This window comes from Xyrauchen texanus, chromosome 39, assembly GCF_025860055.1.
Source record: "Xyrauchen texanus isolate HMW12.3.18 chromosome 39, RBS_HiC_50CHRs, whole genome shotgun sequence".
In the NCBI taxonomy this organism is placed as follows: Eukaryota; Metazoa; Chordata; class Actinopteri; order Cypriniformes; family Catostomidae; genus Xyrauchen; species Xyrauchen texanus.
Window position 1 is genome coordinate 4,845,015 of NC_068314.1, and position 54,334 is coordinate 4,899,348.

Genomic DNA, 54,334 nt, shown 5'->3' on the forward strand with positions numbered 1-54,334 from the left:
AAGTGACCGGGGTGACATGATTGGCTTTTAAGTTCACCTCCAGCCCAAGCTCCGCCCTCTCTGGAACCACCATTGCCAACATCACAGAGACCGCCTCCCTCCATAATTTCAGGAGGTTGAGATGGTATATTTGTCTTGAATCAAGTCTATCTGTTCACCTTATCTCATAATCGAGATCTCCTACATATCATGTGAACTCAAAGGGCCCTTGCCATTTGGTGAGTAATTTAGAGCTCGAAGTTGGGAGTACAATGTCAAACAAGTTAGTACAATGCAACAACTAGTATGTCAATTACTTAAGTGCATGGTAGTTAAAGACACCTAACATAAAGTGGGACTAGTTAATGTTTATTGAATTATTTACGTGTCCTGTGAGTTACCTTGATGGTGTTTTATGTTCGTGTGAGTGACACTGTGCATAGTCTCTACAGGTTTATTGGCCATATCTCATGAAAGGGCAATTCTTGATAAACTTTAAGTCATCATGTGGCCTTTTGTTTTACCACCTGTGTTACTATGGTGGGTAACAGGACAGTTAAAATTGAAAAGAAGATTTTTGTAGTTTCAGTACACTGGTATATTAATATTATATTATGTAATTATATGTCCTGTAGTGAGCTGTAAAATATACAGGCATCAAAATGGCCTGAATCGATGTCACTGATTTTGTTTATGGTGAATTTCTGGCAACCACAGCTGCCTTTTTTTTTTTTTACTGAAAATGTAACATGATTGTTTTGTTGTTTTACCTTGTGGCATCATGGTTGCGACATTTGCAATGTGCAAGCACCATTCTTTTTTTTCCTTTTTTTTAAAGAAAATATTCAAATAAAAAAATGTAAACCAATAAAACCAAGACATTCGCTTCTGGATGACAATCAATCAAATTGCTTTAACATAAAATAACACACTTTCTAATCAGCTCTGTATCCTATATTTATATATAATGGAATGATCGAGATTTTGAGAAAGAACTAACTTGTTTGACATTCTTTTTATTTAAAACTAATGAGAAGAGCTTTTTACACCACATACCCACTAATACATTTTCATATCAACATGGCACATAAACATTTCTGCTGGGAAGCCCACTCTTGAAATTTAGGCCCCCCTGTCACGTCCAATTATCATCAAGCCTGAATTAAGGGAAGCTGATGGTGGCATATTAAAATCAATGGAATCCACATATATTCATGCCTACAAGTGTCAAGATGTGCGAGAAGTGACGTAGAAAATTGTAGTATACTAAACCTTATGCACAAGGGAACAGAGATCTCAGATCTAAAAGTGCATCTCAGGACAAGAAGCTTCATTTAATTTTTCCACATACTGTTTATCAACAGACGAGAGTGAAAAAAGGGGCATAATATCAAACATATGTGCACAGGAACTTGCCCAAAAATGTTTACACTTCAACTGACTGTTTAACAGCCTTTCTACAATGAAATATACTTATAAACTGGTGCCTCTTAAGAGGAATTGCTTATTGCTCAGAAGTTTCTCTTTCAAGTGTCAGTTTAATCTATGTTTAAGTTTTCCTTAAGAGAACTAAATGATAATTTAAACAAACAGACATCCTTACCCTTAGCCAACACATAATCCTAATAGTGTTTTAAAATGCAAATTTGAAATGAAAAAACACATTAACTGAAGCAACCATGCCATTTTGTGTTGCTTCTATGCTACCTTCACTTTCGCGAGTCTTAGGCTAAACTCGAACTGCAGCCGTTAAGCCCATAGTTCAACACTATATCAGGTGAGCTACCAAGCAAGTTAATGACATTGAAATAAGTGTATATGTAGGTGGGTCTGTAATACAAGTGTTAAAATGTTTAGTTTTTCAAATCTTGCGTTAAAGTAAAAGTGTTTCGATATCATAACGTAGCAGGGGTGAGTAATAGAGAGAAAAATATGTTTTTATAAAATTAAAAATCACCAATTGTTCTCATGATTTGTGTGACATTGATTAAACCACAGAGATGTTGTAACGCATCTAGTGTTCATTTCACCAGGAAACTGCAGCGAAACGTAGAAAGCAGCACGTACAAGTCAGTTTGGAAAAATTTATATAGAGTAACGTTCATTCTATGAGACCAGGTTGGAAATTGTGTTCTCCATTTAATAGATTTAATAAATATTAATATACAATATGTGTGTTCAAATAAAAAGGCTTCCAGCATCTGATCTACCACCTCCCGATTATTTATAGATGACAAGCTATCTTGGCTTGTAATGAATCAGGCTGTTCCCCTGCAACATGTTTCAAAGACACAAACTGTTTATTCATTGACTCTAAGTTGTAGTATTTCCTTGAAAGGTTTCTCCAATGTGGTTTTGTTGGGTCGAGTTCAGTGATTTAGACAGCTGAGGAAACAACTACATTCAAAAGTCAAAAAATGTGGTGTATTCATCGCAAATGCATGCAGATTGATACACTATGATGACTAGCACGACAAAGTCACACAAGATGTTAATTAGATCTAACTAGGCTGAACCTTAAATGACCTTTTTCAGATTTTTTGTTTACCCTTTCCCTTTGGTATTGCATACTTTCTGTATCCTACAAGCAAAAGTTTTTCTCTTTCCGCTTGTTTTGTATATGTGTTTGAAGTCTGTCTGTCTCCTTGATGTTGCTCGGAGCGGTGGGCGTGGCTTTGGCAGAGGTGTGATTAACTCTGACTCAGGTACAGGTGTTATGAAAGTAGAGGGACGCACCTGTAACATCCTCCTGCTTATTTTAGATTCAGAGTGTCAGTCAGCTTATTTCTTCACACGCAAACCTGCTTTGACCTCAACACACACATACACACACACACACACACACACACACACACACTCACACACACACACACATACAAAAAGTTTTGAAACTCTAGACTGAAATGTTTCTCATGATCTTAAAAATCTTTTGATCTGAAGGCGTATGCTTAAATGTTTAAAATTAGTTTTGTAGACAAAAATATAATTGTCCCACCATATTCATTTGTTTCATTATAAAGCTAAAATTTAATTAAAAAAAAAGTTTTTGAAATGGATGACTTGGACCAAATAATAAAGAAAAGCAGCTAATAAGTGCCCAACATAGATGGGAACGCCTTCAATACTGTTTAAAATGCATCCCATGGTTATACCTCAAGAAGTTGGTTGAGAAAATGTCAAGAATACATGTCTGCAAATTCTAGGCAAAGGGTGACTACTTTGAAGATGCTCAAATATAACACAATAACACAGTTTTGTTTAATATTGTTGTTCTAACATGTGAAAAAACAAAAAACAAATATATATATATATATATATATATATATATTTTTTTTTTTTTGATTTTGTTTTACATTTTAGAACAATAGTAGTCATCCAAACTATGGACTAACATAAATGGAACTATTGGAATTATGTTGTGACTAAACAAAATCCAAAATAAATCAAATTTTGCATCTTCAAAGAAGTCACCCTTTGCCTAGAATTTGCAGACATGTATTCTTGACATATTCACATCACCAATGGTGTGAGTTTAAGGCGGGACTATCTGTTTTGAGACCAATGGAAGATAGGAATTTTCGAGGCAAAAGCAAGTCTCTTACTGTTCTGTGGAGTGCAAAGTTCATCCCTACTGCTAGAGGGTGATCATGTAGAGGTTCTTCAGAGTGCTAAATATAGGGAAGTAGAAGAAGAGTAAAGAGGTGAACAAGCAAGGATTGTTTGATTCTCAAATGAAATGACAATCTGTGTTCATCCAGAGTCCTAGTTGATGAATTCAAAGATTACAATGTTCTACTATAAAGTAAGTTACTGAATTAAATATGTAAAATGGTTATTCATTTTTGTAAGTGGCAATATCTTCAGATCTTGTAAAGAGTTATGCTGAAGTTTGTTTGTTTGATGTTTGGGATAAAGTATTTATGTTACATGAGGCTTCCAGTGAGTGTTTATACTGTATGTTTAAATAGGGACTTAACACTTGATTGTGGAAGCTGTCTTCTGATTGACAATGTTAATTGATTACACCACCACCCTAAACCTGCTTCTGCCATCATCAATGCTTGCTTTCATTTTTCAATTTGTACACTGTTTGAATGTGGAGTTTGTCTGCCTGTAAATTCCATCACAAAATGTTCAAAAGCCTACTTATGTGTCTGTGTTGGATAGTTGTGCTCTTTTTCTATATAATTGTTGAAGGTATAAATATATCTAGGAAATTTATTTGGTGGCCAGTTAGGGGACATACATTCAAAACAGTTACATATATGGCATGTTCTAAGATAGGGATGGATTTGTAAAAACCTGAACCAGACTTCACTAGTGAACCCTCTGCTAGCAGATGAGAACCTATCAAGGAACTCATCTCAACTTTCAGTCAACTGTACATTGAGTTCATTTGACATTGATAGAATGTGGAAGATCAGGATGTCATTTGTAGACTTACACAACTGAAGGATAATTTGGAAAAGAGAGTTTGTACAACTGAAAATCTGATGGATGAATGCATGGAACAGGTGAGAGAATGTTCTACAAGTTTGGAGTGTGAAAACCGATGCATAGTCCATGAAAGAAGATTAACATATTATGTGCAGAGAGAATGTGAAAGTCAAAAAGACCAAAAATCCCAAGATCTGGGAAAATATATGGTGGATTGTCTAAAGAGAAGGAATGCACAGACAGTGAATAAATTGAAGGCTAATGTTCACTTGGTGTCCACACCTAAGCATCATGCACAAAGTACTTTGTCCAAAGTCCAAATTATTTTCCTCAATTTGGTGAAAGTGAAGAGAATGACCCTATTGCTTTTTTTGGATGTTACGAAGATTATCTGGCAATTCAACCCCTGAATGATCCAGAGATCTTAGCTTCACTGACTTCAGTGTTTCTTTAACTGCTAAAGTCTTTTGGATGGCAAAAAGAAGGCATGTTCAGACTTGGATCCAGTTTAAGAGGATATTTCTATGTTCTATGAGAATTGGAACATACAAAGAAATATGGAAACCTTGGGAAGGACAAACCTTTATGCTGGCCAACAGACAAGTTCAAACTGCTCTAGGAGTAGTGAAGTGGGAGTTGCAGGGACAAAAGTTAAAAAATGTCTCCATGTTATGCGTGATAAAGATCACACCGTACCAGTCATCTTAGGTTTGGATTTTATTTTGTCAGCCAGCACCATCCTCAACTTCAGGAAAGCCAACTACATCTTACTGTCCGAAGATGATGAAGACATAGTATTTTCTCTAATACACAGTGATCCTAGAGTAAACAACCAAATATATTTCTACCTTGCACTTCCTAGAATGAAGGAGATCTCTGAGACTCTACAGGTAATCCATGAAGTAGTACTAGGAGCTGACACAACCATTGAGTTTAAGTCTTTGCTGGACAATGTTATGGTGAAATGCCCCACTGTTTGCTCACAGAATGCTGGATACTCTGAAATAATCATGCATAGGATTGTCACCATTGATTAAATTGCTGAGAGAAAAAAACCTTACCGAGTGTCACATGAGAAACAAAAGTGAATCGATCGAGAGATCCAGCATTTGTTTGAAGGAAGCATCATATGTCACTCAGTATCTCACCGGGCTGCACCTGTGGTTCTTGTGTCCAAAAAGGATGGTGTTACAAGATTTTGTGTGGACTACAGAGGACTGAATGCAAAGACACATTTCAATTGTTTACCCCATGCCCCAAATTCGGGATATCTTGGAATCCTTACATGCATCCTCTATATTCAGTACCTTGGACTTGAAGAGTGGATATTGGCATTTGTTACCTCTACTGGGCTATTTGAATTCTTCAGTCTACCCTTTGGCCTCATTCGGCTGCTTTCTTTCAAAGATTGGAGTGTGTATTGTAAGATCTACGGGAGAAATGTTGCTTTGTGTATATTGACAACATCGTTGTGTACTGCAGAGATGAAAAGGAGCACCTGAAACATCTTGGTCAAGTATTCAGATGTCTGCATAATTCAGGACTTACCTTAAATTTGAAGAAATGTAACGTGGCCCCAAAAGTCTGTAACATATCTAGGTCATGTGGTAACAGAGAAGGCACATCATAAGAAACATGATGTGGGTGACTTGACATGGCATGCATACGCTAAAGATTTAAACTACATGTGGGGAGTGGGGGACAACCAGATTAAACTCTTGCATCATAATAACCGGAGGTGAATCAGATTCTTATCAACACCTTGTTTTGTTTCCAATGAGAGAAATGAATTTTACTCTCAGACCCATATAGGTTCTTCGATTGATTATAAAGCAGCTTAAGTTCAAACAACATGATCACATGCAATATCGACTTGTTTCCGAAAGTTGCGTACTCTGAAATCAACCCCATTCAGCCGAAATGCTGACAAGAGGCACCCCCATCAGACATTTTTGCATTAATTCACGCATTAATACATTTACCTCTAGCGCTACTAATAGTTTTTCATGCAGGACTTGTTCCCGTGGGAACTAGGAAGTAATCGCATTCACATAAACAATGGTGAGTGTGATGCAGAGGTTGCATTTTCGCTCTAAATTGACTTTTGTTCCTCCACTGATGGTTAGGTTTACGGTTGGGTTTTGGGTTAGGGGCTAGAATAAATAAAATATGCATTCCTGTTGACTTGGCATCATTCTGTGGAAATTTTAGCTGGAAACTGGAGCTTAATCGCCCATACAATCAAAACACTTCCATCTTTGGCCACTGGTGATTAAAATGTTGGTAAGAATAGACTGATTTCAGCAGCAAAACGTTTGACCTGTTCTGTTGCTGAATTCATATAATTGATCTGGTCATTTGATCCGATTCAATAATTAAACAATTTTTCACCATATAGGGATCTTGAGTTGGCAGTTGGCAGAATGTCAAAAGTAACATTTCTAATCCTCTCACTGTAAACTCTTTTTCTTCACCTTCTTTAACCTCTGTCTCCTTTCCTCGATTTCGCTCAGCTGCCTCTGGCTCCACATTGCTAAAAATAATTCAAACGAGGGGGATGTGTCTGCTTCTGGTGTATTACCCTTAATTAGAGTGTTTTGAGTGAAATAAACTGAACAGCGTGTTCTTGAATCTTGTCTCGAAACAGGCTGACTGGGAATTGGGTTGTGAAGTGTGATGTGAGTAGAATATAAGCATGTACGAGAGAGAAAATCATTTGTATTTAAGTGTACCAATTTTACACTTTATTCTTGCAACCTTTGTTATGTAATAAATTCAACACTGGAATATTTTTGTTCTGAAATTTGCCCTGTAGTAAAATCACAGATGTAATTAATGTGCTCTAAATTACCCAATACCTTAATTTGATGGTTTTATAGACTAATAAAACCAGACAGTTGCACGAAATCACACCCACTCTCATCCTGAAATTATTTGTTCCAGTAAAATAACAACATTACTCTCCCATTCATCATAAAGGAGGCACCTACACATCTGACAGATGACTAACAGCTCACATGGAAAGCTGTTAGATACTTGCAAATCTCTCTGTTTTGTTGAAGGCATCTGAGCACGCATGAGGCATATAGAGGGTCTTATGACTCATGACCGGTCAGAAATGATCAGTGTGCCTTGAATGAACGGAACAGTGAAGTCAAATCCAGAACTGCACTAGGAAGCTAATGTAGCCTGGGGTGAACCATGTACCGAGATGATTGTGACTACAATAAAGCAATGCAAATATCCCATCTGCAGCATGGTTATTATTGTAAATGAAGACTAAAACTAAATGTAATATTTTTTTTTTTTTCGTAAACTGCAATAAACAATAACATAATTGGAAAAACAATGGTTCTGAAACTAACTGAAATAAAATAAAAATAATCTTGAATAAGATTTAATTTTTGTTAGTGTTTTTAAACCTTTAAACCCCCATTACCATAACATGAATATGACACTAGACGGTGATAATAAATGGCCTAATACCTAATATAGCAGTGATAGTGTATCTCACTCTGTACATATATATAAGCAATATAATGAATGATGCCTGCGGCCGATTCACAGCAGTGCTGATGGAGGGCCATATCGCACGATTGTGAGTGTGACATTGCTTATATACAACAGTTCAATGAACAAGTACATTTAAAAAAAAAATTGAAAACTGAGTTTGCGTAAAACACATTTGTGCACGGAACTACTTTCTTACGGGACGGATCAGATTCTGCCATTACTGGTTCAAAACAAATGCTAGAGGAAAATGTGTTCATGCATGAATTAATGCCAAAATGTCTGATGGGGGACATTGTAAGGCAGGTCCTTACCGGACATCACCAGCAACAACGTCGCCTATGGGCACAAAAACCACCTTCGCTGAACCAGACAGGACTGGCAAAAAGTGCTCTTCACTGACGAGTCATGGTTTTGTCTCATCAGGGGTGATGGTCGGACTCGTGTTTATCTTCTAAGGAATGAGCGTTACACCGAGGCCTGTCTTGAGCGGGATCGATTTGGAGGTGGAGTGTCCATCATGGTCTGGGGCGGTGTGTCACAGCATCATCGGACTGGGCTTGTTGTCATTACAGGCAATCTCAATGTGTGATGTGCGTTATAGGGAAGACATCCTCCTCCCTAATGTGGTACCCTTCCTGGCATGACCCTCCAACATGACAATGCCACCAGCCATATTGCACATTCTGTGCGTGATTTCCTGCAAGACAGGAATGTCAGTGTTCTGCCATGGACAGCAAAGTGCCCGGATCTCAATCCCATTGAGCACGTCTGGGACCTGTTGGATTTGAGGGTGAGGGCCACACCAGATTCTGACTGTTAATTTTGATTTTGATTTTTTTGGTTTTAATTATTTCATTCTATATGTTTACTTGATACTCCTTTTAAAAACATTTAAAGCGGTTAACAAAATCACTGTTATCTTAATTTTCTATTTTAATTATTTCTATTCAATGCTATATTGTTAATTACTGACTGTTTAGTAGTCTTGAATAATTGAGTAATATTCTTACATAAATTAGTTGTGATGAGCTTGTATCAAGAATTGTCACATTTCACTAGTAACTACATACATTTTGGTATTATGACGATGTTTATATTGTAAATGTTAGATTTTGCTGCAATAACATTAAAAAGTAGATCTCATTCCATAAAAGGGAATGAACTGCATGGAGACGGAATCTTTTCTTTCTTTGACTACCATACATAATATAATTACCACTTGACAATAGCCGCCTCACCTACCCAGCACAGTTTACATTTCTGTCGCAGAGAATAGAGTTGATTGCATAAGTGTACTTTCAGCAGGGTCGTTTCTAAGCAAAATCCAACATGGAGGCCACCCGCAATAATATTATTTACAAACTGGACATTAGAGAGTCCAGCAATACGACCTACATTTCACAAATAACTGCTTTCCCCATTCTCCAATATCCCTTAATATAAATACTAAAATAAAAACGAAATATACGGAAAAACTAAAACTAAGCTAAATTGGAGTGAAAATTTAAAAAACAAAGAAAAAAAAATGAAAATGATCATAACCTTGATCTGCACACAGCAGGTGAAAATTTGAGTCACAGGGGCTGAGAATGATTCCCCCCTATAAGTGGGAGATGCAAAACTGGAATCACCTCATCATCTTGCCATATGAGTGTAAAAATGGTGTTTGCCAACTTTTTCAGCAGCCTTTGTTCTAATAGCACGAGATGAATCGAAACATAATTTGATGTAGAAAAGTATATGAAAATCGGACAAAAAATTACAATATAATATCACAGCACAATATATTAATTGTCAGTATATAAAACAACAATTTTATTTCTAAATATTATAGTATATACTAATATAAGTAGTTTGGGAGCTTCATGTGAATGGTGCCAAGCTCTTTTGCCACAAGTCATAATAGTATACGAGATGGCGAAATGGTACACTAAAAGCAATATTTTAAGCAATTTTTAAGATTTATGCAGTTCAATTTCATAAAATTCCATCCAATCAAATTGTGTAATTTCTAAATAAATTACATTAATAAAACTACAAATATTTTTTTTTTTTTTTTAAAGATTCCTCAATTCAATTTTATGAATTATATAAAATTGAAATGCATAAATCTTAAAAAAATAAATAAATTGTGTAAGAATCATACAAGTTGGCTCATAGAATAATGTACAACTGTTACTCCCATAGAAAAAATGAATAAATGCTGTTATTATGATTTTTTCCTAAGTTTAACCCCAAACCAAAAACTTAAAGTGCAACTCCTTGCCCCTACCCTATACCTAACCATGATTATAATAGGAACATAACTTGAGTACTAGTCGAGACACGAAAATGTTGTTTGGACCATGATAAGGGAAAAGTATTGAATAATTAGCCAATTTTTTTTACTGATGTTTCCATTCTTAAAATAAAGTGTTGTATAAAAGCTAAAATTTATGCCTGTGTTGTATCGATCTGAACTGTTAACCTCATAAGACCCCATGTCCACATGCGTGGACTTTGTATTTTGGCTTCGCTATATGCAACGCATAATTTAAATGAATTTAAACTGACTGAATACTGTTCACAACACTCTAGACTGTCATTTAAGGAGTTAAACTTCTGCCACACCGTGTCACGTGACACAACAACATGACGTTGGTTATGGTGAAGCGCTCCTTCAGGCGCAGAGCCAAAAAAAGCGCCTCTGGTAAAAAAAACCTCTTAAGCTTTTTCACTGAAACTGGTTTGGTTGTAAAGTGTAACCTCTCTAGTATCATTTGATATGCCGCTTTAAAAAAAATCATTCATTATTCGTGCATCAACGCGCTGATAATATGTCATGTATGGCCATATATGTGGATTTTGGGACATTTCCTAAAAAGTTGAAAAAACATGTTAGTTATTTTGAATAACTTTCAACATTAACACATTTGTTGGTCATTTTGCTTCATTTTAATATAAATTATGTTCTTTTATTTTATTACTGTACAATACAGTTCTATTCATTACCATCAGTAAATGTACTCCTATATTTACTGTGCTTTTTCAGATTTAAAATCAATGGGTTCATCCTAAAGATGAAAGATTTTGCTTTCAGAGCCTTTATATGGAGTTAGGATGAAAATAAGGTGCATTTCAAACTGTTCTGAGACCAGTGCAGACAGACAGCACACTGGAGGTTAAGTCATTTGCTAAATAGGGAGCAAGGGGACCTCCTGCTTTCTAAGCAGCTAAATGGATTCACTCCTAAAAGTTCAGTTTCAGGCTGCAAATTATATTTGGAACACTCAAAATATTTGGCAGACATGGTACAATGATAATCCGAACATAGATTCAGACTTTATAATGTATTGTTGATGCTGGCCATTACTTTGAATAAGAATTTAAATGTAAAAATATATATATATTTTTTTAATAAGAATACAGCTTTACAGAAAATCAGCAGTAATGTCTATAACACTCCTGGAAACATAAACAATTTGATGGAGAAAAAAAAATGCTTTCTATAGCTTGGTATTATTTATAATGTCACAGCTTAGTTCCGCTGTCCACATATGTGGACATACATTTTTTGGAAAACCATTTGCGCTCTTATTTATTTTGCTTGTTTATTAGGTGGCTACTAGTTACAAATTAAAAAAGGAAATGGACACAGGTGTCACACTGGGGTCTCCGGAGTATAAAAGTCATACCTTTTTGTACAAGGCAAGTGGTATGATATCTTAAGATTTCACCATCTCATACAAATTATTACGTGTTGTCATGAGACTATGTCGGCATATAATCATCACTTGACAATCTGGGAGCTCGTGGTAGGTTTGTATGTTATCACTGAAATCAATTTCTATCAAGAAAAGGGATTTTTACATCTGGAACCCTACTGCTGTGCTTTATATGAAAGATGGAGAGAAAGAGAGGAACGCATTGTACAATCTCTAATTTAAACCTATGCATTAACATCCCATATGGACCAGCTATCTAGAAAAGGACAGAGAAATGTTTTCATGCCTGGCCGCTCCTGGGCTACTAATACTCTTATATAAGGCCAATAATTCCACTTACACATGCACACACACTCCCAACATCTCTCAGCTTCACCCTGTGGCTACAGCACAGGGGTTCGTACAGTTCTGCAATTAACCTAGAATGTTTTCACATCGTTCACCCACAGGGCGCTCCAGTTCACCCGCATTTTAAATGAAAGGAGTGTTTTGTGCGTTACAAATTTCCAAGAATAACTACCTGTAGAAAATCATGCAATTATCTGAAACACTAGCCCACAGAGGTCATTCTTAATGCTTATTTTACCCATAATGGAGCTTAAAGTCATTGCTGGGTTTCAGGAACTCATTTGAGGAACAATTTTGATTCTGTAATAGATTATCAATTGGACAAATTTGCATCTGACAAGAATTCCCTTTGTAGATTCTGGCCATATAACAATTGTTGTGACTCATACTTGGGATTAGTGACTCGAACATACCTCTAACCCCAAGTATTAAACTTCAGTGTAAACTACCATTTGTCCTTCAGACATGAATGATGCCTCCAGATTATGCCATTTATTGAGTGTGCTAATACTAACTAGCTACCACACATAACATCCTAACCACTGCATAGAAACAGCTTTTAGAAAACACACTAAAACCACTCAGAACACCTTGGCAACCACATACCGCCAATAACACCCTAACATTGTGGAAGGTGGGTTTTGCATGGTAAAGCACTACTCGTGTTTTCTACAAGAAAATGTAAATTACGTAACTGTGGTGATATTTATGCATATCGCGACAGAGATGAAATGTCCACAGTGTTGTGGACAACAGATTAGGTTTTAAAGGATAATGCTCTATCGAGTTTTATAGCACCAAAACCTACCTCCCTACCTTAAACCTTCAACCTCAACCTAACCAGAAGTGTCAAAGCAAATTTAGGACCATCCATCCACCCATCCATCTATCTTCAACCGCTTATCCAAAGTCGGGTCGCAGGGGCAGCTGCTCCAGCAGGGGGCCCCAAACTTCCCTATCCCGAGCCACATTAACCAGCTCTGACTGGGGGATCCCGAGGTGTTCCCAGGCCAGTGTGGAGATGTAATCTCTCCACCTAGTCCTGGGTCTTCCCCGAGGCCTCCTCTCAGCTGGACGTGCCTGAAACACCTCCCTAGGGAGGCGACCAGGGGGCATCCTTACCAGATGCCCAAACCACCTCAACTGACTCCTTTCGACGCAAAGGAGCAGCGGCTCTACTCCGAGCTCCTCACGGATGACTGAGCTCCTCACCCTATCTCTAAGGGAGAAGCCCGCCACCCTTCTGAGGAAGCCCATTTCGGCCGCTTGTACTCGCGACCTAGTTCTTTCGGTCATGACCCAACCTTCATGACCATAGGTGAGTGTAGGAACAAAGATTGACCGGTAGATCGAGAGCTTTGCCTTTCAGCTAAGCTCTCTTTTCGTGACAACGGTGCGATAGAGCGAGTGCAATACCGCCACCGCTGCCCAGATTCTCCGGCCAACCTCCCGCTCCATTGTCCCCTCACTCGTGAACAAGACCCCGAGGTACTTGAACTCCTTCACTTCGGGCAATACCTCCTTCCCTACCTGGAGTATGCACTCCATCGGTTTCCTGCTGAGAACCATGGCCTCAGATTTAGAGGTGCTAATCCTCATCCCAGCTGCTTCACACTCGACTGCCAAGCGATCCAGTGAGAGCTGAAGGTCACGGACCGATGCAAATTTAGGACGAAAAACACAACTGCTGAAGCAACCATGTCATATTGTGGTGCTTCTATGACAGTTTTGGCATACTTTTGTTGACTTCCATGCTCTTCTGGACTCATATCCTGTCCTCATATCCCAGCCAGGCCCGGTTCCAGATCAAAATCACTGAGGGTGCTTCTGAAAATAGTGGGGGTGCTCTGTATATAGTGGAGATGTATTGTAATTACACGTTTTTTAATAGATTAAATCATGTTTAAATTCTACTAAAACAACGTAAAGAACAGTTTCATGTACATTTATTGCTTCAGTTGCTGCACCTGCTGATTAGGACATACATTGATGCAGCATTTTGTGTTTTCACAAAATGCAGGGATTTTGGTGTGTTTGCTGGGATTCAAGGAAATCTGCTTGCCAATTTACAGTATTAGTCTTACATATTCATTTGAGCATGTGTGTGCAGTTATTTTGGTACGGGGGCCACATCAGCCATTAAGTAGAACATGGAAGAGAGAAGAAAAAACGTTGTATAGTTGCATAGTTGTATCAATTAATCCCAGACGTATGAATTATGCACAATTTTCTGAAGTGTATACTGATGGGACCATTCTGAGATTGCTTGAAGTTTTGCTGCTAATTTTCTTTAATGTGTTTGAAAATGTACACTTCCTTGAATAAAGGCTGAGTATATTTATTAAATGTTTAATTTACCATATTTCAATGCAGTGGTAATTTAGTATTTAATTCAGCACTCCACATCAGGAGTCTGGTTTAATAGTAAAATAAAAAATTTGAAAATAATAGGTTCTAAAAGCTTATTTTAAAGGTGCAGTATGTAAGACTCATAAACCCTTGTTATTAATGACACCTTTGGCTGTTATGTGAACTGCAGTCAGCTACCTGTTGCTCAAGCTCGTGCACACACTCCATAGGGACGCGAGAGAGCATCGACCAAAACAAGGACATAACTTACAAAGAGGCTGAACATGATTCACTGACATCATGCTGAAAGATAAGGTAGCATAATTAAAATGACACAGTTATGATTGTTTTACTACAAACTTTGAGACTGTATATTATATTTGACTCTCCAGTGCTGGAACATGGCTAAAACAAAGTGTGGATATAGGTCTGACTATGCGAGACTGTAGTTTGAAGTAATCACTTTTCTTTGCATGATACATTGACTGCATTTATATGATGTCAGCGTTAGCTAGCTAGCCAGCTTTATCAATAGCTGTTAGCTAAATTTGGTGGATGATGACAGTAGAGGTTTATAATATAGACTGTACATTAGAAATATGTTGACACAATTCAGTATTAATTTGATTCCATCCCAACTATAATTTTGATATATGGATGCGCTATTGTTTTATAATAATAGAATGTATATATTTTCTGTATAACCAAGTTACGTTACACTAATACATGTTTTTTTTTTTGTGTGTGTTATTGTAGTTTACCTCGCTGAATAATTACAGATTAACATTGACATTAACCTGACTTTTAGTATAAAGATAAGTTCATTGAAATCATATGAAAGTTACGAAGCAAGGAAGCTGACAATTCGTCAGCATTAGCAGGCAAGATCAAGTTAGCTAAAATTACACAGATCTATCCTTATGACACTATAAATCACATGCTTTGCAGTTCCCCTTTCGACGTTGTGTCGAAGAAGCGACACTAGGGGTCTCTCGAGCGCCGAATATGAAAAAAGGCAAATGTTGCAGTGGGTGTAGCAAACTCTGTCTGCCAACTTCTCATTGGCTTTTTTTCATAGATCAGAGGCGCTCGAGAGACCCCTAGTGTCGCTTCTTCGACACAACATCTTGTTCCCTCCTTCAGGGAACGGAGGTTACATCCGTAACCTAGACATAATGTAAGCTTACCTCTCCAGTAAGAAGAAAGCCAATTCAGGGTCAGTTTTGATCCCCAAAACTGAACGAAGGTCCCTCCAAGAATCAAATGCTCTGCCGATGTTCACTCTTGTTTTCGCTCGACCACGATCACATTCCCGTTCAGGGAATCATGACTCCAGATTCAGTAGATAAATGTTTTTTTTGGCTTACCCATTTACTTGTTTTATTCTGAAAGCATTATCAACCTGTTTACACTCATGGTTCATGATGTCGTTCTTGTCAATGGCTTGTTTGGCATCCAATTCAGCACACAACTGAATAAAACAGGCTGCATGACTATTATAAATGATTACTGCCAGAGTAACATTCGCATACAGGTGTGAGGGACTTCAAGCATATTCCTCTCTCACTTGGTTTTGCTCATGTTTCCCCTATGTGTGCAAATGATGTGAAGATCTATTGTGATTTTACTGAAGTTCGTCACTGAAAAGGTATGCTCAGACTTGGCACTAAACAGCCCATTCATCCTCACGAATGAACACGGAGTGGTTGCATCACACTTTTCCTTGAGCATAATATTGCACTATTGAGGTTAAAGTATTTTATCATTTTTTTTCGAAGAGGAGAGCGTGCACTTGCATGCATGGTTACCAGGATGCATAAATTAAATATGACATAAGGTGAAATACTTACTATTTGTGCATTTATAAATCTCTGCTTGGGGTGTTGCATCTATTATCTTGCAACCCTGAGCATATTACAAGCTTGTGGATGTGCGATAGGTCCCAAAGCCAGATAAATGAAAGCTCTAATATAAAAACGTTCATGATAAATTGACCTGCGGGCAGTAGTTTGCCCTGTTCTGCAATTGAGGGTGCTCCAAGCTTTGTTTAAGCACCCCCGTAGAACCGGGCCTGATCCCAGCACTTGTAAAACAATATCAGTTGAACTACCACACAACTTGATTGCATTCAAAAAAGCTTGTAAATGTAGTTATCTTGTAGTAATCTTATGCAAACATTAAAATGTAGCACCTTACAAGTTGTGTGTTATAGTAAAATTGTCTAGATGTCATAAGATAGCATTGTGTGAGGAACAGGTTGAAAAGTGTCTACAATAATCTTTAATTTTACTTGTGATTTGCGTGTAAGTGAATATAAGTCACTACAACAAAAGTCGTAGGGCTTCTATTGTTTATTTAACCGAGAAACATAATCGGTTTGCAGCAATCTAGGTTTAGTAATGTGATTTTATGAGACCAGGTTGCAGTTTTATCACTAGAATGCAAAGTACGGCTCACTAACTTACAGCCAAACAATCAGAGTTTAAAAATGGTCTTTAGAGAACAGACATGATAAAAGTTTAGAGGTTCCTTCATTCAGGTCTATAACGATCAGTTAAGACATGGAAGAACCCATTGATTTACTATTTTACAGTAAGGAGCAGCTGCATTGTTACAACAGCTCATAATTACACTTCATTACATCTGAAAACAATATAAATTGAAGAGTACAGAGTTCATTCAAGTGTGTGTGCCAATTGGTAAAGCTCATCCGCAGTACGTGTACAAGAGTGCATTTGAGCGTGTGTCGGTAAGTACCACCTATTCTTGTTGCAGGGTAAGAATGCTCATCTCCATTTCTATATTTGTAGGTGACAATTGGGTGTTTAACTCTGAACTGATGAAACGCTGTATAATTATATCCCGCTTTCAGACCTCCAGCTAAGCACTCATTCACTTTCTCTAGCTCTCTTCAAAATCTCTAAGTAAAATCTGAGTAAAATTGGGAGACATTAAAGCTGAAGCATGCAATTTCTGCGCCACCTAACACAATTACAAATATAACCCTTGTTTCCAAAAAGTTTTCTTAAACTACCCCACCTGTCTTTTTATTAGAAAAAACAGAAACCCACACCAGTTGACGAAATGTCGCAGAGTTGCCTGGGTGGGATGAGCAAAACAAAAATAGAAATGTCACAGAGACATTGTTTACAGTTTTTCAAAGGCCAAAGTATACTTTGCTAATTTCGTCAACCGCACAGTAGGCATCATCTGCACATGAGCCTAGCATTAACTATATCACAAAGCAGTCGTAGCATGCACGCACGGAACATGTCCATAGGATTCATATTTAAGAGAATGTTTTGAAACATTCCGGAAACCGGAAACTATGCGTGGAAAAAATAAGTATGCCCTAGCCTCAAGCTGGGATAGGAGAAAGTATTTTAACATACGTATAGAAAGACTTTCAAGTTAGCCAATCAGAAAACCAGGTGGCTGCTCTCAACTATTGGCTCGAGTTTGGGGCGGGACTACCTGTTTGTTCAAAAAATGACAGAGCGAGTGTTTGGGAAACTTGTTTAGAAATATTAATTATTTTTACAATTACATTTGGTACCACTAGGGGTGCATAAATTGCTTACAGCAGTTTTAAAGTTAACAGGGTTGATCGTAGTTTGCGTCACGGTGGACCATTAATTTCGTATTAACCTCTTTGCGACCTGCTGGTTACTCACTCTGCAGTACAAACACAAATTTGTTCCTACACTTTGGGTTTTATGATGTGCAACGTGCTCTCTTTCTAGGTACCTGTTAATTTTTTATTCCACTTGTTTGTTTTTTCTTTACCTCCTCCCTCTTTTAAGTTATGCTTCTATCGTTTCTATCATCTCATATTTGATGTTTATCTGGCAGCCCGGTAGAAAAAAAAAATCTGCAACATGATAATTTGGTAGATTTTCTATACATGATATATGTAGTATGTGTGCAAGTGTGGTAAAGTTTAGTTATGTTTGTGCCCGTGACACACATACATAGACACACATTCACACACAGCCCATGTGAACCAGAAGAACAGGTCGGACAACTGCAGATAAAGGGAGAGAACAGGAAATGAGGATGAGTCGTATGTGTTTACCCATGTGTAGCATGTTAAGCCAACACAAACGCACTGGCAAACAAATCCTCTTTCATTACAGGTTAGAATAACTGATGCACTAATGCATACATCCTATAAAATAATGATTAACTTCCCATAATATCACTGACTCGCATAAAAATGAACAATTAAATGTCATATAAACATGCAGGACAACTAGTGATATTTTGAAATACCTAGATCAAGCTTTTGCCATTCTTACATGCATGCATAAACACATCTATCATTCTTCTAGATAGTTTTAGAATAATATTAATAATCTTATTTGCACTTTATAATGTTATGTAATACCCTGCATGTGATGCAATTGCACTGATACTTTGCCTTAAAGAAATAGGTCACCAAAAAATGAAAATTCTGTCATTTAATCACCTTCCAAACCTATCGTAAAACCCGTATGACTTTCTTGCATTGAACACAAAAGGTTGTTTTGGCTGCTTTTTTTTTCCATATAATAAAAGTGAAATGGGACTGGAGCTGTCTTGCAGCAAAAAAAAAAAAAAACTATAAAAGGATCAGAAAAGTGGTCTATCCGACACTTATCTGAAGCCATACGTTATTCGTTGTTCACTAAATATTTGTCCCTCCACAGTAGCTCTCAAAACCAACATTGCGCCAATGATATTTGTTCACCAGACAAGTAACAGCCAGGGCTGGACTGGTAATCTGGCATACCGGCATTTTCCCGGTGGGCCGACGTACATATCTTGAAGCGCCTGCATTTTATATACTTGCGTCAAGTATGTTTTAACCTTAAAAGTCACTGGAAGTTTGGTCTCAACACCCGACCAGCATTCTGTACTTGTACTCTCAGGTCCCATTCTTTTAAGTCACATTAGTGAGAAAAATGTGGTGCGACGATCTGCCAAATGCATTTATGTAAATGTACTAGAGAGCAAGGGGTTTTTCTATATAGAGTAGATGAAGACAGATGAGCCTGATTAGAGAGAAGGATTTTCAGAGACACAAAGGAAAAGAATGATCAAGTGAAGCAGAGAGCGAGAGAGTCTAGTTAATAATTTGTCAGCAACTGTGGTGGATCTAGCCAGCGTGTTGACAACGGGCCCAGTGTTCTCGGAGTCTGCTGATGGAGATTAGAGCTGGACTGATCCAGCCATTCACAGGAGCTGATCCAGCCATTCACAGGAGCTGAGCAGAATGAGAGGGGTTGGATTTAATACAAATGCCATACAAGTCAGTAAGACCACAAGGAATTAGGCTAGAACAGAATGCTGGGAGATCTCAGCACTAGCTTTCAACAGTCAGGACTCTGGGGTTTAACATTTCCCCAAACACTCAAACACACTATACTGCCTTCAAAAAGAAACCACGCACTGTGGCTATCCTTGTACACCGATGCATTTCAGACACCGTTCCATAATGTGCTCGTTCTTCACTGAAAATGCAGTTCTATGCAACACATAGTTAAGAAACCCCTTAGAGGACAGGGAGGGAAATGATTTTCTGAAATAGCTTAACGTTCCCTCATAATAGTTTTGCATTTCCTAACAAGTATTTTGGGTTCCTTCGCAAACGTTTTGGGTTCGCAAATGTTTTGCATTTCCTTGCAATTATTTTTGTTCCCCAAAACATTTTGTGTTCCTCTGAATTTTTGCTTTTTCTCTCAAAATATTTGTGTTCCCTTGGAATTATTTTGCATTTCCTTGCAATATTCTGGGTCCCTAGCTAAAAATAAATGTGTTCCCTCGCAAAAGTTTTGGGTTCCTTTTGCGTTCCCTAAAAAGTGATGCTTTCCATTGCAATTATTTTTGTCTCCCTTGCAAAGAATTGCATTCCCTCACAATTATTTTGGATTCCTTTGCCATACCTTTTCATCCCATATGAAAATGAACCATGGTTTTACTACAAGTACCATGGTTTTTAAAACCATCATTCTTACCAACAAACAAACATGTCCTTACAATAATTAACCATGGTGTTACAATAGTAAAGCTGTAGCAGGCATGTTTTTTTGGTTTTCCTATGGCATTACTACAAATTTAATGGTTATAATATGGCTATTTTTGTGGTTACTATAGTTCAACTATGTTATTTGTAGTAAAGCCATAGTTACTGTAATGCAACAAAGGTTCATTTTCATTAGGGATGGATAAAGTTTTTGTGAGGGAACGCAAAAATTATGAGGGAATGCATAACTATTTCAGAAAATAAATTCCCTCCCAGTTCTCTAAGCAGCTCCAGACCGCACAAACTTCACAACAAGCTAATAAAATCTCTGGCGTAACTAGAAACCAAGGAGCAAACCAAATACACATGATGTTGACAGCGTAATTATCTGCTGATAGGGAGACTCATAACCGGCACCATCTCCATTCCCTGAAAGCAGGTACATTCATCCATGATATCAGCTGTCCAAACACGCTTTGGCTACATAGTGTACACTTCCATGGCCCGGAGACCTTCAGCGTCCACCCACGCACAAATCCGCTAAGCGTCCTCCTTGTGCTTATCACTATATCCGTGTGCCTCAGTCACGGAATTCCTTTCTCAGATTACAGGATCTCGATATTGCTGAAAAAGGTACAATATAATTTTACACTATGTGCATTTTTGTTTGTTTATTGGAGCATGCTGTTAAAGGATAGTTCATCAATTACTCAGTCATTTGATTCCAAACCTGTATAGCTTTCTCTCTGTTAGGCAGAATGTTAGTCTCAATCACCATTTACTCTCATTGCATCTTTTTGTTTTATACAGTCAAAGTGATTGGTCACTGAGACCAACGTTCTACCTATCTCCATTTGAGTTCCACAGAAGAAAGTAAGTCAGGTTGGGAACAACATGAGGGTGAGTAAATAATGACATTTTTATTTTTGTGTGAACTCCCTTCCAGGTTGTTAACCAGTACTTTAATGAACTACATTCAGGTTTATTGTGCAAGCAGTCACCTGCTAAGAAGCATCCTCTGCCCAATCTCACTGCACAAAGTTCATGCAGGCACATTCCTGCCACCTGGTGGGCTTCTGTGGAGCATAAATTGAACCGGGCAGGATGGTTTTGAAGTTTTGAAGCTTCATAGCTGTGAACTGCACAGACTAGGGGCAGCAGGAGCGCGAATGCCCCTTTCATTCACAAAGCTAATTTGAATAAATTAAAATGGTTAAAACAATTCAAATCTCATAATAATCTCCCAGTAGAGGGTTTTATTTTAAATCACAGGCATATTAAAGAAAATTAAGCGTAGGTGCCTTTAACAGCGCACTACAGCAGATCGTGTTCAGTTCGCCCAGACATGCAGCTTCCTTAGCAAGTGTGCAACACTAATCCCCATACAGACTCCAGCACGGCCATGCCAACATGCACATCTGAACATCAACGTTAAAACAAACTACGGAGGGAGCCTGCGCATGCTTTTTATTGGTGGGTTTGGTCGCAGGTATGTTATTGGATCAATGACAGCAGGGCCAAAAAAAAAACAATGAAAAACATTGATATAAATAATAAATTTCTGTGTTTTTTTATTTGTATGACAAACAATTTTAGTACTGTGTTGGGTCACCATGAATATCTGTAGCAATATCCTGAAGCAAAACGGGTTGAGAACCACAGGTCTAGTCAAGGATTCTTTTGTAGAAAAGAAAGAGAATATAATTTGTGCAAACTAAAAGGAGAAAGGAAGTCATGTGAAAGCATCAAAGGTAGCAATGCCTTTACTGTTTGATGTTAAGATCTCCAGGGAGGTGACATAACAGATGTTTTGATGTTTACAGGTGACTTTACAATAAGGTTCCATTTATTTACATACAGTAAGTTAATCCATTTGGTGTAAATGAACAATACATTTTTACAGGCGTTAATAATATTGGTTAATGTTAGCTTATAAAATAGAATAATTCATAATGCATTAACTAATGTTAACGTATACTATTAAAAATGTATGCGCTGAAATTGACATTGACAAATATGAATAAATGCTGTAAAAGTATTGTTCATTGTTAGTTCATGTAAAATAAACTAGTTAACTAATGTAAACAAATTAAAATGTATTGTAGTGTTACAATGTTGTAAAAAGAAATCGTACTAATACTATTAAGAATAAAATGTCTAAAAGGTTTTAAAATGTCATATCAAGCTATGTCCATCAAGGAGCTACAGTGTACGCCTCATTTGATCTATGTATGCACAAATTTTATCTCTATATCCATCGGATGCCTTTCTCATTTCACAGTGAATTAATCATTTATGTCATTCATTATAAATCTGTAAACTGGCAGGTCAGTAATGGACATATACATAAACTCATAATAACAATAAACTTCATTTGATCTATTCAAGGAATCTTCCGGGTTCAATACAAACTCAATTAACAGAATTTGGTGCACATTGTTGATTTAAACCAAACGTCATTTTTTCCCTTTATTTAAAACAAATAATTTTTGTGGTTGCAGTAAGCATTCACAATGGAAGTGAATGGGGCCAGTTCATAAACTTTAAAATACACATTGTTTCAAAAGTATAGCCACAAGATGCTAACATCATACTTGTACAATCCTCCCTATTGTATGATCATACATCAAAAAATAGGATTTCAGTGTGATAAAACCACTTACACACCTTATCAGCTATTTCCAATATTACAACTTTGTTGTTGTCATGACGACAAAACCCTGCTATTCCAGTATTGAATATATAACACAGACAAGATTAGAAAGAAATCTATAATTGATCACACTAAAATTACGTTAACAGTTATGTACAGTATATCTTAGTGTGTATTGACTGACCCCATTTACTTCTGTTAGTGCCTTACTGTGACCGTTTTTTTTTTTTTTTTTTTTTCCAATAAGGGGTCGAGACGAAATTATTTTTGTGATAATCCACATTATGCCAAAAACATTGTTGATTAAATATAACTTTGATACGATATACGACCTCAATTTCTTTTTCGCTATAATAGTGGGTTTTTTTTAGCCCTGTGTTATGGTTTAATACTTAACTAAACAAATGAAAGACACTTTGAGTAGTAGGCCTGTTAATGTTTCAAAATATTAGGCATAATAATTAATAATACATTTATATAAAATAATTTTTTATTCATAGTTATTTTCCAAAATATGCTAAAAACAAAAATATAAATGCTGGGCTAATTTGCTATTTAAATTGTGTAAGATTACGTGTACGTAATACATTGTGTAAGATTCAAAATCTTTTATGAGAGTATAGAGAGGTCTGAATCATAATAATAATAATAAAAAAAAAACTGTTGTTACGTTAATTATTGAGCCAATATATATAAAGCAAAATATCATGTCTGACTTTATGCAAACTAACACAAGCAGACAGTAAGATGGTAATTCTGCTCTGTCAGAGAGGCACCTCAGAAAAAGGGCAGGGGCTCAAGCCCCTAGGGCCAAAAACCCATTAGCATGTGCCTGATTGAGACCGCCCTAAAAATGGAGACTCACTAATCAGTGCCCTGACTACTGAACTAGGGAGTTGACTGAGACGCAACCAATGTTAATAAGATATAGGTCACAAAAGCAATCCTACAACAAGGATAGTTCACCCAAAAATGAAAATTCTGTCATTATTAATTCAACCTCATGTCATTACAAACTTGCATGACATTCTTTGTACTGTAGAACACAAGTTAGGCAGAATGTTAGCCTCAGTTGCCATTCACTTTCACAGTAGGAAAAAAAAAGATGCAACAAAAATTAATGGTGACTGAGGAACATCTTGTTGTACATTTGAAAAGTTGTACATGTTTGGAAGCAGTGGCACAGCCAAAGGTGGCCCACCCAAATTAGACCCAAGCCATCCCAGAATATTAGAGATTATTCTTTGACTTCAAACATTTGCTTATTAAATCTTTTTAAAAAATGCATAAATTCAGATTTTTGAAAGTGTGAAAGGAGTTTGAATACACCCCTTCTCCGTTATGCAAAAATTTGGTAAAAAAAAAAAAATTGGGTAAAACCTTGGCCCATCCAATATATTTAGGCCTAACCAAAAGTAATTTCCTGGCTATGCCCTTGTTTAGAACAATGACAGAACTTTAATTTTGGGTACATTTCCTTTCAAGCTATTTGAATAAATACTTCATTCTTGCTATGTGCATTTGTGCTAAAGTTGTCTGATGATAGGAATTATCCGTGCATCAGGGCTGGATTGGTAATCTGGCATACCAGGCATTTTCCCGGTAGGCCGACACACTTTGGGGCTGATCAGGGGCGGACTGGCCATCGGGAGAACCGGCGGGCTGGTGAGCCAGCCGCGAAATGGGACGAATGGGCCACAATAAGATGAAATGAGCCGCCGGGTTATGCAGAAAGGGCCACACAACGGCGCAGCTATATGCCTAAAGAAAAGAGATTCAAGGAAATTGTTGGGGACATAACCTGACTGAAAACATCTCTTGAATTCTGTTCACGTTCAGAAAGAATACCTTGCTATTCAATGCATCCAGTAAATGACTCTAAACTTTAGTGGGAAAGTTATATTTCGGGGTTGTGTTAAAAACAGCTAGACGGAGTGCAGACAAATGGTGTGAAGTGGAACGTAGGGGTCTCAACATGTATGCCCACAACAGCGAGAAGTGGAGCAAGATGTTTGTTTTGTATACACTTGTGAACACGTACTGTGTGCAGGTTCCCTTATACTTCAAAGTTTTACTATGAATAACCAACGTACAGTATGTGCGTTGAGGGGAAACCCGAATGAAACTTGACCCCTGATTTACGTCACAGAGGTGTGGGGGAGGGCTCTTGAGTTGCATATGTGCTGTTAGGTGGCCATTATAACCATAAAATTACTGGTCAATAAACAAATCACATTGAAGCTTAAAAAACCACAACAAAAGGAGTCTAAGCCAAACTTGCACTGGTATTACTTGACGTCAGTCTTCATTTATCATTATTTTTTTGTGCAATTCCATCATATATGCCTTTGTCATCCTTTTTGGATAGTCCACCCTTAATGATGGCTCACATATTGACACTTCTGGTATTCTTGCGCATACTGGGGACTGTGGTTCAGTAACATCTCAACAAGTTTTTCAAATCCCCCAGAGATATTCTGTTAGGAGGAATTTTCCCCTTTAATGGAATCACCAGCAACTTGAGCCAACAAAGCCTGGTGATATTCAGTGTAACAGGTCAAATTAGTGCATAGCCTACGCCTACTAATTACTTCTCTATTTTCTTTTGAAAACTCTGTTTTCAGTTTCCTAACAACATAGTTTTTTGAAAAATGTGGTAATGGATAGCGGTTAGAAATGTTCTAGTGTTGATGAAAGCTGCAAACATTGCAAAATTAGTTTTCAAACATTAAACATAGCAGTGTGGATGTGGTCTACACCTTTGGTTCTCAAGTGGGTTTACTTGAGCACTCGGGTTTTACATTGGATATCCAGTGGCGACACAACACAGTCAAATTGTTTGTCTTACAAAAGTGAGCAAAAATGTCCTTAAGATCAAATATAGAAATGTATTATCAAATATTAACTGTATAGGCCCAAAAATAGGCTAAATTAATTACATGGGTGAATAGGAAAATAGTTAATTTTAGTTTGTAAATGTTTCATTAATGTTGATTGTTTCATGTTCTTGGCAGCCTAGTTGTAGTCGGCACAAGCCATGTTTATTCTTGGTTTATCCTTATCTTGCATTGTTGTATTTTCATGGATTGTGAGGATGAAGTTGATAAGATTTGTATTTATTAATTTTGCTATCCTAACTGTACATGATTATATTGTTAGTTGTGTTTTATTGTTTGCATTTAGCAGTTCACATCCAACCAGTTGAGATCCGTTGCTCTACATTCTACAAAATCTGACAATGCAGTCAGCTTGTCTTTCATTCCCTTAATTATCGAAGCATGCTTTTTCCTTTTTTAATGTTTTTATTTTGGCAGGATCAACACATATGGTCTGTCTTTCTCATTGGTGAAGTACTCTGTAGACTAAATAAACGCTAAACCAGATCTTCTCATTGGCATCACACTAGGCTTTGAGAACTTCGACACCAGCATGCAGCCAGATGTCGTCATGAAGTCTGTCTTCTAGCTTCTCACAAATGAAACATCACAGGAAATGGAGATCGCTTGTAACTACACTAATTCAAGCCTCGTGTTGTAGCTATCATTGAACCAAACAACTGACTTGGTCTTGTCATTGGCAAGCTCATTGTGTTTTTCATGATGCCACTAGTGAATTGCCATGTTCGATTTAAATGTTGGTAATTTTAACGAAAAGTAATATCAAATGTGTTAACTGGAGGTTACCTTTACTTATATGGGGGAAAATATATATATTTAAAGCTGATGAGTGTAATTTTTTCAATGTTAAAATTCTCTCTCTTATCCCATGCAGCTTAATATTCAGAGCAACCTTTAAGTAAGCCATTTGCAGGTTGATTTCAGTTCAGTTTAAATTTATTTATCCAATAGGATATTACATTTGCTCAGATGACACTAAAAATATAACACCATAACAACAGACCACACAAACAGTACCATACAAGTCCAAAGCAATAGAGGATCAGGTCAAAGCATAAAAATATAATTTTTCTACATGATAAAATACCATTGTTACAAATGTTTCAGATACAAATATTAAAAAGGGAAAAATGCTTAACATGTATCTAATTTCACCTAAAAGTGTAATGCTTCTATCCAAATAACAATTCATTGTAAAAGGAGAAAAATCGGAATATATGAAAAACAATTTCCGAATAAAGCAGTTTCCATTCATTTACATTTATGCATTTGGCAGACGCTTTTATCCAAAGCGACTTACAGTGCACTTATTACAGGGACAATCCCCCCGGAGCAACCTGGAGTTAAGTGCCTTACTCAAGGGCCCAACAGTGGCATCTTGGTGGTGCTGGGGCTTGAACCCCCAACCTTCTGGTCAGTAACGCTGAGCCTCAACCACTGAGTCACCACTGCATTCAATGTGTTTAAGAGAACAAAATTGTTATTCCTGGGGAAACTTGCACAATTATGTATTCACATGGCATTCAATTCTATTGGAATATACTGTATTCTGTATGATGTTTCCATTGTAGATCATGTCGATTAAAAAATGTATCTACCTCAAGCAAGTTTTTTGGAGATTTTATTCACATCTTTGTGTTTCCATCCAAACATTTTATGCGATATCCCAAAATTCACATACAAATATGTGTATGGAAACCCAGTGACTTTGTGATGCTATGAAAACATCCCTATGTTTTGTTTTAATGGTTCATCCATCGACTAATGGCATATACTTTGGGGCGAGAATCTGATTGTGTGACAAATGGAAGATGGGGAGTTTTCTGGAATCGTAATTTTTTAAAGTTACGTTTGGTGACGCTAGTGGCACAGAAATTAAACATTTCAGCTTTAACAAAGCATGTAATATTACTGTAATGTGTTAGGGTAGGATTACGAAAATTGCGTTTTTGAGAAGTACTGTATATTTGATGTTAATTTACAGTGAAAAATTTTTTTCACAGAACATTACATTTTAAATATATTGTACAAATTTTGTTTTTATAAAGGTAAAACTTTTGAATTACATTTTAATTTATGGTCGTGATTTTCTGTTCAACACAACGATAGATACTTTTGTGATGGATGTAGTTATGTTTTTGTAAGAAAAATATAAATTTTACCAAAAGACTCATCTCATGAAAATGACGTGACACATTTGTGGCACATTTTTGACAAAATATTTACGTGGTTTATTACACATATCGCAGCAGTTCCAAGGTTAAATGCCGACTATGTGGTGCAGTTCAGTTACTATTTCAGTTTACCGTGTAATTTGATCAGACTTATGTAAGCTTGTAAATTAAGTTGGATATGTATAGCAAATGTTAATATGTAATGTCTTTTAAATCAGCATTGCTGGGTAGTAACTGATTACATGTAATCTGGTTTATGTAATCCGATTACGAAAATCAAGTACTTGTAATTAATTAAATAACATTTTAAAATACTCACAATCAGACTACAGTTACGTTCTTATGGATTACATGATTACATGTTAATGTTTTGTCCATCAAATTCATAAAAATGCTCAAATACACCATTTCATATTCATAATATAATCCAATTGCATTAATATCGTAACATTTGTTTTAGTTTAATGAATTGCTTTTGTGCTCTGCTTCAAACTTTAAGGCCATTTTTGTGATGTTGATTCCCAAATAACTGGTCTGATCTCTTACCACACAAGGATGGTGTTTATAAAAGGGAAATATTCCATGACCACGTTTGTGTAACATGCCCCAGGAACCTGACCATATTTCTAGAAACTTCAATAAGACATGCTACTGACGTCAGAAAAAAAAGAGTTAGGTTGGAACTAATCCAAAATTAATTGGATTAGATTATCCAAAAAGTAATCTACGATATTACATATATCATGAAATTGTTTAATCAGTACCCAATTACAATTCAGAAGTAATCTGCCCAGCACTGTAAATCAGACACTACTATGAATGAATGTTTCATGTAATGCTTTTCTGACACTACACTCAAAGTGCTTCACACTGTGAACAGGGGACTTTCCTCAACCACCACCAGTGTGCAGCATCCACCTGGATGACGCGTCAGCAGCTATAGTGGCCCAGTCACCACACAAGCTATTGGTGGAGAGTAGAGAGTAGAATTATAGAGCCAATTAATGGGTGGGTATTATTTGGAGGCCATGATTGATAAGAGCCAATGGAGGGAATTTGGTCAGGACACCAGAGTTACACCCCTACTCTTTCCGAGATGTGTCCTAGGATTTTCAATGACCACAGAGAGTCAGGACCTCAGTTTAATGTCTCACCCGAAGGACGATGCATTTTTGTACAGTATAGTGTGTCCCCATCACTATATAATATAAGCCTCCCTAATACCTCTTCCAACAGCAACCTTAGTTTTCTGACCAGCCTCAACCCTGCTTCGCTTTAGAGGGCTTCTGGTCTTGAGCTACAGGGTGATATGTCTGCTGGATATAATAAAAGTGTTTAGATGTCAAAAGATAGCATTGTGCGGGGAGCAGGGTGAAATGTTAATGTTTATGAACTGATAATCTTCCCTTTTACCTGTGATATGCGTGAACGTGGATAAAAGTCGATGTTGTTGTAGCGCCCCTAGTGTTCGTTTCACTAGGAAACTGCTGCGATACATACAACGGGGCAAGCAAAAATAATTTAGCAAAACTGTAGGTATAGTAATGTGATTCTATGAGACAGGTGGAAAAAAAACTTTCAATGACAGAAATTGTCACTGTATTTTTACTGTAAATTGAACAAGATTTTATTACTGTCTATGATTCAAATGGGAATGAAAGCAGAAAAATAAGACAGGCATGTCTGGCCACCAAAAAGTAAAGTGTGTAGTTCTTTGGCATTAGCATCAACAAACAGAATTGTAAAAAATAATGATATTTCAAATTTAATAAAAAATTACTGATAAAAAAAAAAAAGAATAGAATTTTGATAAAAAGTAAAACCCTTTACCACTAACTAGCAATAGCTTACTAATTGAAAGATCATCTTATTCCCATTCTCAGATTAGCTATTGTGCCACCAGTGACGTGTTTATTGACAAAGAGCCGTTTCCTTCCTTGCGTACGGTGCCCACCAACCGTTGGCAAGCTACCACAAAGAAGTGCAACTTCTGAAAGAGTTTGGGTGGAACTGGGTGGCAGAGGTCGGTAGTGACGATGAATATAGTCAGAAGTGCCAGCATCAGTTCTCCAGTATGGCCAATGAGGCATCCATCTGCATGATATATCAAGCTTTGATTCCTGTATACAATGACCCAAAGCCAGTGCTGAAAGTGATACTCGATTATATTGAGGTTAAAGTGGGAGTGGTGGTGGTCTTCTCTGTTCGCCAGCCAGCTAAAAACTACTTCATAGAGGTGAAAACTTAAGCACTTTCTTTAAAGGAGTCATATCATGAAAAATGTTTGTTGTCCTTGGTCCCTTAAAGGTGCACTCAGTCATTTTTAAGATTTACTCTTAAAGAATTGAATTGTACTTTTGAAACATATCATTATAAAATCATGAGCACTTATATGAGATGAGAACTCGAATCATATCAGTAACCTTATAAAAGCTGTTTTATTCGACATGTGGTAGGGGTGCCCTCATGGGGCTGCAAATTTAGAATCACATGACCAGCTGAATACTTCTTGCTTAATCTCATTAACAGGCTTTTACTCTTGGATTAAATTATTCATAGTTGATTGTGAATAGTGAATTTCTACAATGGCATCTGTAATATAAAAATATTGATTTTGAGTGATGCTTCATCCACACCACTAGGTGTCACTGTAAGTCTAAGATGCTACAAACAAAAAGTTACTGAGAGCACCTTTAAATAATTCTGAATACATTAACACATCACAACAATTGTTTTGTGGACTTGTCACACTGTAACAGGCTTTGTAATTGAAAGACAAGGTCTTGCCAACTAAATTAGACCTAACAACAAGCCCGCAGCCCATATAGGTAAACGATGTTATTCATTACATAATTTACACAAATTACATAATATAAGCCCAATAATAATATTACATCATAATTATTACATAATCGCCTGGTCACAAAAATGTTTGATAACCACAGTAATTGTGCACTTAAAATTCGTATCACATTTTACTGTCACAACAAGAATGTTGTGGCAATATAAAGATACTGAGAATGCTGCATTGTTTTTTTATTTGTTCATGTGTTTGCTTGTTTTTTGTAATATTTTTCGGTTTTATTTCTTAACTCAGAGATTAACCGCTTCTAAAGTGCTCTGATGTGCAAGAAAATAATCAAGGATTTTTATAGTTGCGATTATAAAATAAAAAATATATTTTCAAAAATATAAGGACTTCCTTCATGCGAAATAAAGACTCAGTGGGTTTTAATCAGACAGACTTCAAATAATGTGAGAAAGTAAATGATTTAGGACAGAAATATATTACTATTGCATAATATCATATAATATTTAGGTTTGCTGGTTTACAAAAACAACAGTGGATATGTAGGCTAATGTAGACCAAAACTAAAGCTGGCCAAAATAATATCATTTTAAAATTTGTATTACTTTTTTTCATGTCATTCTTCTCCTGTGCAATATTTTCCATGTTTTTAAGGCCAAAAGGAAATCACATTTCCTTATGTTATTACTCGATTCCAAATTAAATATGAACAATTGACTTCTTAAAGTAGGAATATTCACCCTGCCTGGTGTCAGTTCTTTAGGCATAGTGCTGGTGTTTCCTGACATCACCAGACCAATCAATCTGTTCACTCCCTATGTTCATGAGCTCTTTGCTAAAATAGAGGCAGAGAGCCCAATATTTTTCACCCAGCAGCCAGATGCAAAAATCTCCCCTCTGGATAACCCTTGGCCAAAAGTGAGCATGGTGGAGAAAAATCTTGTGCAGCTGTCAGCTTTCAGCATGTATACTGCCATCTACTATGTTGCACACGCACTGCACGACTTGCTTGGATGTACATATTGCCACCAATTGCTCTTTGAATCCCAAGACAGACTAAGTGTATCCATGGCAGGTGAGATGCCACAAAGATATCTTGACTTTACAGTAATTACACAACATTATCTACTTCAAAGTATACAAAAGAACAACAATCTTTCTTCCGGCTGTTGGAGAAGCTCCGAAATGTTTCCAGAAATGTAGCAGGGATAAGTTTTATGTTTGATAAAGAGGGTAATCCAAACTTCAGCTACGATATGGCGCAGTTGATCTTTAATGACACCATGCGCTTTAATGGAATTGGATAGTTGTTTCAGAACCTCACAATTAAGAAAGGAGACATTAAATAGCACAAAGCAAATTCTAAGGTACGATAAGCACATTGGCAAACATAAGTTCCTACAATTCATGACACCTAAAATGTTTGTATATTAATTCTAAGAGCTTTGCATTACCTTTTGCACACTACCAGACAAAAGTGTGGACTTGGACTTATGTCCCCTTTAATTAAGAAATTATTTAAAAGTATTAATTGTCCTCTCTTTTTGATTCAGTACAATTAATTCATTAATCTACAGGTTTTGGTGATTCTAATTGCTCTTTCCATCACTACCTGCCCAGGTAATCTAACAGAATATGACAGCGGTTTGGGTGGCGAGCACAGCCTAATTAAAATTATGCACCAAATCTTAATTTTTTCTGGTTATTATTAGGATCTTGGTTGAACAATAGGCTTGGAATCGATGCCTTTTTCAAGCATCGATAATCAGAACACTTTCCCGATGATTATCAATCTATATCTGCATTTTTTCAGATATAAATCAGGCTACTTGTTCCAAAATAATATATTACTCAACACAACTTTGGTAAAGTGTGAGGGGTAGGGTGGCTAAAGGGAGTCCCACACTGGATATGCACACTGCCAAAAGGCTGCTCAAAATTCTGCAGCGCACAACTCACACAGTTTTCCATAAACTTTTACCTAAATCATTATAAAAGGACATAGATTATTTACTCTACCCATCACTGGATGAACAAATATGGGAAAATGGGTGTCCAGAGTTGTTCATTTTGGCCAAAATGCGAGATATCATGGCTCATTCAAGACAGATGAGAAAGCAGGCAGCCTTACTACTATATATTTCTGCATCATTTTTTATTGCGCTCAGCTTAAATTTAATCTCAAATCAATATTACGTGAGAAATTATGGATTTCTATATTTCTGTAGGTCAAAATATCAAGGAAAATGTTATTCCTGATGTCATGACCCCTTTAAACAGAAGGCCAATTGACAATGAATTGGAAAGCACACAAACTAGGCTTCAAATTTAAATGTCGGCTAATGTTAATATAACAATGCCTCAAAAATGTATTGAAAAAATAACATGCTGATCAATAATCTATATACTGAACTTTTGTGAATCCTATTGAACAATAAACTCCATCTGGGATTTTATTTATTTCAAACTCTCGTAGCCTCTATTGGCACTTTTCCACTGCATGTTATGGTTCGACTCAACTCTGCTCTTTTTACTTTTCTGAGTTTCCTTTTCTACTGCAGTTTAGTGCCCCTCAACGTGAGTGGGATTAAAGGCTGATCGTCATAGTTGCACCACCTCTACTGCAGTGACATCATCTTAAACGCGACACAAACATTACTGACCATAAACAATAACACGACCGCTAGCTGTTAGCTACTAGCTCATTGTGCTGCATAAAGCAGTTGTTGCATGGTGATTTTACACAAGTTTAACAGTTAAATTGGCCGTGGCCAAGTAGAGGGCACTCTCCCATTGCTTGCAGGTTTACTGTCACATATAGTGTCCATTTGGTCAAACCACTTCCACTTCTTCTGTTTGAACTACTCCGGCTGTTGTGGCCCTTGATGGTTCTTTAGTCACTTAATTTTTTAGCTGTGTGCGGCCAACATCTGAGACACTTCCTGAAAGACTTTTTCTTTTCATTCGTCGCTAACGAGAGGAACGTCTGCACCTCTGCACCTCGTTAATTTACCACAGCGTAGTTTTGTGCACAACCATTTCTTTTTACAATGCAAATGTAGCGTGAATAAATGATACTGCTATTGCTGTAGCTAACTTTAAAACTAGCAGGTTGATGTCGCAAATTTAGTAATGCTGGCAGTGACAATTCTCTCTGATCAGTGATCTGCAGGGTTTTGACGTTGCATATCTTATCGGCTCGGCTCGCTTGGAAACTCGAACGAGGTGGTACTAAAAAAAGTACCAGGTACTAGTGGAAAACCTCCAAAAAGTGAAGAGTCGAGTCGAGCTGTAAAGTGCAGTGGACAATCCCGATATGTCTGTGCCCATCATAGAAAGGAAAGTGTCAAATTGTTTAGATTTTTTTTACTTAATACTATTAGCTGATTAATCGGTTATCTGCCTTTCGCCACCTTCGTTATCTGTATTGGCAAAATTCACTATCGGTCGGACTCCGATTTCTTTGTTTTATGAAACACAAAATGTTAGGCAGAATTTCTAAACTGCTCTTTTGTATAACAAAAAATAGATATGGTGGTTTATACGATCACAGAACTATTGCTTTAAATTCCCTAGTGGATGCTTTGAATTTTCATTGTCAAATCGATCATTGCATCGTGATGAATAGGTGCCCCCAATTGTAAAGACTATTATATTAGTAAACTAATTAGGAAACAGCAGCAAGAATATCATAAAAAATGTATGTGTGTGTATTTAATAGTTAGTTGATCTTTGATGTTGACTGACCTTATATGACTCTTCTTTTGATTGTGTTGACTGGATGTCATCTTCCAATGTCCTGCTGGCCAATGGTTCACTCTACAAAGTACAAACTGCGTCTATCCCATCTATCATTTTTTTTCTGGACCAATTATGAGTCAATAGCACTCATTCTAGGGGGAGTTTTGTTGCTGGCTTCGCATGCATGGGTAGGGTTTCATTTCTTCAGGCACAGAGGAACTCCATTGGTGAAAATGGCATGTGGATCACTAAGTGATCTTGCCCTGTCGTGCCTTGTGGGACAATGTATAAGCATGCTGCTGTTCCAGGGTCAGCCGGTTGACGTTGTGTGCCGTCTGCAGCAGCCCTTAAATGCATTCTTTACCACCATGAACCTCTCAGTCATTCTGACCATTTCCCTACAGATAATTAAAAAGCAAACACACAAACACAGATTTTTAAAAGAATATATCAGCTCTGTAGGTAATGTATAGCACTATAAATGTAATCAGCAGTCTCCTTGGCGATCATCATTTTAAGCTCGATTGCACTTCTATGCACAATCTAGCACTCTACGCATGTGTCAAGCACTAGGAAGTGAAATCAAGCTTGAATTCATGATTGTGTCTAGAGACTGCAGTGGCAAGAAGTACAGTGAAAAAGGAGTTATATTTAAGTCTGTCCTCACCACAATTCAATTAGATCACTTCAGAAGACATTGATTAAACCACTGGAGTCATACAGATTACTTTTATGCTGCCTTCAGGGGTGGAAAGAGTACTGAAATATCATACTCAAGTAAAAGTACAGTTACTTCCCCAAAAATGTAGTGTGAGTAGATTAAAAGTACCTGTCCAAAAACTACAAGTACGAGTAAAAGAGTAGCACATTTAAAAGTCATGAGAAGTGAGTATTGGGTTGCGAATGCGATGACCCCTTATAATAAACACTCTATGCTGCAATTTCAAAATGTAACATACATACCATAATTTACATTCCCTTTATGGCTGTTTGCCAGAAAAAAAGAAAAATATAGACATTTTATAGGTATTTTTGACTGCCAACTTTTAAAATACATGTATTGGAAATAAGTTATTTCCAATACACCGATTACCATTTTAAATCATAATGTATAAAACAAATACATTAAAGTCAATTTATGTGTATGGTCTAAATTACCCTTAATGCCGACAGAGCAAGTTATTGTTAAAATATTATATTCAAAACAATGCAAAGAATGCAAAAACAACTAAAAAAATCAGAAAAAGACCGTCACTTGGCAGTTGGGATGTCAAGTCACACAACAGAGGGGGTATAGATCAGAGTGGGCAAAGTTTTTGGTACAGAGGCAACATAGGGCTTTAAGTAGTACATAGGGGGGCCACAGTGTATTCCTTCTGAGATACAATGTTCAACAATAATTTAGTTCTTGTGTCTTTTAAGCGCAGAAATACTGTAGTTGTGTTCTCATTATAATGCATGATGCACAATTTTCAAAAGTGTTTGTGACTGGTGGAACTATTCTGCCTGAAGTGTTGCTCTACAAAGGTTGATACGTTTCTAGGCTAATCATATATATACATTATTTTATCATCTCTACTTTCCTGGTAATTTATTATTCAAATGAACACACTGTCTACATCAGGGGGGTTGGTATTATTAAACGATTAACAATAAGCTATAATTAAAAAGTGTATTATATTACATGAATCCATTAAATGATTCAGCCAGTGTGTGGTTTTCTTGTTTTTGTTGTTTTATTAATTTACTTTTAATGACACACTAGACAGTGGTCTGTTCCGTTACATGTACGCTTCAAGTCTGAAATTTTGATAAAAATCCACTTTTTGCCCCACTGTTTACCGGTACGTTCACTTTAGACACAAATGACTGTGTTTACTTTAATACCTTGCCAAGACTGGCATTTTACCCACATTAGCGCTCATAGAACACACGCGCATGTAAAGTGCACACTTAAGGAAGGTAGGGAAGTAGTGAACACAGACGGTGAGAAAATAGGGCAGTAAAAGTACAGTTACAGCCCTTAAAATGAACTCCAGTAAACGTATACCTTTTTTAAATTTCTGGGAAAAACTACATACAGTAACGGGAGTATTGTAATTTGTTACTTTACACACCTGGCTGCCTTCATGTGCTTTTTGGCGCTTCAAAGTTCTGGTCACCATTCACTTGCATTGTATGGACCTACAGAGCTGAAATATTCTCATAAAATTCTAAATTGTGTTGAAAAAAAGAAAGCCATAAATATCTGAGATGGCATGAGGGCGAGTAAACAGTGATAGAATTTTCTCTTTGGGTGAATTAGTCCTTTCATTTAAAATGTACAATCTGGGTCCCGACACAAAATGAGTTGAGAAGTGCCACATTAAAACACCCTTGCAAGAGATGTATGCTTAAGAAAAAAGAAATATATATATATATATATATATATCACAGTTCCTTGAAAAATCTTCTGAACACCTGGAGAACTTTTTCAGGGAACAATGACGCAGACAATCTGGCAGGTAAAAGAAAAAAAATAATTTTTAGCTGGTTTGTGGTTCAGGGTTGTTGTGGGGCCTAAGCAGGACTGTGTGATTGGTACATCCAAGAAGGTCCAATATGTCTCCAAACCTATGCGAGAACCTTTTGGCGCTGCCCAGTGGAGCCAGTGTTGAACATTGGCTTGATGCTTGGTTTCAACTTACTGCTGTCACTGATATCATTTATGTCTACCTTCATGGCTCTATCCGTGATAAAACCATCTCCACCTTGATTTACTGTGCAATGTGGGTGATGTTTATCGCCATATACACTGGTCTGGATGATAAATTTAAGTCTATTGCTCAAGTAGTGGTCAGTATAGTTAAAAATGTGGCGCTGGTAGCCAATTATTTTAACACCCAGAGCTCAAAACAGATAATCACTTCCACACATTTTTAGAAGCACCGCCAACACCACTTGAATAAAGCCAGGAACAATTTCTACATTTATTATCATCATCATCAATTATTATTATTAATATTATTATTACAAAGCTCTCTGTAATATTGTATTCTGACTGGTCCATTGTAGCATTCTGTGGTCAAATATTTTGAATAATTACAGCTTAACTGTATAATTCATGTCTCTTGTATCACTCCATGGCCTCTTTTTTGTCAAATAATAAAAATATTTTAACAAAACAATATTTCATGTCTTTTTAGTGATTCATTTGGAAAGTAGCCCTGCATTAAGTGGAATAATCACTGGCTGATTGTACGTTATCCCTTATTTATTATTAATAGTAACAATAATAAATGTATAGAGGACGTCTCATACAAGATTGTAATGCAGAGAGCTAATGTTTAATTAAATAAATGAGAAAATATTTTAAAAAGTATTAGCTATTATTACAAATTACAAATAACACTGTCAGTTACTTCAGAACATGCATACGTTCTTGTATGACTTGTAATAGTTGAAATTGATTGATTATTATTTTTTATTTCAACCCATAATAAAGCTTCAAAGTCACTGGTCTATATATAGATCAGTGGTTATAGCGCCCCCTAAAAGATCTCCACGTCATCAACATTCTTCTGCGAGTACTTGATTTCCATAGAGACTGTTGCTAACAACTGTGTCCAAATGAAAGCGGGAGAGGAAAATAAAACACAGCCATCAGAAAAGTGAGAAGAGACGTTTAAGGTAAGATCACGTGTATGGTTATTATTTACCTGACCATATTTCACTGTCAGGAGAGGCGGAGATTTAATTGAAACGAATTAAACTAATAAAACAAAACTTTATGTAAGTAGAAACTAACTTGCACCTTTAAAAGCTAATGCTTGGTAAATGTTCTCTGGACTGTCCATGATGACTATTTTATAAAAATAAAAAATAGCGTAGTTTTAATATATTATAATGGCCCAGGGGGAAATCTAAATATATAAATATAATAATAATAAAAATCTGTGGTGGTATAGTGTTGTTTGATATAAGTAAATCACGATACTGAATGATATTCATAGGCCTACTGTGGTATTTACATAGTAAGAAAGACACACTAAAGAATGATATGGTTCATGTCCCAAAAACAATAATAGTACTTATTTTCATAGTCAACACAACAGTTTAAACAGAAATCATATAATTTTAGTCACTCACAGCAGAAGAGCTCCAGGCCAATGCATTTGTGCAGTTATGTTGATTTCACGCGACTTTTTGACGATTGAATCGTTACAACAGAAGTGCACATGTCTACTTGAGGACCCTCCGGTTGCCGAAAGTCTCGCGAGAGTCACGTGCAACGTTCACACAGTGATTATTGTGTTTATTATTTGGAGTCTCACAGAAACCCTACATCTACCCCTACCCCTAAACCCAAATGTTACCTATGGGGTAACCGTTCTTTCCAACAAGGGAGCTAAAAAAAACTAACTTCAAATGTACTCACAAAAAAACAGATTTATTGATAAATAAACAATACATATATCAAATCAAAGAAAAGAAAGTACATGGTAGAACAAAAACTCATTCCCCCTCAAAGGATGTTAACAACCAGCCAACCCCCTATAAACCCCAATACAATCCCCAACTTTGTCACACAGAACGATTCAAAATAAAGCACAAAATAAATGACACGAACAACCCCAAAATCATATTAAATAGAAGTACCACACACTCAAACCAAACCATTACACTACAAATTTAAGTCTCATGCAAATAAATGGTTCATGTGTGTTAAAGCATCAATAAAGTACAGAGAATACAAGGGTTGGCTAGCGACACGAGGCTGGGAAGTGATATACAAACAAGGAAAAAGAAAAAAAAAACACCCCATTAGCCAGTACGATTCACAACATCTATACACTCTCTGCGCTGGAGGCATACAGCGCCCATCTACAGGTACTGGCTAAACGGGGAAATCAAAAACAAAACAAACACAAGAGGAACAGCGATCAACTAAACCTAATACAAAATACAAACATAATTAGCAATACACAAATAACCACAAAACATTTTTTACTTTAATCTCATCAAAATAAAAAACACTTACAAACACTGTATACAAACTTTAAATTACCTGCAACACATCCACCAATCCTGGACTAACTTCCAAGATAGGAACGAGCATGACCAATGGCCTACACATCCACAACGTTTGTGTCTGCCTTAAAAACAATTTCCTAATTTAGTAAAACAAGGCTTCATAAATATGCAACAAAACAATTACTATTTACTTAGCCTACCTGCTCACCAGACCATTCACGCACAAACCAACATGGACCTGTCACCGGACAGCACAATGTTTATGTCTGTATTAAAAACATCTATTTCAATGAAAAAGGCTTGGTAAATATAAAACAAAAGTCAATATTCACTTGGCCTACCTGCTCACCCAGACCGGGTCCGTGCACCAACACACAGGGAAAGGCTACCAAACAGCCCAGTTCCACACAAAAGATGGGACCTCCACTCTAGGCCTCCTTACAGGTGCCTGCTTATAAACCCTCTACCTACTTGGCCACGCCCCTTTACCAATTGCTACCTCACCGGCTACACAAAGGCTAAAATATACTTAGGTTGTTCTGTGTTGCTGATATTTCCATGCACAGTATGCATAACGCACATTTGGTCATCAGCACAGTCTGTGCAGACTGTCCATGTGCAGCTCATATTTTCGCATTAAGGCCCGGGCATACTTTGTTTATACTTTCAAAATATACTTTTCTGGCCGCGAGTGAAAAAAACGCATTCAACGCATGCCCACTACAACTCATTAGTGATATTCCTTGGTTCAGTTGCGTGTCTAGAAAATATTGTTTCAGTCCATGCAGATTAGGCTAATTACAAAATGTGCTTCACTGAGTACTGTGGACAAACAAAGTATACTTTGGCCTACACGCAGACAATCCTCGTCTGTGCACTTCGTCAGTGCTTACGCCTGCCGTTGACTGTACCTAAAAGTGTATTGAAAAGCAGTCGTAGTGCGTAAGCATTTAAAGCGTTCGTATTCACTTGTGTATACTTGAGTGTAAACTTGTGTAGTGAGTATACTTTGAAAGGCAATGTGGACAACAAGGTGTAATCCAATCCGGAACACACAAAATCTAAGTATTCCCGGGTCTAACCATATTAACATCTAATGAGACTCTTCGAGAATTTGGCTGCCGGAGGGTTACCTTCTAGACTTCGTCAGTAATGACATGCAGTCCTTACCGAGGCAGATCAAGTGATTTTATAAAATCAATGAACCTTACAATTAATATACATTCCCAGATACAACAAAAATATGTCCATTTAGAATTAAAATTATAGGTAATATATTAATGGTATATTAATTCTTATTACAACTTGGGCTGTTATTATACACTCAAAAATCAATTTTGGCTATTTTATAAGATTTATGCATTAGAATTTCATTACACACACACACACACACACACATATATATATATATATATATATATATATATATATATATATCATAAAACTTAAAATATTAAGGCTATTTTATTAACTTAAAGATAAATTTAACATTTTATGAAATTGACAAATAAATCTTACAATTATAGTAAAGGCCAAAGGATACAAGCTACAGTAGCCTATACCAGCCTTAACTAATAGGTTCCTGGGGGGGTGCCTTCAAAGTTCACTGTTTGCATCTTAGGATGATCTAAAAAATGACAAGAATTACTGCCATTATACAAAGTAAAATGTCAAATACAAAAGAAAATGTTTTATCAGTTGCTGATAATTATCTCTTATACTGTATAACGCCTCAATGTTTTCATCTGTATTTGCAGATATAGTGTTCAGTAACTGTAATCTTTATCATCATCATTATGGCTCGAGGAAGATCAGTGGTCAGCATCCTCTCTGACAGCTTTGACATGGACTTTGATGGAATTGGTATGCATATGATACAGACTAATTAATTTAGGAATTATTGTACAGATATATGTTCTTATTTTGCCAGCAATATCTGTCTGGTCGGTGTTTGTGTACTTCAGCTGAGACAGAGATCGGAAAGCTGCAGCGACAGTTTCGTATCACAGAAGGAGATCGCCAGGCCTACAGCATCCAGTCACAAGAAATTATCCGCAAACAGCGGTCAGTCCTGAAATGAATGCCTATAACTAGACACCCCTATCTATCTATCTATCTATCTATCTATCTGTCTGTCTGTCTGTCTGTCTGTCTTAGTTTGTTTTCTCTTATATGTATACATGCCTGCAGGCAGGAGATTTCTAAGCTGCATGAGGAAAAGGAGGAGTTGTTGCGATCTCTGCGTGTGGTGGAGTGCCAAGCGTGCAAACAGAGTGACAGTCAGAATGCCCAGAGTCTGCGATCGCTGCTGAACCAGAGAGATGATCTAGATGAGCAACTGGAGAGAGAGAGACAGACCCAGGCAGAGCTGGAACAGGAGGTGTGTATTATCCTCTAACCCACAAATCATATTCATTGACTCCATCTTGCATGTGTGCATTGTGTCTTCAGATCCTGAGTGTCGAGAAAAAGTTGGCGGAGTTTAGGAAAGGAGAGATCACAGATTCTCACAGCCATACGTCTCAGATCCATCACAGTCAGAAAGTCACAAGCACACTGGAAAACAATCTGGACCGGGTAAATGACAAAGCAGAAATTTCTGCATGCACTTTTAGGTATTAGCTGTCCTTAAATGTGGGTTGTGATAAATATTTGTTCTAAAATTTTTGATATTTGTAAAAGAAAATTTCATTGGAAATAGAGCAATATTAAAGGGACAGCTCACTAAATATAAAAATGTTTTTCTAATTTACACATGATCATGTCATTCCAAACCTATATGACTTTTTGTGCGGAACACAAAAGGAAATATTTAAATGTATATAAGAGGTCGACAGTGGATTTTGCCAATACGATAACTAAGGTGGTGAGAAAGACCGATAACTGATTAATTGGCCAATAGAATAGATATTTAGAATGTAAAAAAAAAGAACTTGTTCTTTTCTTACTATGATGGGCACAGATAAAGTGCCAGATTAATTAATAAAATCCCAGATGCAGTTTATTGTTCAACCAAAATCACAAACATAATCCTCCCAAAAAAGATTGGGTGCATAATGCTCGACTTTTAAATATAAACAAGCATGAAATACAATGGGGATTCTTATTTTGAAATGAAGAAGTGCCTGAGCTTAAAAAGGACTCAAAAGAATCTTAAAAGTAGTCCATGTGACTTGTGTGTATATTCCAAGTCTTCTGAAGGCGTACAGTTTGATTTAGGTGAAGTCATTTTTCAATGAAACTCCTTAAACTTGTGTTGTGAACACATGAAATTGTGTTGTTTTCAGACTGATCTCAAAGTGAAGTCAGAAACAGAAGGTTGACTGTTCTTTAGCTTAAATAGGTCTGTGGTTACAGAAATGTGAAACACTGCCCCCAGTGGCCAAAGCAGTAAGTGTTGTTGGGCTTACTGGCTTTTGTGAGCTCCATTTTCTGGGTGAAATGTCCATGGATGAGCGCAAAGGCGAGTTTTGAAATTAGTTGTTTTTGGCTGTTCAGACTACAGAGGAATGCATCATTATAAACTGTACCACGCAACCCAAACCTTAAATCTAAACCTAAACATCAGTGGAGTAAAAATGTAATGTTAGAGGGAAAATGCAACCTCCGAATAGCACTCGTCACTGATTATGCAAACGTGAGTACTTCTTGGTTTCAACATGGGATTTGAACCCAGGTCTCCCACATTGATGCCACAACACACTTCTGGTCGCACCATGGTAAGATAAACAAATCAGAGCCAGTACAAAAATGTCTCATAGGAGATGCCGCTTTTTAACTCGGCTGATCCTAGGGGTACTGGAACTCACAGAAACAACATGCCAACTTCCTGTGTGATCATGTTATTGTTTATAGCTATGTTTTCAGCATACGTGTTTGGAGGGTGAGTAAACTATGACAGAATTGATATCTACTAAATGTAGTATTTGTTTAAAAGGTTTGGCTTTACATTGCAGTGATTTAGCAACCAGCACAAAATATACTGCTTAATGCCACAAGACTATCATAATCTCAATTCATCAGGTAATTTCACCCTAAATGTGTGTTTGTTTTCAAACCCTCTTTGCCCCTGCAGGCTCTTGTTCATTTTAATGAACAGCTGACAAAGAACAGCCAGCTTAGAGAAGAGATTGAGGCACTTTGCAAGAAGCGCATCCGATTCCAGCAGCAGCGTCGCAAACTGGAGAAGGTCGGGCAGCTCTGGGGTTTGATATAGCATGCATTTGAAGGAAACTGGCTGAACATGTTAACACAGGTGCTGTTACGTTGCTTTCAGGGGCTGCAGGATATTCGCAGGGATATTGGTGAGGTTATTAGCATGTCAGCCTCAGCTTATGATGCAAGGTAAGAGGTATACTTGGAGATTTTAAGTTGCTTTACTAATATAATGAATAGATCATTAATTTAATACAACATGAAACAAGATTCATGGAACACATTTATCCTCATTAATGTGGCATATTCCCAAGTGAAATAGATTTAGGTTAGTTGACAAATAACATTTGTCAGGCCTGGGTAGCTCAGCGAGTATTTACGCTGACTACCACCCCTGAAGTCGCAAGTTTGGCTCCAGCCAGGTCTCCTAAGCAACCAAATTGGCCCGGTTGGAAGGTAGAGTCACATGAGGTAAACTCCTCATGGTCCCGATTAGTGGTTCACGCACTCAATGGGGTGCATGGTAAGTTGGAGAGAGTAGCATGATTCTCCACATGCTGTGAGTGGAGATGCGCGGATTGACGGCCTCAGAAGCGGAGGCAACTGAGACTTGTCCTCTGCCACCTGGATAGAGGAGAGTAACCGCGCCACCACCACGACCTACTAAGTAGTGGGAATTGTGCTTTCCAAATTGGGAGAAAAGGGGATAAAATAAATAAATAAATAAAAAGAATAATGTGTGTATAAGAGAAAGTGTATATGGGTCGCTCAAGTTATCCAAAAATACAGTAACTTGAAAACATGTCAGGAATTGACATGAAAGTGGTGTAACTATCCAGAGACAGCTGATATTAAAAACGAAAATTCTTTAAAAATGTCTCCTTAAAAGAGCATTGTTTGTGCTTTGTGCCACTTCATTAACATACAATACACCCACAGTTTGCACGAATACACAGATAGTGCAAGCACTCCCACCCACTTGAGCTTTGTGCTGGTGCAAAAATTGTGCTTAGAATTAGAGCTTTCACAAAAATTGGATAAGATGTAGCACACAGTCATTGCGCATGTGCCACTGTGCCTAGCATGGTAACGAAAATAAAGCCTGCAATGATTAATTACATTAAGTTGCACAATATGTGTTCTTATAAACATATTGTTTGTAACTTAGAATTTCATTGTTTTATAGAGTACAAATTGCGATGTATTTTTTAGGACTGATTGCAGACGTAATTTTTACTTTGAAGACAGTTCTAATTCTCTGGTGTGTGTTTGTGTGTTCTAGATTTGAGGCTCAGACTAAAATCAGCATGATGAAAGAGAAGGCGGTGAAGGATCTTGCACAGTACACAGCTGATATGAAGGAGCTGGAGAGAGTTATCGCCCATAAAAGTAGACTCAAAGAGTTCATGACCACCAAGAGAAATGAGAGAAGTGTCCTTGAAGATGGACAGGAAATAAGTCACAGACATGGTGAGAATGAACCAGAAGAAGGGAGGGAGAAAGAGAAACATAGGAACAATGTCAGCCAAGAATTATAACCGAGAGTTGTTTTAAGAGTTGCTGTTGTGCAGTTAGTTGAAAAAACTTGTCAACTTCAAGTCCTGTTTATTTTCTTATTTCATGGTTTTCGTCTGCGTACGTTATTCCAAATAAAATAAAAAAGTTTGTCTGTAATCTTTTATCAAAATTGTATAACTTGCTCCACCTCCAAAGTCAGGAATCCCCTCCTGTCCAATCGCTAGTCCCTTCTGCATTTTAACGGTTGAATAAGTATCATTGCAATCACATTAAACAAGTAAAATGTTGTTTGAGTGGTATTTCATGTTGACTGTAAGATTGGTTGTCAAGCCATTTGTTCTAAAAATAAAAATACATCACAGTTGATTAATAGAGTGCAACAGTGCCCGCCCACTTTTTCAGCCATCTTGGTGTTTTTCCCTTTTATATCTTCCATAGGAACTTCATAAAATACTTCACAAAAGAGTTCTAAGCAATGAAGCAAACCAACCAGCTTTGCGGAGAATAACAACATTACAAACATTGTTTTGATGCAAAAAAATATAATTGAAAATTGATGTGACAAAAATAAAAAGGTACTGTGTAGTTAACATCATTAATGAACTACAATCCCATGAAGCATTGCGAATGACATAATCGTATTAGAAACGATATATAAAGCTATTGATTTAAAGTTGATTATAAGTGTAGAAACAATATATTTTGATTTAATTGCAAAAAATTTAAATAAAAAAGTAATTTGAGACTGTAGGGAGACTGATGTGGTTGTGTTATTCACAAGTATCGTGGGAGTGGGCAGTCGCTGCAGAGCTCTTTTGCCGCACTTTGTTTGCTGGGATTCTCTGATTGGTGGATCTTTTCTCTTCATGGGTAGTGTAGTTCTTCACCATGATTTAGCTATTAAACAAAGTGTTGAAATAAAACAGAATGAAGCCTGTATACCATCAATTAACAACCTCTGAGCTCACGGTAGGTCTGTTTTTAAAGGTTTATCAGTTATGGTTAAAAATCAGTTCACCTTTGGAGAAAATTAATGGGATTTTTACCTCCGGAACTAGACTGTTGCACTCTATTGATTGAAAATAAATCCAACTGATTTTATGTCTGAAATGTTAATATAATGTTTTTATGGTGATGATGATGGCAGAGATGAAGGAGCAAAGGAAGGCAGATTCTGGTGTGGACACTCTGGAGGTGGTGTTCCAGCAGATCCAGAGTGTGACTGGAGAAGAAGATTTAGAGATGTTGGTTACAATGTTCATTCAGGGTGAGCTCTCTATAATTTTGTATGACTTATGCAGAGATTGGAATAAGCTTTTCTTTGGATTTTCATTAAAACATGTATGTTTAGTTAGGGAAAGCGAGATTTGGCTTTGTCTGATAAAAGCACTAGTGGTGTCATGCCATTCTTTTATATTTCAGTTTGCTGCTCATAAATAATATTGTAGATACACTTTCATTGGATGGTCAATGTGTCATCACCAGTGTAAATGCGTCATTTCTTGGTGTTACTAGTTCATTTTGCCAGTCATTTCTAGAATGATTTATATTTCTGTATTGTGATTAGTACTAGTAGCCCAGTTTTTGTAACTGGCAGATTATGTTTAGGGGTGATATGAAGATATGAAGTGTTATGATATGTCTGATTATGTTTTGATTTTTGTCCAGCTGAGGACAGAAATTTTGCTTTCTTCAACTATGTCAATGAGCAGAATGCAGAGACTGTAAAACTGAAAGCAGAAATCCAGCAGGTGAGTGTATGAATCAAATGAAAGACTCCTTTTGAAAACACTCACTAGCTGAGATTTCATCCAAGATGCAAATTAGATTTATAGGTGTGTGTTTTGTTTTCAACTTCAGGCAACTTGTAAATGTTTTTTTACTTTGATTATAATTTTTTATTTAAAAAAAAAAACATGTTTTATGTTATTGTTGTCCCTTTTTTCTGAAAGTTATGGATATTCCAGTCGCAGTGGAATTTCCAGCACATTTCCAGCCGTAATTTTTGAAAAATATGTAGAAATCATTATCACACAATATATATTGAATTAATTTTTTTTTTACTCTTTGTTTAGATTATCATAGTTTTAAACATGTAATAATTTGTATTTAATAATGGATATTCATAGTTTAATGTAGAAAGTCTGGCACAAGGCTAAAATCTATACAAAAAAAGAGTCATTTGAAAAGTACCTAAAAACAAATGACGAATTCCTGGTAAAACCTGGTTTTAATGAGGCCTTCATATAACAAAAGGTAAAAAATTTGAAATATGCTAGTTTTAATTAAAATAGGACATGAAAAAAAAAAAAACCTGGGACATGAAATTGCCTGAAGTTGAAGAAACACCCTAATGTGAAAAATCTGAATTTAACTTAATCAAATCTCCACCCGTTCTCCATTTAATCTCACTGCTGTCTAGGAGATATCTTGGGTGTCATTGTGATTTATTTATTTTTCTTCTTTTTGGTCTATGGGTGATGCTGTTCTAGATTGGAGAGGAGATGAACCAGTTTCAATCAGAAGGTCTCCAACTGGAACAGAAATATCAGGAGGATTTTAAACTGGTGAAGGATCTACAGAAAGAATGTGAAAAACAGGCTCAACAGTATGAAGCCCAGGCTGATGATATCACCAATATCCTTGATCAGATCAAAACAGGTACTAGTAAAATCAACATAACATGCATCAACTTAAGCCCTAGACCAAACATGAATATATTAGCCATAGAAGATGATAACATGCATGAAGTAAACCATTCAATAGTACACCATATAAGCAGTTAAATGTTCTGGTGTGATTCTAGGGGTGGACAGATTGTTTGATATGCTTGATAGTGACCAAGCACTGGTGGAAGATCCGAGCTCTCCGTCTGGGATAATAGACAGTAACATCATGACATATCTGAGCCTGGCAGAACAGAGAACCAGTGAACTGCTCACTATTCATGCTTTCATTAACTCCAAGGTACAGAAAAGACTCATCGACTTCAGCATAGCTTTGCATCATTTATCAAGTTTATTTTTCATAATCCAGGGTTTGTATATACCCCTGTATATAAAAACAGTGTGAGTGTTAATACAAGGGATAGTTCAACCAAAAATGAAAATTCTGTCATCATCTACTCACCTTCATGCTGTTCCAAACCCGTGTGACTATCTTACTTATACGGAACACAAAAGGTTCATTTTAATTCATATTCAAGTTTGTCTTTTCAATACAATGGCAGTTGATAGTGCCTCACTTTAAAGCTTAGAAAAGGACCCAAAAGTATCATAAAAGATGTTTAAGTGGCTAATAAGTCATATTCCAAGTCTTCTGAAGGCATTTGATAGGTTTTGGTGAACTGATCCTTTGATTAAAGCAATAGGCCTCAAAAGGCCATGCATTGCAGTTGTTTTACATTGGTTAAAAGGTGTTGCCATACAAAATGCAAAACAAAGAGCCTAAAAACCTCTCAAACATGGTAAAATCACTGCCACAAACAGCTTTGAGTGGATTATTGTTTTTATTAAGCAGCAGCATCAGTAATATGATAAAAGGCACCAATGTTCTAGAAATAATCACATTTTATTAATGTCTGAGTTTAAAACAAGTTTAAGCGACAGAATTTTTGACATGCCGTTGGTTACCACAAAAATATTTTGAATCGTTCCTCGTTTATTTACTCGATCCTTGTTTAAAAAGAAGCAAAAATTGTGGTTATAGCAATAAGTCACTTACAATGGATGTGAATGGGGCCAGTCCACAGCCACAAACATTAAGATGATCACTGTTTCAAAAGAATAGCCACAAGATATATACATTATACATGCTAGCAGGATTTTAGTGTGACAAAATTGCTTAAAACTTCGTTGACATGATGAAATAACACTGGTAAATACTGTAATCTGGTAAACGATGTAACGCCGGTACATCTCTGGTTTTTATCACACTAAAATCATGTATAGCAGGCTATACCTTTGAATCAATTTGTATTTGAGAGTTTATTGACTGGCCGCATTCACCCCCCAACACCAATAATCAAAACAAGCAAATACAACCCCCTTGAATAAATATGAATTGTTTTTTTTGGGGGGTTGTTTATTAAGGTTTAAAATGAATTCAATTTATGTGTGGTCACAGGTGTATATCAGCTATTTTCCAGGTAATTTATTTTTAATAAAAAATCTATTTTATGCATATGAGGCTTTTTGTAAATTTTAGAATGAGATCTGGACTCTGAAATGAATTGCGTCTCTGTTCTTTTTCTTATTTTGTATTCCTAGTATATATTGTTACTGTTATATTGATTAGGAAAGACAAAACTAATTCTAGACCTTTCTTCCTGCTAACCCCTGGGCTACAAATAAGATTTTTTGACATGGACTTGGTTTGTTGAGGATTAACATATTTCAACCAAATGCTGCAGATTAGACTAACATGTAACTCTCACATATTGACAGGACCAGGAGAAGAGTAATGACCCCAAAGTAATGGCTCAGTACCTGCTAGGTCAGACCCCAGAGGACCAGAGACAGATAGTTATCATTCAGCCTCCTGTTACCGGGTAAGAACAGCCAATCCAAATCAACGATAGTCACAGAAATGATCTGTTCTAGTGTCTCATTGACAGCAGTAATTGTTATCTTTCCTGTGTCAATGCATTTCCTATTTAAACAGGCAAGTGGGGAGGGACATATCAAATAGTTAATACCCTTAGGTTAATATCACATCCCAGCAAAACTAAGATTAAATGTTCTTGTATCTGTCTGGCAATAAGGGACAATGATGAAGCTGAGGACACTCCAATCACAGATGAGGAAGATCACCCTTTGAGCGAAACAGTACTCCGTCAGCAGATTAGGCGAGGCATAAGGAACACACTTTAGCTCGTTTCCATTGTAATTTACCAATTTAAATATGGTTTTACTGCAGTTAAAGGTTGTTTTTATTTATCTGTTGCAGGTCTTGCTTAAAGATGGGTCTCTGCTTACTGGAGGGGGCAGAGATGTGAAAACCCTAAAAAGCAACACCATGTCCAGTATATACAAGTGCAATATGATCAACAGAATAAAATTATTCTCCGCAAACAACTTGATTTATTCTTTGCCTACATGGTTTCTCTGACTTGATGTTTCATCAGTTCTAGTTCTGAAAGTCCTAACATTAATTGAATGCTTATGTTATAGCCACAACAAACAGAAGGGGGCAGCATGTATCCATGTTAGTGACTGCATCAGTTCAGAACATGTCTTAATGTAATAATGCAATCATTTTTGCCCAGTACTTCAGTTGTTAGGGTTAGGTTAGGGTTAAAGTTATATTAGCTTAGGGTTAGGTTAGGTTAGGTTAGGGTTAACCAGTAACTCGAGGTTTGGGGTTTCACCAGTCAGGCAGTCTGTGATTAAAAAGTTTTGGCAAAACCATACAGTTTCCAGGAATTGTGAAATTGGATCATTTTAGCACATCTATATGGGTACTGTGTATCTGCTGTATTTTGACCAAAAACATCTATTATTTCAGCAATAAGGCACTCAAAGCTGGGCTATATTGAGTAAATGTCATTGTTTGACGCCATGCTCAGCAGACTGGCTATATTTACAATATAGCTCACCCTTCAGTGACTTATTGCTTTCTTAAAACAATAAAACAGTACTACATAATAAAATATTAAGGAAACAAATTTGAATTAAAATGTCATTTTATAAAGCTAATTCACTTAGTGCCATCAGAGACTATTTAGTCAACAATGGTGCACTTTTATTCAAATTAATGAGAGAAATAGGAACGGCCAACGGATGTAGAAAATGAAGTCTAATCTTACAGGTAAAAGAGCCAATCACCTTTTAGATGCAGACATTGCCTGTCAGTCAACTCAAGAATGCGCATACTGAGCTGAAGAAGCACATTGAGACAGAATTGTTGTCAGATTTTACTGCTAATTTTAAACATGTTTTGGAGATTTCAGTCTTTCCCCATTCAAGCAGATAGGAGCTGTACTTTTATGGCACTGGTTTGCATTGAAATACTGTAGCTGCCCAACCTTCCCAGGAGCATCCCAAAGACAGCAGCGGTGTGGACTGACTTGATTTGACTTGACTTGAAAGGGACTTTGGCCTGACATAACAGAATCTTGCTATCAGAGATTATTTAGCAGAGACGGGCCACTTCTATTTAAATGAATGGGAGAAATTGAAACGCCCAACTAAGAAGCTCTAGCACCCAATGGTCAAAGGATGTCGAAAGAATGTCCTGCCTTACAGGTAAAAGAGCCAATCACCTTACAGACATCACCTGCCAATCAACTCGCTAACGTGCACGTGTATTAGCTATACAACCCGGGACAATTTTGTGTTTAAGCTTCAGATGAGGTAAAGAAGCACAATTTATGATTTCAATTATAAAAAATTGTATTGCTGATTTGAAATTTGTACATTGATTGTAATCTTTTTGAGATTTCTGTCTTTCCCCATTCAAGCAGATAGGAGCTGCACTGGCAATATTGAAAATAGCCTCCTGAGAGTGTTCCAAAGATGAACGAGAGTGGACTGACTTGCTAGAAAGAGTTTGGTTGCTATGCAACAAGAGGGATAAAATATTAGTAGAAGTCGACTGATTTTGACCGATACCGGTGACTAAGGTGGTGGAAAAGACAGATAAATGATTAATCGGTGAGTAAATTTAAAATAACACATGGCGTGTGTGCGTGTGTGTGTGCCCAAACTTTTTTTTACAGAACAAAGAATGTTTCAGACACTTTGTTTTTAATAGATCACACAACAGCATATTTACCTTTACTATTTTAAATAAAATAATTCTAGAAGTTATTATTGACTTTTGAGGGATTTTGTTTCTGTTCTAAATATGTTTATTTCGCTTCTCATCATCTGTGCGTTATTGGGAGCAGTGAGTGAATTATTATTATAATATTTATAAATAAACAGTACTGTATATATTATTATCATGTAGAACTATTTGATTTCTCCCTTTCTTAGTATTTAATTAACTATTATTTTCATAAAATGATTGGTAAAAGAAATTTACCAATTTCTTGTATTATTATGCAACAATCTAGTATGACCATCCATCCACTTTTTTTGAACTTGAACAAAGCATACAAATATTTGTAGAGCAACCACTGTATGTGACCTGTAAAGCTGGCACTTGCATCTCAAAGGAAAAAAGTCAGAAAATACAATGAGCATGAACCCAGGTGAGGGGAGAAACAAGCCCTGAGTCTTTATTCACATATTTTCCACAAAAATATTATGTGACAAGAACAAAAAAATGTCAGCCCAAGGAGAGTTTGTCATCAAAATGTGATCTTCAGGGAAGTAGACTACACCTGGCCACAGCAGGACTGAAAACTGTGAAGTATAGTAAAAAGTTGTTATTAACTGTATTAATGTTATTATTCAATAAATGTATTTAATTAATACATTTATTAATAAATGTAATTAGTGTCAATTTTGTTATTACTATTATTGGTTTGATAGTAACATAAAAAAATATTGCCTCATTAAGTAGCTTCAATGTAGCTAACTACTTTTTGATAGTAACTTGTATTGTAGCTAACTACTTTTCCAAAAGAGTAGCTTGACTGTAGCTTAACTACTTATAATTATGAGTAGCTTGTAGCTTGTCAAACTACAGTTTCAAAGTAGCCCCCCCAAAACTGTCCACGTCTGAGACCATCAATCTGCGCATCTTATCACATGGCTTGTTGAGCGCGTTACCATGGAGACATAGTCGCGTGAGGCGGCATGCTATTCTCCGCGGCACCCAGAGCGAACTACATTATAGCGACCACAAGGAGGTTACCCCATGTGACTCTACCCTCCATAGCAACCGGGCCAATTTGGTTGCATAGGAGACCTGGCTGGAGACACTCAGCACACACTGGATTCAAACTCATGACTCCAGGTGTGATAGCCAATGTCTTTACTCGCTGAGTTACCCAGGCCCCATGTTAACAGCTTTGTTGATTATGAACAGGAACAATATATTTTTATTGCGTCGCTTGCTTACGGAGACATGGTATAACACCATTTGTATGTCGAATTAACAGGTTTATAGAAGTTTATTATCTATGCAACAAAGCACTTTCTCACTGCACACTTACACTTCTAATACTTCTGACAGCAGGACAAGAGAGAGAGAGAGAGAGAGAGAGAGAGAGAGTGTAAGAGCAGATTTACTCACACAGCCTCTGGAGTTACAGTGTGATATAAAAACAAGTTTATTGATTTGATTTGTTCATCTGTATCTATTGATTTACTAATATAGAGGCTAATTTGCAGCTGCACTTTAAATTGAATAAAAGTGTGTTTTTCCTGCATAATGAACATGGAAATTGCAGGAATTATTAAAATTGAGCGCTGGAATTTCTGTCTCTGCAAACTGTTTTATATTAAAATATTAAAGTTGCCCTGGTTCCCCTCATTTATAATTTCATTATACCAATAAAAATTTTTTTTTAAAAATACAATACTCTACAATCTGCTAAATGAATGCAATGAAAAGCTGTGTCAATAGCATTTTTGTCACATACTTCAAGGCGGGCCAAATCAAAGGTCAGTTGGCCCGTGGGCCCTATTTTGGGCATCTCTGATCTATATATATACTTGTGGCAGTTGGGGTGTCGTCGAGCGGACATCCTGAGAGAGAGAAATCGGTAAGGACACTTACACCTGAGCTAGATTATGTCTAACACCTGTCTCTAATTCCAGTGAGCATGGGAAGAGCGGCATATAAGTGGCCATGCCACCAGCGTAGGGGGAGGGAGTCAGAGATCAAGTGTCCCACTGAGTAGCTGAGGAGCTATTGTGAAGCTAATGAGCTATTGTGAAGCTAATGAGTTATTGTGAAGCTGTAAGCCCAGAAAAGTTGACAATTAAAAAGCCTTACCTGTGACTTGAGAAATCCGGTTCCCTGTGTCCTCTTTCCCTCCTACTGTGAAGTCTGTTACAATACACCGATCAGCCACAACATTAAAACCACCTGCCTAATATTGTTTAGGTCCCCCTCGTGCCGCCAAAACAGCACCAACCTGCATCTT

General features: G+C 36.9%; 1 protein-coding gene and 1 pseudogene across 2 annotated transcripts; both read left to right on the forward strand.

Moving 5' to 3' along the window:
• Positions 1–5,087: 5,087 nt before the first annotated feature.
• Positions 5,088–37,556, forward strand: LOC127632443 (taste receptor type 1 member 3-like; annotated as a pseudogene).
• A 631-nt stretch (positions 37,557–38,187) lies between these two features.
• Positions 38,188–50,365, forward strand: LOC127632381 (coiled-coil domain-containing protein 63-like). Of its 2 annotated transcripts, XM_052110939.1 has the most exons (15): positions 38,188–38,277; positions 41,379–41,484; positions 41,586–41,685; positions 41,812–42,001; positions 42,073–42,198; positions 43,697–43,810; positions 43,898–43,965; positions 45,059–45,246; positions 46,442–46,561; positions 46,963–47,045; positions 47,787–47,955; positions 48,101–48,261; positions 49,740–49,843; positions 50,057–50,140; positions 50,242–50,365. In XM_052110939.1, exons 2-15 carry the CDS (start codon positions 41,418–41,420, stop codon positions 50,288–50,290), a joined length of 1,623 nt encoding a protein of 540 aa, XP_051966899.1. In that variant the 5' UTR covers positions 38,188–38,277; positions 41,379–41,417; the 3' UTR covers positions 50,291–50,365. The 2 variants fall into 2 exon arrangements, with proteins under 2 accessions (XP_051966899.1, XP_051966900.1); XM_052110940.1 differs by lacking the exon at positions 42,073–42,198.
• Positions 50,366–54,334: the final 3,969 nt, after the last annotated feature.

Coding starts and splice junctions, on each gene's coding strand:
- LOC127632381 (XM_052110939.1), top strand. CDS start 41,418: ATGGCTCGAGGAAGATCAGTGGTCAGCATCCTCTCTGACAGCTTTGAC. Junction 43,811..43,897: donor AGCGTCGCAAACTGGAGAAG/GTCGGGCAGCTC, acceptor CGTTGCTTTCAG/GGGCTGCAGGATATTCGCAG. Junction 47,046..47,786: donor TGAAAGCAGAAATCCAGCAG/GTGAGTGTATGA, acceptor ATGCTGTTCTAG/ATTGGAGAGGAGATGAACCA.